Genomic DNA, 65,515 nt, shown 5'->3' on the forward strand with positions numbered 1-65,515 from the left:
TTCTGACATTGCCAAGATCCATGTCAAGCTCCCTGATGTAAACGTACGTCTGACACATGAAGCTTGGGACAACATTGCAAATGACACCTATAAGTATGCTGTTAATGTTCTAACAGATGCCATAAAGAAATAATTTCCTAAGAAGATCAACATGACTACCATCTACACTTGCAAGCAGAAAGCTGTTGAAACTACAGATGCTTTCATTGAAAGAGTGACTGAAGTTTTGACAAAGTACAGTGGTGTACAAAAACTCCATGACATGGGCCATGAATCAGGGGTATGGGAGACTCTGGTCTGTGATGTTGTTATAAAAGGATTGCTTTCACGTGTGGCACAGCCTTTCACAGCTACATACATGGGCTGGGCAGAACAACCTCGCCTCTCTGATATTCGTAGATATGCCAGACATGCTTAACTCATGGCCGAAGAAAATTAAAAAGGACAAATCGGAAAAAGAATTGCATCTTGCTGCAAATACAATGTACCAGCATGTCACAAAGGGTGGAAGAGAGAGAGATCAAGGAAGACGAAGAAGATGGAAAGGACAAGGACTTGGTGGACGTGGCAGAGACCCTTGGGCCTGTTACAATTGCGGCCAGAAGGGGCATTGGCAAGAGGACTGCCCCCATCCAACCACTGCTCCACCTTACAAGGCTGATTGACTAGTCATAGCAGGGGAAGCTGGGCCACCACAGCGACAGCCGTCTCGTCAAAGCAGTACTGCACCACACCTCTCTGACACACACACATCTGCTCCACACACTCTCTCTACTCCTCCCATTTCCCACCTGCATACACACACATATACCCACACACAAGTCCAAACTACCTCTCCTTCTTTTCCTGTTTCTCACAATGAAGATCTGCTTTGCAATGACTGTAATCATGACTTGGCTGAATTACAACATGCTATTTCAGTTTTGGAACAGAAGTTTGAGAATTACACTCCAACCTATGCTCAGTTTACCTCAGAGGCATATAAAGCTTTTCCAATGTTTGATCTTATGGTCTCAGGGAAGAAAATATCATTCATGGTAGACTCAGGAGCAACTTCCTCTGTTGTTAAGGTGGATGAGTTTCCAACACCCCCTAAACTCAGTGGAAACTATGTTTTCTCTATGTCAGCATCAGGGCAGACTACAAAGAAACATGTTACAAAACCCATTGCATGCGTGACACCTGAGGGGTTTTCCTTCAAACATTGTTTTCTGTTCTCAGAACTGTGTCCCATTAATATGATGGGGAGAGACCTCATGTGCAAGCTTGGAATAACATTAATCTCTACTCCAGAGGGAGTAAAGGTCTCTACTCAGTCTGAAACAGTGTTTACTGCAATACAGTCTTCTACACAAGCATTACATTATGCTTATGTATGGAAAGTTCAAAATTCATTGTTTTCACAGCAGTTACTGGAGGAGGTTAGATCAGCTGTTAATCCCTCCTCTGATTTTATGCGATCTGTTGATTTAAACTGTATTGCTCATTTGTCTTTGGGTCCTGACAAAGAATATGAGAAAGCTTGGTTCCACATTTCCTGTGAAAAACTAACCATTTCTATGCTGTATTGGAATGCTAATACAGCTGCGCTCGCTGTTTGTCTGAAGTCACACCAGCTGCAGTTTTTCAAAACAGGAGACTCTGTCCCACACATCGCTTTGGCAAAATCTATATTGCAGGACTGGATAGATGTTGGTTATTTTGTGTCAGAGTGTGAAAAAGAATCTGATTGGACAGTGGTACCACAAAAAATTAAACTAATCTCATGTTCTCTAAAAGACTGCATAGAAAAGGCCTTCAGAACTGTGGAATTATTTCCCACCTGTCGAGGGAGGATCTTGGGTCAGACCAAAGTGCAGACAAGAGCTCGGTAGCCGCATCATAGTTTATTCACCAAAGGCAAAAACGTAACAAAACACTGCAGGTATGAATCAAAGTCAAAATCCAAAACTTACAAAACACTGTAGGTACTAATGGCAAAAAGTAGCATAAGATCCAAGCGAAGCATAAACAAAGCATAGTCATGGTAGGGAACGGGATAATGACGAACACAAAGAACCAGCACTCAACAAAGACACAAAACCAACTAATATTCTGTGAGAATAACATGGAAGATAATCAACAGAACTGAGAACAGGTGCGACAAGGAGGCAGGGAAGCAGCAGGAACAGGTGAAACAAATACAAAGGCTGAAGAAGAGTGAAAGGACTAAACAAACAGAAAACACAAACTAAGCAAGATAATAAATCAGAGGAGGAAATAAAGAACTAGAATAACTATGAACTAAAGTAAACAAAGAAACTAGAGGAGGACATTGAAACAACAACCTAAGAAATAAAGAAAGAGCCATAAGGAGAATCTAAATTACAAAATAACCAATCACAAGAACCTGTAAAACAAAGTCCAAAATGTCAGTCCATGACATAAGCCCCCCCCTCAAGATCGGATTCCAGAGGACCACTTGGAGACTAAAACAAAAGTTCAAAACAACCCGACCAGGGCGGGTGGAGGGGGCCCCGGAAGGAGGGCAAGAGTCCAAACACAAACCACCGAACCAGGGTGGGCGGAGGGGGGCCTTGGGAGGAGGGCCAGAGTCCAAAACAAAAATAACTCCCAATAAACAAAACCAACAAAACCAAAGTCCATAATCTCCAGGACCAAAACAAAAATCCAGGAGGCCAAAATAAACCATCACAAGAACCCATAAAACAAAGTCCAAAATGTCACTCCATGACATCACCACAGTACCAAATTCTTTAAGCATCCTTTTTTCTTTATTTTAAAACAGATCTGTGTTTTTGTTTTGCTTTTTGCTTTGGCTTTTTAGTATAATGTTTGTCAGAAGCTTCTTATTAATTGGGTTAGGAGCAAATATGATGTGGGACAAAATAGGAGCTGTGAACTAGTGATTGCAATTTTTAAATTTGATTATTGTCCAAGCCAGAAATAATAAACTCTTAGATCTGGAGATATTTAGCCAATTCTTCAATCTCTGCAGAAAGCTGGCATCATTGTTCAATGCAGCGGTCCTCAACCTGTGGTTCCTGGACTCCTGAAGCCCGTGAGCCATAGATTTTGGGTCCATAAAATTATAATACTTAATTAAAGGTAGACCGATTACCTATTAAAAACAGATCTAAGCCAATGATGAGTTCCAGTCATTTTGATGGCTTTGTCTTGCATTAACACTCAAAATTTATATTCTGGGGAACAAAGATTGGGAATGAAGAGTTTTGTTTTGGAGCCGAGGGTAGGATTCTCTATAACTTATTAAAGACAAATGAAATCCTTTATTTTAGGAAAATAAAATAAATAAAAGCCCTCTCAACACTAAAGAGGATGGTTGGATCAAACTCCAGTCTCCTTGTTTGATTTCTTAGGGTTTAAAGATTAAAAGAATACCTAGGAGTACAAAGGTACACAAGGTAAATTCAGATTACTAAGAAATAAAATATTGGAACATTTATCAGCATTTAGATTATAGTAGTAGATTCTAGTAATAATTTTCTCCCCAACTCTCAAAATTTCAATAGCCCAAATTAAAGAAAATCATGTCTGTTCTCCTTTTGAAACATTATGTTGGAAAAAAGTCCAGTTTGCGTACTGAGTGTAGAGTGGAGATCAAACCAGCAGTTTACAGTTTAGAGTGGGGCTGGATCAAAACTTTGGATTAACTTGGAATATGGAAACAAAAGGCATAGTAGCAGTTATTTTTCATTTTCGTCAAAATGGACAATGGCCCAACATACTCCACTAAGTTAGGGTTACATTAAAAGACAGTCTAAGGAATAAGTGTATTTTTTATGTACACGGAAAAAAAGTGCTCTTTTTATTAGCACTGCATTAAAATATTTGTATTACAGAACCGTGGTGAAATTCTTTATAACTAATCCTTACAATAACTTAAAATGTCACAAATTTACAATGAAAAATATTCAGTTTTATTTTTTGGTTCTTGCATCTATTCACCACCATTAAACGCTTTATATTCACTTTCAGCTGGCAGAAACAGATAACTGGAAGCGTGAAAATAAAAGAGTGACCATGATCAGGCAGCGGTTAGTGGGAAAGTCCCAGTCCAGCTGCCCAGTTTGCTTAGCTTACATTAGCAGCCAGACCACCCTCTTTTCTCTAAAAAACAAAAGAAAAATAATAATTTCAATGTAGGATTGGTCTTGATGAACTAACTGCAAAGATGAAGTTTTGAAGTCTACCTTCTCACTTAAAAACATCTTAAAACTACTTTTTGTGACAAATTAATGGTTTAAAAACGATTGATTTCTATACTAACCTGCACTATTGCTGAAGCTTCTGGTGCCAAGCATTGCAACACACAACCCCACCCCGTTAACAAATCCTGGGGAAACCTGAAAAGATCATCTCCAGAGTAGGACCATTTACTCATGAAAGTAAAGATCATTTGCTCATGAAAGTAAATTTACAAGGATAAATTTGTATCAAAACGCAACCTGAGCTTTCCAAAGCCTGGGCTTTTCAAACGCCTGTGACATTCTACTGTCAGGATCTGTGCCATGTCTGTCTGTTTTGGTGCTATTTCTGTTCTTAGCCTCTAGATGGCGTTTTGAACCGGAGGAGAGGTGACAGGTGTTCTCTATCTCCTTGGTGATCTGCTGAGGAGTATTTAAGGAGGAGGCTGCCAGCAACTCACTGCCAGAGTGTTGCCCATTGTGGTACAGCTCAAGCCACATTACTTTGCCTTTGCCTTGACCTTGCTTTACTCTTTTGTAATTTTGGATTTGTTGCCTTGCAGGTCACCAGAACCTGACTTTGCCTTCAGCATCGAACCCTGCCTGGATACCGTCTTCTGGAAAGAAGCTATCCAACCCCATGAACCAAGACTCAAGCCTCCTGTTTCCTCATTGGATCAAACCAGCTGGCAGTCTCCTGATTCCTTCGTTCCATGGATCTACCTCTGTGAATCCTGTCCACCCTCCTCCTACCATTGCACAAACTACAGAAACTCTTGGACCACCAATCATTCTAGCACACCAGTGTTCACTGTCTCCGGTCCCACGGGTCAACAACCTCCTGGTCTCTCCAACCCCTCTGACGGATCTCTCCCTCAAATCAGTAAGGCAGAAATATCTTTAGTGAATATAGGTCCAGAGTTTCCCCTTGCTTATAGTTCTGTTTATTTTACAGTTGGTGTCCCGGTTCCAGTCTCCTACACATTTCAACATACTGTCAATAAACTTCTTACCGTTATAACTCTGTCTTCTGAATTGCTTTCTGCATGTGGGTCAAATCCGTTTGAAACATTATCACAGAACACTCTGGCCAACCCGACCCAGCAGAAGCATTCAGGAGAACTCTCTCAGAACAACATCATCAAATCACAACTCATGACTCTTCCCTCCGCTCTCTTTTTGAACAGCAGAAACAGACTAGCCAGCAGATTGAACAACTAACCTCCCTGTTTCAGCACACCCTCAGCAATCTCACCGCCCCGGCTTTAGAGGGTGCTGCACCCTCTCCGGTCTCCCAGCAACTTCCGCACTCACGTGATGTCACTTCCCCTAACCCTGAAAAATTCTCCGGGGACAAAGGTGATTGTAAGGGTTTCCTCCTCCAATGTACTCTTGTGTTTAATCGCTCTCCAGTCTTTTCCATTTGCCTCAGTAAAGATTTCTTATGTTCTGGGGTTACTCACTGGTAAAGCCCTGAGATGAGCGGAGGCGCGTTTTTCTAACTGTTTAGATTTTGGTTGTACATTCTCTGATTTTGAGGAGGAGTTTCGACAGGTTTTTTCCTGTGAGATTGATTTAACTGCCACTGCACGAAAACTATGGTCAATTAAACAGAGAAACCAGTCAGTGGCTGAGTTCTCCATTGATTTTCGCACCCCCGCAGCAGCCTCTGGCTGGAACGACTGTGCACTCAGAGCAGTCTTCTTCCAGTCTTTAAACGATCCGTTAAAGGATGAGTTAGCATTAATCAACGAGCCCAAGACTTTGAATGGACTAATCAATTTAGCGGTCAGACTCGATAATCGGATGAGAGAGAGAAAAAGATCTCGACTTGAACAGAGCACCGTTAGGATTCGTCCTCCTGGCCTAATCACTGAAACATCTCGCCCCACCTCAGTTTCACATATTACCGAAACAGAACCCATGCAGATAGGGCGCACTCGACTTTCTCCAGAGGAAAGATTGAGACGCCGCCAGACTAATCAGTGTTTCTACTGTGGCTCATCTGAGCATTTCCTTGCTGACTGCTCTATTCACCCCATGGGACCAAAAGACCAGGTCTGTCAGTAAGTAAGGGGAGACTGACGGACCGTCCACTTACCCCTAGGCTCTGTTTACCGGACACAATAATTTCACACCGCCCTTTTCTGAACCTATTTGCCCTTATTGACTCTGGTAGTGATCAGAACCTTGTTGATCAAAGATTAGTTAATGAAGCAGAGATCGAGACTGAGCCACTTTCTGCACCCCAGTTGGTGTCCTCATTAGACGGACAAAATTTACCACGAATCACTCATCGTACCAAACCCTTGACATAAATCCTTTATGGAAATCATAGGGAGGAGATTTCTTTTTTTGTGTTTCCCATTGCTTTGAATTCCGTTGTTTTAGGTTTTCCCTGGCTAAAGAAACACAATCCTCACATTAACTTGAGAAAATTGTTGCTAATCAAATTTGTGAGCATTTATACAGCAATGACCTGTTTGAAGAGTTTCAGTCAGGTTTCAGAGCTCATCATAGCACTGAAACAGCTCTGCTGAAAGTCACTAATAATATTCTTATGGCCTCAGATAATGGACTTGTGTCTGTTCTGGTTCTGTTAGATCTCAGTGCTGCATTTGATACAGTCGATCACAAAATTATCTTAGAAAGGCTGGAATATGCTGTAGGGATCAGGGGAACAGCGCTAGGCTGGTTTAAATCTTATCTGTCTGACAGATTCCAGTTTGTTCATGTAAATGATAAATCCTCTTCAAACTCCAGGGTTAATTGTGGAGTACCACAGGGCTCAGTACTTGGACCAATTCTCTTTACTATATATATGCTTCCAATAGGTCAAATTATTAGGCAGCATGGGATAGCTTTTCACTGTTACGCTGATGATACTCAGCTTTACTTATCCATAAATCCTGATGAGCCCAACCAGTTAGATAGACTACAAGCATGTCTTGAAGATATAAAAACTTGGATGACGTTAAATTCTTTGCTTCTAAATTCAGACAAGACAGAAGTTGTCGTCTTTGGACCGGAGTCTTTAAAAAAGAAACTGCTTAGTCAATCACTTAACCTGGATGGCATTAAATTGACCTCTGATAATAAAGTAAAAAACCTTGGTGTTATTTTTGACCAGGACATGTCATTTATATCCCATATTAAACAGGTTTCTAGGATTTCCTTCTTTCATCTCCGGAACATTGCCAAAATTAGAAATATCCTATTTAGGAGTAACGCTGAAAAACTAGTCCATGCATTTGTTACTTCAAGGCTGGACTATTGTAATTCGTTACTATCAGGATGTCCACAAAATGCAGTTAAAAGCCTTCAGCTGATTCAAAATGCTGCAGCAAGAGTTCTGATGAAAATTAAAAAGAGAGATCATATTTCTCCTATTTTAGCTTCCCTTCATTGGCTCCCTGTTAAGTCCAGAATAGAATTTAAAATTCTCCTCCTCACATATAAAGCCTTTAATGATCTAGCTCCATCATACATCAGAGATCTGATTGTTCCATATGTTCCTAACAGAGCACTTCGTTCTCAGACTGCAAGTTTACTGGTGGTTCCTAGAGTCTCTAGAAGTAGAATGGGAGGCAGATCCTTTAGTTATCAGGCTCCTCTCCTGTGGAACCAGCTCCCAGCTTTAGTCCGTGAGGCAGACACCCTGTCTACTTTTAAGGCTAGGCTTAAAACTTTCCTTTTTGATAAAGCTTATAGTTAGAGTGGCTTAGTTTATCCTGAGCTATCTTCCTTATTTTTTACCTCCGTCTTCTTCCCTCCCTGTTGGTTGGAGTAAGGGGGAGTCAGGTTTAGCCTAAACCGGCTCAGTTATGGTTGAGGTGCAAACACACCCTCCATTTCTGCTACCTGTATGACCCCTTCTCTTTTCCAATGGTTATAATCAGTCCGACAGAGGGAGGTATCCCAATCATTGTGGTTTTTAGTATAACAATGACCATCAGTGGGACCCTTTGTGAGGTGCCTTGAGACGACATTGTTGTAAATAAGCGCCGTTTAACTAAATAATCTGAACTGAAACTATCTGTGTAGTTATGCTGCTATAGGCTTCACCCTCTTCGCTACATTCTCACACTACTCTCCAATTCTGCATTATTTGCTGTTATTTCAGCTTCTAACCTTGTTCTCTCTTTTCTCTTCCTAGAAGCTACATCTGGCCTGGCTCTGTGTCTGCCTGTGACACCTTTCTGGAGAGGGGAATCGTCCGAGCTTCTGCTGGCAACAACTTAATGCTCACCCTCTACCGATGATCCACATAGCCCTGTCTTTTATTGTTTAACCCTTTCTCTCTCCTAGACATGGAAATTGACTGAGCTTTTACTGTAACTAATTATATGTGCTCTCTTTCAGACTCTAACCTTGAAAACTGGCTCAGAGTTTATCTGTTATTTCTTTCTAGGTGAAACGACTAAAGGAGCTACATCCATTAACATTTACTTTTCATTCCCATAGAAAGTACTTCTGGATCAGTGCTTCTGTGTTCTTTTTGTGTCTCTGCTCTGTTCTCTCAAACCCCCAGTCGGTCGTGGCAGATGGCCGCTCACACTGAGCCTGGTTCTGCTGGAGGTTTCTTCCTGTTAAAAGGGAGTTTTTCCTCTCCGCTGTCGCTACATGCATGGTCAGTATGAGGGATTGCTGCAAAGTCAACGCCAGTGACTGTCCACTGTCTCTACATGCTCATCCAGGAGGAGGGAATGCTGCAAGTCACTGACTGGAAGCAATCTGCTGGGTTTCCTTAGATAGAAAAACTTTGTATCCAATTTGAATAAAAAGCTAACTCCGACTACACTGTTCAATTGTTAGGATTACTTGGAGTGTATGTACCTGACTGTTGTGAAGTGCCTTGAGACAACATGTGTTGTGAATTGGCGCTATATAAATAAAACTGAATTGAATTGAATTGAAATTGAATTGAACTGGGCAGAGAACCGAATTGATTCCTGGTCTTCTAGCTGTCATTCCTCTTGCCTACAGTCAGCAGTCACCTCACTACCCTAAGATTCAGCTCCTGCAGAAGATGAGATTTCCGATCTCGCAAAGGTCCCTTCTGAGTATCATGATCTGAGGTTAGTGTTTAGCAAATCCAAGGCCTCGTCATTGCCCCCACATAGACCATATGACTGTGCCATAGACTTGCTTCCCGGAGCCACCCTGCCTTCCAGTAGGCTTTATAATATCTCAGGACCTGAGAGAAAAGTTATGGAGGATTATATTAATGAGTCACCGGTAACTGGGTTAATTCGCCCCTCCTCATCTCCACTCGGAGCAGGGTTTTTCTTTGTAGGAAAGAAGGATGGCTCACTTCGCCCATGCATCGACTATAGGGGATTAAATCAAATCACTGTAAAAAATAAATACCCTCTCCCACTCCTCTCCTCAGATTTTGAACCAGTTCATTGCTCTACCATTTTCACTAAGTTAGATCTCCGGAATGCTTATCACTTAGGATCCGCCAGGGGGACGAATGGAAGACCGCCTTCAAGACCCCGTTGGGAACTTTTGAATACTTGGTTATGCCTTTTGGACTGTGTAACGCACCAGCAGTGTTTCAATCACTAATTAATGATGTCCTTAGAGACTTCTTGAACGTTTTTGTTTTCGTCTACCTTGATGACATCCTGATCTATTCTAAGGACATTAAAGAACACATTCGTCACGTCCGTCTAGTCCTCCCGAGACTTTTGGAAAATAGACTGTTTGTGAAAGCTGAAAATTGTGAATTCCATAAGACATCTGTCCCATTTTTAGGCTACATCCTGGAGGGTGGACAGGTTCGCTCGGACCCCGAGAAGATCAAGGCAGTACTGTAGTGGCCTGTTCCGGACTCCCGCAAACAACTACAACGGTTCCTTGGATTTGCGAACTTTTATAGAAGGTTCATCAAGAACTTCAGTCTAATAATTGTCCCTTTCACCGCATTGACCTCCATGAAAGTAAGAATTTCCTGGACACCTGAAGTAGATAAGGCTTTTCGGACCTTAAAAGAGAGGTTTTCTCAGGCTCCCATACTGGTTCACCCCGATTCCTCCAGACAGTTTATTTTGGAGGTTGACGCCTCAGATACAGGGGTTGGAGCCGTACTTTCTCAACACTCTTCCTCTGATGAAAAACTCCACCCATGTGCCTTCTTTTCCCGTCGCTTAACAAACACTGAACAGAAATACGATGTGGGAGATAGAGAGCTACTTGCAATCAAGTTAGCTCTCAAAGAATAGAGACATTGGCTAGAGGGTGATAAACACCCCATCTTAGTATGGACCGATCATAAGAATCTGGCTTACTTACAATCAGCCAAAAGACTTAACTAACGACAATCACATTGGTCACTATTTTTCTCTCGTTTTGATCTCACCATCTCTTACAGGCCTGGCTCAAAAAACCTCAAACCAGACTCTCTTTCCCAGCTTTACTCACCAGACACCACCGAGAAAGAGGCAGAACCCATCGTACCATCCCACTGGACTTTTGGAGCCGTAGTTTGGGAAGTGGATGAATTGGTAAATCAAGCTCAACGTAACAAACCAGACCCAGGCACTGGCCAACAGGATTTATGTTCCCACATCTGTTAGGTTTAGGTTAATTCAGTGGTTTCATACAGCAAAATTCTCAGGTCACCCAGGGGTTAGCAGAACCATCTCACTCATCTCCAGGCGATTTTGGTGGCCATCCCTTCACAAAGATGTAAAGGAGTATGTGCAGGCTTGCTCAATCTGTGCCAGGCAAAAATCAAGCAATCAGCCTTCTTATGGGTTACTCCAGCCTCTCAGCACTCCCAAACGCCCGTGGTCTCATATTGCTTTACATTTTGTAACTGGGTTACCCATATCAAAGGGAAATACGGTCATTCTCACGATAGTAGACCGTTTTTCTAAGTCCTGCCACCTTGTTCCTTTAAAGAAACTTCAGTCTGCCTTCCAAACGGCCCAGCTGTTAGTTCAGCATGTTTTTCGCCTCCATGGCATACCTGAGGACATTCTGTCAGATCGTGGTTCCCAATTCATATCTTGCGTTTGGAAACAGTTTTGTTTGGCTCTTGGAGCCAAAACCTCTTTGACATCTGGTTACCACCCCCAATCTAATGGTCAGACCGAACGCATGAACCAACAGATGGAGTCTATACTCAGATGCATGACTGCTACAGAACCTTTGGACTGGTGTATTTATCTCTCCTGGGTTGAATACGCTATCAATTCCCAAATCTCATCAGCTACTGGGCTCTCACCCTTTGAGGTATCCATAGGTTATCAACCTCCTCTGTTTCCCACGGATGAAAGGGACATAGCTGTAGCATCCGTTCATCACCATATACGTCGATGCAAACAAATTTGGGGTAATGCTACCAGAGCCCTCCTTCGCACAGCAGACCAAAACAAAAAGTACGCTGACCGCAGACGGCGGCCTGCTCCGGCGTACAGTCCTGGCCAAAAGGTTTGGTTGTCCTCTCAGGACATCCCATTGAAGGCTATGTCCACGAAACTGTCTCCTCGCTTCATTGGTCCCTACACTATCGACTCAGTCATCAGTCCCTCTGCTCTTCGTCTACGCCTGTCTTCCAGCCTTCGCATCCATCCTGTGTTTCATGTGTACCAAGTCAAACCTTTTGTTTCCAGTACTTCTTGCCCTCCGGCCGAATCCCCACCACCCACACTGGACCGGTCGGGGCACCCTGTCTGGACGGTCCGACGGATCATTGACTCCCGTCGACGTGGTCGCGGATGGCAGTATCTCGTTGATTGGGAAGGGCATGGTCCGGAGGATCGTTCTTGGGTGCCCCGGTCATTCATTCGTGACCCGTCATTGATCTCGGACTTTGTTTCTTCTCGTCCCTCTACTTCTGCAGGGCCGCCTGTGACATTCTACTGTCAGGATCTGTGCCATGTCTCTCTGTTTTGGTGCTATTTCTGTCCTTAGCCTCTAGATGGCGTTTTGAACCGGAGGAGAGGTGACAGGTGTTCTCTATCTCCTTGATGATCTGCTGAGGAGTATTTAAGGAAGAGGCTGCCAGCAACTCACTGCCAGAGTATTGCCCATTGTGGTACAGCTCAAGCCACATTACTTTGCCTTTGCCTTGACCTTGCTTTGCTCTTTTGTAATTTTGGATTTGTTGCCTTGCAGGTCACCAGAACCTGACTTTGCCTTCAGCATCGAACCCTGCCTGGATACCATCTTCTGGAAAGAAGCTATCCAACCCCATGAACCAAGACTCAAGCCTCCCGTTTCCTCATTGGATCAAACCAGCTGGCAATCTCCTGATTCCTTCGTTCCATGGATCTACCTCTGTGAACCCTGTCCACACTCCTCCTACCATTGCACCAACTACAGAAACTCTGGGACCACCAATCATCCTAGCAAACCAGTGTTCACTGTCTCCGGTTCCACGGGTCAACAACCTCCTGGTCTCTCCACCCCCCTCTGGCAGATCTCTCCCTCAAATCAGTAAGGCAGAAACATCTTTTGTGAATATAGGTCCAGAGTTTCTCCTTGCTTATAGTTCTGTTTATTTTACAGTTGGTGTCCCGGTTCCAGTCTCCTACACATTTCAACATACTGTCAATAAACTTCTTACCGTTATAACCCTGTCTCCTGAATTGCTTTCTGCATGTGGGTCAAATCTGTTCGATACATTATGACATCTACAAGAAATGGAAAAGGGGCTATGTACCGAGAGTTCTAGACAGACCTGGAAAATAGAGGGTACATTTCTTTCCAAGAAAAATGTAATCAATCACCATGTCCTCTATGCAGAACAACTGTGCAAGACTCCCCTGTTGTGGACAAACAAGTTAAAGCTTGTTGAAGGTTTGCTGCATGAATTTTGGAATAATGAATGAATCCATGAATGGTAAATAACAGGAGAATATACAGGTCCTTCTCAAAATATTAGCATATTGTGATAAAGTTCATTATTTTCCATAATGTCATGATGAAAATTTAACATTCATATATTTTAGATTCATTGCACACTAACTGAAATATTTCAGGTCTTTTATTGTCTTAATATGGATGATTTTGGCATACAGCTCATGAAAACCCAAAATTCCTATCTCACAAAATTAGCATATCATTAAAAGGGTCTCAAATGAGCTATGAACCTAATCATCTGAATCAACGAGTTAACTCTAAACACCTGCAAAAGATTCTTGAGGCCTTTAAAACTCCCAGCCTGGTTCATCACTCAAAACCCCAATCATGGGTAAGACTGCCGACCTGACTGCTGTCCAGAAGGCCACTATTGACACCCTCAAGCAAGAGGGTAAGACAGAAAGAAATTTCTGAACGAATAGGCTGTTCCCAGAGTGCTGTATCAAGGCACCTCAGTGGGAAGACTGTGGGAAGGAAAAAGTGTGGCAGAAAACGCTGCACAACGTGAAGAGGTGACCGGACCCTGAGGAAGATTGTGGAGAAGGGCCGATTCCAGACCTTGGGGGACCTGCGGAACCAGTGGACTGAGTCTAGAGTAGAGACATCCAGAGCCACCGTGCACAGGCGTGTGCAGGAAATGGGCTACAGGTGCCGCATTCCCCAGGTCAAGCCGCTTTTAAACCAGAAACAGAGGCAGAAGCGCCTGACCTGGGCTACAGAGAAGCAGCACTGGACTGTTGCTCAGTGGTCCAAAGTACTTTTTTCGGATGAAAGCAAATTCTGCATGTCATTCGGAAATCAAGGTGCCAGAGTCTGGAGGAAGACTGGGGAGAAGGAAATGCCAAAATGCCAGAAGTCCAGTGTCAAGTACCCACAGTCAGTGATGGTCTGGGGTGCCGTGTCAGCTGCTGGTGTTGGTCCACTGTGTTTTATCAAGGGCAGGGTCAATGCAGCTAGCTATCAGGAGATTTTGGAGCACTTCATGCTTCCATCTGCTGAAAAGCTTTATGGAGATGAAGATGCCAAAACCACTGGTAAATGGTTTACTGACCATGGTATCACTGTGCTCAATTGGCCTGCCAACTCTCCTGACCTGAACCCCATAGACAATCTGTGGGATATTGTGAAGAGAACGTTGAGAGACTCAAGACCCAACACTGTGGATGAGCTAAAGGCCGCTATCGAAGCATCCTGAGCCTCCATAAGACCTCAGCAGTGCCACAGGCCGATTGCCTCCATGCCACGCCGCATTGAAGCAGTCATTTCTGCAACAGGATTCCCGACCAAGTATTGAGTGCATAACTGTACATGATTATTTGAAGGTTGACGTTTTTTGTATTAAAAACACTTTTCTTTTATTGGTCGGATGAAATATGCTAATTTTGTGAGATAGGAATTTTGGGTTTTCATGAGCTGTATGCCAAAATCATCCGTATTAAGACAATAAAAGACCTGAAATTTTCATCATGACATTATGGAAAATAATTAACTTTATCACAATATGCTAATATTTTGAGAAGGACCTGTAGTTTGGTCTTATGAGGCCCAAGCAGAACACTTTGAAGTCATTACACTTACCATGTTTGGAGGAAAAATGGTTCTGAATGTCCCCCTAATAAACCATGCCAAAAGTGAAGTTTGAGGATGGGAACATCATGGTGTAGCTGTTTTACAGAAAATAGTTTTGGCAGACTTCATATAATGAATAAAGGAGGAATGAATGCATGTAGAGGAACATTCTTGATAAAATCTCAAGATAAATCAGGAGTGGATTTCAAAGCAAGACAGTACTCCAAAACACACCAATTAAGGAAACCCTTGGTTTCAGACAAAAAAAGTACAACTGCAAGAATGACACAATAAATGATGACCCAATAAATAACCTGATTTCTATTTTGAAAATTACTGGACAGAACTGAAGATCAGTGTGTATAGATAGGACCCCAAGAACTTTTAAGATTTGAACACAGATTGTGCAGAAGAATTGGACAAAATCATCCCTGAGCAATGCATGACTTTGTTCAAGAGCAATGTCTAGTAATTAGACTTATGGCTTTTTAAAGAGAACCAAATCTTCAGGATCCATTCACTTCAAAGAGCTGTTCAAAAGAGCCACTGAAATGATCAGTTTTTGAAAATGTGCATATTTCGAAGAACATGCAAGTTTACCCCTAAGATAGTGTTTTTTGGGAAATCTGGCATGTGTTGGGGAAATTTAGAACTAATGATAAATCATCTGTATTAAGATTAATTGTTTTATTTAAAAAGTGCAAAATAGAACTATATTATGTTCATGGAAAAAAATCTTATATTTTCCATAAAATTAAGTATAAACATTTAAAAAATAAATATCTAATACCCATGTCGTTCTTTACAGGTTTTGTACTCATTAATAGCATTTTAATGCTATATGTACTAAAGAAAAAAAAAAAAAGAACACAAAATAGAAGAGAAAAAAGTGCACTTGAGTAGCTTTGGCAGAAATAAAAATCATCTCCTACACCATTAAATATATTAACTAAGGCAACGCATTAATAGTGAACAACACTTAACTGTAAACATTAACTGAATAAAGTGTGCAAACTTTTTGCTGCGCCACTCCTTGTTTTGTCCTCGAGCAATGTGCACACTGTGACCGTCCTCCTCCTCTCTCCCACTGCATGTCGGCGTCGCAGCCAGGTCACACTCAGTGACACACCACGTGCCGCCATGACACGTGAGGAAGACAAATGGTAAACAATGAGCATACATGCTGTATGCTCGTACCTACCTGCGTCCGGTTTTTGTCTTTAATTACCAAACTAATATAATTTAAAATGTAATTGAAAAAGTAGCTAAAACAAACCGCTGTCACTAAGACTCCAGTCCCATCGTTCAAGGTAAGGAGCCGTTCAAAAGAATCGACTCTACTAAAAAAGTGATGGATGTCTGTTACACCAGGTAAATGCTGAAAGCCCTTATTGGGACCACCTGGAATTTTTGGACATTCTGGTCAAAGGTGCGCTCACCTTTGTTCACGCGGTGAAACGCCGGAAGAGAGGGAAACGGGCTGGGGTGCTGGTACGACTTCGCCAGCGTGGACTACGAACACCGTTACCTGGAATATTTCTCTCTAACGTGCGCTCACTTCCCAACAAAATTGAGGAACTACAACTGCTGTTGGGGAAAAACAGGGACTTTTATTCATCGGCAGTTTTGTGCTTCACGGAGACCTGGCAGTGTGGATTAATACCGGACTCTGCGCTGCAGCTGGCAGGATTCCAGCTCTACAGAGCGGACAGAGACACGGAACTCTCCGGCAAAGCGAAAGGTGGAGGAATCTGTTTTTACCTCAACAGTGGTTGGTGCAACGACGTGACAGTGATTCAGCAGCACTGTTCTCCAGACCTGGAATCCTTCATCATAAACTGTAAGCCTTTCTATTCCCCCTGTGAGTTCGCTTCATTCATCCTGGTCGGTGTTTACATCCCGCCGCAAGCTAACGTGCAGGTCGCACAGCGCATGCTCGCCGACCAGATACTGAGTGTGGAGCGGACCAACCCGGACTCCTTAGTAATTGTTGTTGGCGACTTTAACAAAGGTAATCTGACCCACGAACTCCCCAAATATAGACAGTTTATAAAATGTCCGACCAGAGAGGACAACATTCTGGATCACTGTTACACCACCATCAGAGACGCTTATCACGCCGTCCCACGTGCTGCACTGGGCCAATCCGATCACATCATGGTCCACCTGATTCCTGCATACAGGCAGAAACTAAAGCTCTGCAAACCTGTTGTGAGGACGACAAGGAAGTGGAGCAGTGAGGCTGTGGAGAATCTCCAGGCGTGTTTAGGCTGTACAGACTGGGATGTGTTCAGGACTACTACCAACAGTCTGGATGAGTACACAGAGGCTGTGACTTCCTACATCAGCTTCTGTGAGGACATCTGTGTACCATCATGAACCAGGGTGAGTTACAACAACGACAAACCCTGGTTCACAGCTAAACTCAGAAGGTTAAGACTGGATAAGGAAAAGGCCTTCAGGAGTGGGGACAAAGACATATACAGAGAGGCAAAGTACAAGTTTGGCAAGGCAGTGAAAGAGGCCAAACGACTGTACTCTGAGAAGCTCCAAAACCAGTTCTCAGCCAACGACTCTGCGTCTGTCTGGAAAGGGCTCAAGCAAATCACCAACTACAAGCCGAAAGCCCCCCACTCCATCAACGACCGACACCTCGCCAACAACCTGAACGAGTTCTACTGCCGCTTTGAAAGACAAAGGGACAGTCCTGCAACCATCCCCCACGACGCCCCCCAACAGCTGCAGCCACAATCCACCACCCCCATCTCTCCAACCTCAAGAGGGGCCTTGGCACCTCCAACCCCCACCCTGAAGTTCCCCCCCACCAGCCCCCTACCCACGCCGAGGACAGCTCTTTCCATCCAGGAGAGGGACGTAAACAAACTCTTCAGGAGACAGAACCCCCGGAAAGCTGCTGGTCCGGATTCTGTCTCACCAGCCAGCCTGAAGCACTACGCTGATCAGCTGTCTCCAGTCTTCACAGACATTTTTAACACCTCACTGGAGACATGTCATGTGCCAGCCTGCTTCAAGTCCTCCACCATCGTCCCTGTTCCCAAGAAGCCAAGGACCACAGGGCTTAATGACTTCAGACCCATCGCCCTGACCTCTGTGGTGATGAAGTCCTTTGAGCGCCTTGTGCTCTCACACCTAAAAGACATCACCGACCCCCTCCTGGACCCCCTGCAGTTTGCCTACAGAGCCAACAGGTCTGTAGATGATGCAGTCAACCTAGCCCTTCACTTCATCCTCCGGCACCTGGACTCCACAGGAACCTATGCCAGGATCCTGTTTGTGGATTTCAGCTCTGCCTTCAACACCATCGTCCCAGCTCTGCTCCAGGAGAAACTCTACCAGCTGAGTGTGCCCGACTCCACCTGTAGGTGGATAACTGACTTCCTGTCTGACGGGAAGCAGCGCGTGAGGCTGGGGAAGCACGTCTCTGACTCCCTGACCATCAGCACCGGTTCCCCCCAAGGCTGTGTTCTCTCTCCTCTGCTCTTCTCCCTGTACACCAACAGCTGCACCTCCAGTCACCAGTCTGTCAAGCTTCTGAAGTTTGCGGACGACACCACCCTGATCGGACTCATCTCTGATGGTGACGAGTCCGCGTACAGATGGGAGGTGGACCATCTGTTGGACTGGTGCAGCCAGAACAACCTTGAGCTCAACGCTCTAAAGACAGTGGAGATGGTTGTGGACTTCAGGCAGAACCCAGCCCCACCTGCCCCCATCACCCTCTGTGACTCCACAATTGACACTGTGGAATCTTTCCGCTTCCTGGGAACCATCATCTCCCAGGATCTCAAGTGGGAGCCAAACATCAGCTCCCTCATCAAGAAAGCCCAGCAGAGGATGTTCTTCCTGCGGCAGCTGAAAAAATTCAACCTGCCAAAGACTATGATGGTGCACTTCTACACAGCCATCATTGAGTCCATCCTCACCTCCTCCATCACCATCTGGTACGCCGCTGCTACAGCCAAGGATAAGGGCAGGCTGCAGCGTGTCATTCGGTCTGCTGAGAAGGTGATTGGCTGCAGTCTACTGTCGCTCCAGGAACTGTACACCTCCAGGACCCTGAAGCGGGCAGGGAAGATTCTGGCTGATCCCTCCCATCCCGGTCACAGACTCTTTGAAACTCTCTCCTCTGGCAGGAGGCTGCGGTCCATCCGGACCAAAACCTCACGCCACAAGAACAGTTTTTTCCCATCTGCCACCAGCCTTGTTAACAAAGCCCGGAAACCACACTGACACTCCCCCTTCCCCCCCCCCCCCCCCCCCCCCCCCTTTTTCTTTTTTGCTGACAGGACACTTGTAACCTGTAACTCTATGCGTTACATTAACGCTCAGCTTGGACTCCTGCTTTACTTGCACTGCCATACTTGCACACTGATCATCTTATACTGCTCTATACTTACTCTCACTCACTTAAAACTGTGCACATATATTTATATTATATTGTAGATATGTTTATACTGTTTAATTTGTATTGTATTGCACTGACTACGCCAAAACAAATTCCTTGTATGTCCAAAAACGTACTTGGCAATAAAGCTTTTCTGATTCTGATTCTGATTCTTTAAAGAGAAGTCCTACATAGAGCTATGCCACCTCTTTCAGGCTTGGAGGTGTGTGTGCAGCATATAAAATTCTTCAGGATTTACAAAAGCACATCTAAGCTTAACTTCTCATATTTCAGAGCTTCTCACACTTAGCTAAAATATTTCTTGCTATAGCCATCCCCTCCTCCATTCAGTGTGAGGGCAGATTTTCTGCATAGAACTGTCTGACGAACAATACTTACACCAGCATTAATTTGTCCATAACAGAAGACTTGATTTGAATCAGGAAGCTGCACACATGACTCCAGGCAAGTAGCAGCAAGATGTGTTCCCTCTTCTGGAAGCAGTGGCCAACAGACGTGCTGGAGGTGTAACATGCCACAGACACACATACACACACACACACACACACAAACACACACACACACAGACACACACACACACGAACCAAGTACTCAAACAGAAACGTATTACACACTGATATACACATACTGTATATTGCACATAAATCTCTCTTAAACAGATAAATTACAAATATTGTGAACAGTGGGGGTTCTAGACCAGTTTTACTGGGAGGGCCAGGCTGGGGCCAAGGGTCTTGTCAGAGGGACACATTCAACACTGACAAAAGAGAATGAGAAGTGTTCAAGCAAAGAATTGGTCTAAATAATTATGCAATAATACACAGTCCTAGTAAAAGTATTCCAGTTGCAGTTAAGCTTTATTGAATGTTTTTTTACAATGTCCAAAGAACATGGTAAAGCAAACAAAATAAAACATCCTCATTGGCTTCAGCAACAATGCAGTGTTCACGCCTTCAACATATTTAATTCAACGTTAAAAAAAACAGTATTGGTATTTATTTCAGTAACAATTTTGACAATGAAAATCCCGGAAGATCCCGGATACAAGCGGCTAAAATGAGCTTCCTCTGTAGGGTGGCCAGGCACTCCCTTAGAGATAGGGTGAGGAGCTCGGCCATCTGGGAAGGGCTCGGAGTAGAGCCGCTGCTCCTCCACATCGAGAGGAGCCAGTTGAGGTGGCTTGGGCATCTATGCCTCATGGACGCCTTCCTCGGGAGGTGTTCCAGGCAAGTCCCACTAGGAGGAGGCCCAGGGGACGACCCAGGACACGCTGGAGGGACTATGTCTCTCGGCTGGCCTGGGAATGCCTTGGGCTCCCCCCGGAGGAGCTGGAGGAGGTGTCTGGGGAGAGGGACATCTGGACGTCTCTGCTGAGTCTGCTGCCCCCGCGACCCGGTCCCGGATAAAGCGGAAGATGACGACGACAACAATGAAAACAAAATAAACCATTAAGTGCATCCACTATAGGCTTATTAAGGTCAGTCTAGATGGTATCTCTATCCCAGTCTACTTTCCTACAGTATATAGAAATTACAGCAACTATATTCTGTGGTTTAGGTGATTTCTAACTGATCAACAAAGGAGTCAAGATTTCAAGCATTTGCCCTCCTCGACTCAATGCTCAGTACACCCAGATTGCTTAATCTGTCATCATGATGATTCAGAGGTAAGTTTTCATCAGCTTTAAAGTAGAAACTGTGGAGTCTGTAAAGCTCAAATAAACTTTTTCATGTGGTTCAAAGAAATGTACGAGCTCCATTGTACTGGATGCAGAAACATCCCTGCCTGTATTTTCCTGTCAAAAATCCTGCTAAATCGATACAGTTAATGCCCTAAATCATCAATTCTTAAATCATACAATTGAGCAAATGAGTACAGAGCTGTCTCTTTTAGAAATGTGTGATGCTATTTATTATTTCACAGTTTGTCCTGGAAAATCGCCTGTTAATCTCACTGAACATCAGATCAATGATAGAGAAGAAAAAGGTTGAGCGAAACATATTTATCGTGTTCCGACTCTCTCTGACCAATAGTAGTCATTACACAATTCTCAGTTTAGAGCTCAACATTTCTTGTCATTTTGCAGCTGGCTGTGTTGCATCACATTGCCTAGAAACGTTTAACACCTCATCACAAACATTTTCAAAAAACAACGCCTGCCTGAAGTCATTTAATGTCTGAACTAAAGCTTTAACTAAATGTACAGCTTTTGAAATATCAATTCAATCTGAAAAGACTCACAAAGAGAGGGATGGCAATTAGAAAAGTTTTGTTGATGAGAAATTACATGGTTATTTCTTTGGCGCTCGGACCTGGGAGGAAGACATGAATGCTGAGAATGACATGAGCTAAGATGATCATTTGTAAGGCTGAGATTTAAATATGTCTTCCCCCTACTCCGACACTGGTGGTGGATTGGCGGCCAGGGAGCGAGGAAGCCAGGAGTAGATGTGAAGGAAGATGGTGGAGGTGGGGTGGAGGAGGGATGAGCTCAGCTGACAAGCAAAGATGAACACGGTAGAAGCTCCTTTAAAAGCAAGGCGTCGGAAGGTGATTGGATGGAGAATCAGACAGACAGGATGCTGTTTGGAAGGCCGGGAGACGCACCGAAGAGTCACTGGAAGGTGGAGGCGGTGAAGGTGAGTCTTTCAATTTGAATTTTTGTCAAAACTCCATATGACGAAGCCTGTAGCATAACATATAGATGTTTTGTTTCTCCAAACACTTTACGGGGTCCAACAAGATCCATTATGAACTCAACTTGCAACTTTGCATTATGAAATGAAGTACATTTTTTTAACAGCCTTATCATGGTTAGCAAATGTCTCAAGAATTGCCATGATATTCCCTTTGTTATGAGAGTTGACAGACTCATTGTGACCTCTCTGGGCCATGTTTTGATTGGCCGTAAGTAGAGGCACTGTAGCTGCTGCAGCTTTCAGATCCCTTCAGCTAACCATAGTTTGTTTGTGCCTCTCAGATCTTGCATGCATTGCAACCCTGCCCCCCACCACCACCCTCTGAATCTTTATTTAAGTGCACACTTCCTAAAGCTCCTCTCCCTCCCATAAACAAACACACACTTTAAGCAAATGTGTTTTTTTGCCACATCACAAACCTGATGGACCAGTGCTTGTGGATGCACATGGATCCTCTGTCTGTGTCTCAAGTTCTGCTTGCATGTCTACCTCAGGCTCGTTTCACTATTAGGATCTTCATCCTTCTCTTGTTCCTGCTCTCAAGCTTTACTGCCAATCACTCCAAACTGAACATTGTTTGCATTAATAACCCTTGCCAGAGTGTTTAAATCATCTAATTGAGATTGTAACAGACATTTTATGCATGTGCTGCAATGTTTTGGCTTTTGCTGTACAACCATCAACATCTGTAGCAACAATGCTAAGACCTAAAACTTTAATTAAGGCTTTGAACTTTTTGCCTTTGATTGAACAATGAATTGAAATATTAGAAATTTATATTTTTTGGAGCTAAAGCTACCTTAAATTGAATCATTTAATGTGGAAAATATGCATTAGTGAAACCTAGACTGAATACTTTGACACAGATTGCAGTGTAAAACACAGTTTGTGATTTATGAAACCTTTACTAAAACATTTGATTCTTACTTAATAGTCTTGTTTGATCTCATTCTTAAAAGGCCAGGGTCATTGCTGGATATGTTGTTACACCCCTATTGTATACATAATACTAATAATATAAATATGATCTGGTAGACTTTATCTTTTATAAAGACTTTGTTAAAGGGATTCACCTCTCCTCTATCAGCTACAACGCCAATTCCAATGAAGTTGGGATGTTATGTAAAATATAAATAAAAACAGAATACAATGCTTTGCAAATCCTGTTAAACCTATATGCAACTGAATACAAAAAGACAAGATATTTAATGTTCAACCTGATGCACTTTATTGTTTCTTTTTTGCAAATATTCACCCATTTTGAATGCTTGCAACATGTTCTAAAACAGCTGGGACAGGGGCATGTTTGCCACTGTGTTAAATCACCTTTCCTTTTAACAACACTCAATAAGCATTTGAAAACTGAGGACTCTAATTGTTGAAGCTTTGTAGGTGGAATTCTTTCCCATTCTTGCTTGATGTACAACTTCAGTTTCTCAACAGTCCAGAATCGCTGTCGTCATATGTTGCTCTTCATAATGCGCTACACATTTTCAATGAGAGACAGGCGTTAACAGCAGGCAGGCCAGTACACTAGTACATTCTTTTACTACAAAGCCACACAGCTCGGGCCCAGAGAAGCCAGTTTCAGTCAAAGATAAGGGATTTAACTAAGCCCATCTGAATTATACAGCTGCGGGATTTCATGAACAAACGTCATTCTTTTGAAATAATCAGCATATCTCTATATATTTGTTTTCTCAATGATTTTCATTGGATGTTTAATTTTTTAAATCTTGACCCATGTAACATCCATCATTTCTATGTAAGGTTTTTTTTTTTATGTCTTGCCTTGTGTCTTGTAGAAATGTGTGATCCAGGAAGTATGCCCTACAAATTCAACTTTATTGCAGATGTGGTGGAAAAGATTGCACCAGCTGTGGCATATATGTACCTTTTCCAAAGGTAAAACTAACTGCTTTCACATTGATAATTAATTTTCCTTCATACGCAAATTCATTATTTCCTGTTTGCCAGAGTGCCATTTTCCAACGAGGAGGTCATTGTGTCAAGCAGCTTAGGGTTTATAGTGTCAAAAAATGGCTGAATTCTTACTAATGCCCACGTACTGAAAAACAAGCGGCAGGTGAAAGTTAAGCTGAAATGCGATGTGCATTATGAAGCTGTGATCAAGGATGTGGATCAGAAGATGGATGTCGCACTCATCAAAATCGAGCGAAATGTGAGTGCTCTGTTGTTTTCCACCAGTTTCTTAAAGATGCTGTTTTAAAATTCAGTGTCGTTTCTTCCCCTAGTTTATCAGCTAACCAGGTAGTCAGTCTGTAAAAAAGGTTACCCCGTAAATATAAAAGTATCTCTTTTTTTAACATGTACAATTTGTCTGAAAGGGGTGTGTTTCTTTATGTATTTTCATTCGGTGATCTGAATAAAACATGTTGCCGCTCAGATGTGCTCAAACACACCAGACTGCTTTGTATGGTGGAAAGGACTCTATTTCCAACCACTTCAGTCAGACTCCACTCAGCATGAGCATCATTACCATTTTTAGTACTAATCTGAATAAAAGAACACCTTCACAATACAAGCAAAAACAGAAATTCTCGCTGCTTTTAAACTTGGCTGGGGCCAAATATGTTGAAGCACACGGACCCATGCAGCTAAAAAATCTGTAGAAAAGCAGACATTCTCAAACCAGCAAAGTTAGTCTGCCTCACTCACAAAACTTCTAGGTAAAAATTACGTGTACCTTTCATGAAGGATTTTGATAATCCTGTAGATGGACATTATCAAAGCAATTATACTCCTCCAACTTTTTTCACTTTTTGTCCACAACCACAAACTTTATGTGATAGACAAACACAATCTAGTGCAGAACTGTGACCTGAAAGAGAAATTATACAAATTATTTCTAGAAATAATTCTGAAGAGAACTCAAAAAATTAACGGTCTGATTCCATTAATCTGTGTTTAAACCTCTGTGAATGAATGTTACGTTCAGTAGTATCAAATGCAGTGCTGATATCTTAGTGGTATAGAAATAAATCTGTTATCTGGTGCCTTATGAGTGCCAGTACTACTAAGACTGTAAAGTGTCCTTCTGTCCACTGCCATGCCTTTAACCTGCAGTGTCCTTAAACAATGTTTAGTTTAGCAAACACTGAATAAAAAAAAAGAAAAAAAAGAATGTAAGCTAGTTTTTAAAAAGCAACTTGTTAGTTTCAGTACTGTAGGGAAAAAAGTAATGGAGATGAAACTTTGTGCCCTGTGTGGGTAGGATCTGCTTATAAACAAAACATGTTTTATTGCACATATGCGAAAAATTTAAGTTAGATTTAGATTAGGAGCATTTTTCTGTGTGTATATAAACTGGTTGAATTAAGTAAAATTCATGCCTGTCACTTTTTATAAATAACCTTCTAAATTAACATTTCACCTAAACTGCATAACCAACCCTTCATTCTAATACAAGAATATTGGACCAGAAACAATATGTGGTGTTATCCTCTCTAATGGGATTTAGTATAAAGAATGGCTGACTTGTTAGTTTTAAAGACCAATGTTACCCCCCAAAAAATAATAAATTAAATTGATAAATGCTAATTTTTTCCCTATCTTCAGTCCTGTTGGGCTTCAATCCAGTAACAAGATAAATTGGGGTAATTTAGAGAACACAGAAAAAAGTTCTTCACAATGTCATAATAAAGGAACTGAAATAAACGCCAATTTCAATATATTCTTTTGATATTTTTTTCAGAAAGATGAAAGTGATGAAGTAAATAGTTATATAATTATGGAGTAAAAGAAAAAAACAGAATAAGTGTTTTAAAAAAAAAAAAATTGTGGTGTGTTTGTTTAGGATTATGATACATGGTCTATGGGAATCACTCTGACCTCTGGGGTGTTGGACCATGTTTTGCTTAATATTGGACCATTTGTAAGTTGCTGGACACCACCCGGCCTTCTGGCATCATCAACCATTTTGTACCACAGGATAGTCCGTTACTTCAAATCCCAGCGGGCACTGCGGCTGATATTACGGGGCTGTTCCAGTTCTGATGTCACAATGGGCTATTTAACAAAGTGAGCCCTTTAAGGAGGTGCTTTTCAGCTTGGGACCGAGACACGGTTACCTTGCAACTGGAGCATCACTCTGGAGAAGAAATCCCACGTGGACATTCATTCATTTTCCCCGTTGGCCAACGAGAAAACTAAACGAATTAAGCTTACAGGAATAAGAAGGCTTTCAACTAGTGACGGTCCGTCATATTTTCCACCTTTCTACCAAGGAGGCCACAAGGACAAAAAACGGACTGCTTTGCTGAGTATCCATGGACTCATGGAACTCTTCAACCCCTTTCTCTTTCTCTGCTCAGAGGAGACATCAAGTAAAATCCATCCTTTCCTTTTATTTCTTTATTAGGAAGAGCTTGGGCAGGGTAGAGTAGGGATTTACTGCGATTTAGAATTGCCACTTATAGTCTAATGTGTTCTGAATTGAATTGAATTGAATTGTTTTTTTGAAACTTGATTGCTGTTGATTTCTGAGGCCGCCGAGTCTCGCAAGTTGTGTGCGAACACCTGAGCGCAGGTGCGCTGTGGAACTGAACTGCTATAATAACTTCATGGTGAAAATAAATCATTTTCTTTGTCTTCAACTTCATGTTTTATTAGTTGCCGCAAAAAGTTTACAACCGTTTTTGTTGCGCGGACACCCCCAAATTGCAGACCTACACTCACGGCCATCTGGTGGTCACTAGTGAGAATTGCATCTCCTACTTTAATTTTAATCACTTAGTTCATTAACACAGACAGATAATCCCACCACCTATGATCAAAGGGCATAACTTAAGTTGAAAGTTGAAGTTATTGATCATTCATTACCACTTTTGGATAAAATGTAAGCGTTTTGCTTGGTTTTATTGTGTGAAGCATGTTTGATCTGACTCATAAAACTAACTTAGCTGTCTAACTTTCTAGGCCAACTAGAAGGTAAGTGATCCATATTAGAAAGCACTAACATTTATTTGAAGCTAAGAACAGCATTGAATGTTTTAGTTTCGGTTTCCCACTTTTAAAATTTTATTTTGAAGTTGGTTTTGAGTTATTTAAAAAATATATATATAATTTGTTTGTTTGTTGTTTTTTGTTTTTTTTTTCTCGTTCCTCCTTTTTGTGTGTTTGCTTAATTATTCCCATTAAAGCATAGACTTGGGTAAGCCACAGTTTGAACGGTCAAACCTGTGTGCCCATTTTAAGCAAACCCATACACCTACAAGATATATATCTGAATCAGACAGCTAGCTGAACAGCTTAGCCTGTTTGCGTTGCTGCTAATTTTGTTTAGTGGTGGTTCATAGTTAAACAGTTTGTGTGTCTGCATTGTCAGTGTATTACCATTGTGGAGTTTGGCCAAAGATGAAGAAAACATCCCAGACTGCAGCTGGAATGCAGGCACAAGAGGCGATAGGGTCATTGATTCTGTTGTCCCCAAAGGAGCGTAAAGGTCTCAATGATTATGGCATTGAGCAATGTGAAGCCAGGATTCAGGAGTTGCTCCAAGTCATTAAAAACCCACCAAAAGACAGACGGGCACAGATGTGTTAGGACAGCTCACTCTGTTGTATCAGCAAAGGTTAATGTTGGAAGTTGACCAGCGCGTTAAACTGCAGTTCGAGCTGAATGATACTTTGCAGACGGTGGATGTCCTTAGGGGTGAACTAACAGAAGTTGGAAATAGGTTGGAGACAATTGAGTTTAACCAGGCCACTCCGCCATCCTTGGAGGAACGGGGGGGGGGGGGCGAAAAGTAACCCACCTCACAGGTTGAAACCTTTGAAGGTGAGCCACACCTGCGATACCCTGAGAGAACCTGCAGGTCAGACCTGGAGGATGTAGAAGCCATTCTCCAGAGATTACTTTTCCAGGTTCATGGGGTTCCCCATACATCCACCAAGTCCAAAACAGGTGTAAATAGTCAGAATAGGTTCAGTGGTATGGTGCCCCACCCCACTGTAATCAGCAGCCATGAACAATACCTGGCTGTGGATCCAACAGGAGTAAATAGTTCACGGTTTAGAGGCGAGCAGCCATCAAACTTGACTCGCAGTACGGTCCTCTATGATCCCTCACCTCCACCAAGGTGACAGGAGAGCCACCCCATGTATTCAGGTGGTTCCTACCGCCCTCAATCGCTGCCCAGGACCCGAGTCCGGGGAGCACAGGGCCCATCGTTGTACCCTGAGCAGCCTCCACTGCCTCCTCCGAGGATGAGTCGTGATGCACAAACACACCCTGAGTGTGAGGGAGTGAGGGATTGGTGCTGGCCCATAACTCAGATGGGCCAGCACCAATCCCTGAGAGTGGGTTGCGCACCCACTAGCTTGAATCTCTTGCTAAGGACATAGAGTGTTTCGACCCTAATAATGCAGAGTCAAACATTGATGATTATCTTAGGGAAGTTGAACGCTGTCTTTTAGACTTGTACTGCCCATCAGCACGGGAAAAACTGAAGCTCATCTGGAAGACAACATCTAGGAGCGTCCATGTTTTCATGGAGAGCCTGACCCCTGCATTCCGAGACCGTTATTCAACCCTCTACGAAGCTTTAAGGGAAGAATATTCTGTGTACACAGACAGGGCCTCTGCCACACTTGGTGCTTTCGCTATCCAGCAGAAGAAAAGCGAAGCACCCAGGGAGTATTACCGGCGCTTGAGAGCCGCTTACTTCCAAGGATGCAATGCTCCCGGCATTGAGGAAGAACATGCTTTTAAATCCCTGTTCCTCCACAACCTGCATGAAAGTGTGCGATACGATGTTACTATGTATTGCAGAACAAAGACCCTGAGCATGCAAGAGATCTGGAAATATGCTCAGATGGCGTGGAAAACACGTGCTCACCCGACCAAGGGATCAGAGGGCGAGGCTAGGGTTTTATAGATACAGAAGGAAAGGAACAGCCTTGCATTGGAAGATCAGGAAATGCCTTCAACCAGAACCCATGTTAAGAACAGGTTCAGGGAACAACGTAGGTTTGGTCAGCTGGACCGGGGGGGTTGTACTGAACATCAACCACAGTCAAAGTTGCCAGATCACTTCCGGTCGAACAGACGACTGTAAAGGATGGAACCGACACACAGAAGGGATTCTGGGGAAAGAGATGGAGGATGCTTTACGCAAGATGGTGACAGAAGCGGTGCGTCAGGCTGTCACACCACCACAACCCTTGAAACAGGAAGCCGACCCTCCAGTTAAACCAGACCCGAAATCCCTGTCAGCATGACCAGGTGTGGACCCAGTCTCCACGACCATCAGAGTCTATCTGATCGAATGGGGAGACAAACCAGGGAAACTCCAAGAAACTTCCCCAGGAGAAACACCACAAACCATTTTCCCAAGGTTCTCAAGTAAACTGAACCAAGGTCCCCTCTTAACTGAGGCACAATACAGCCACACACTCCTTTTAGCAGACGGGCTCCGCCCTCTCCTTAAGACAGCCAGAGTGTGCACTTCCAGTGTGCAGATTGGCATAAAACAGCTTTCCCACGCTTTGAACATTGTTCCAACAGACCACATTATCCTACGCCCATTACTGTAGGGGGCCATAGGAGCTACAAAGCCACACTCCACACCCTCCAACAGATGGCGTACTGGCCTCCAATGTCTCACGACACTCAGGTATACATCCAAGAATGCTTAACCTGCTGCCAGTTTCAGCCATCCCAGCCAATCAGTCAACCTCCGCTTCAGCAAAGGGGGGTTGTATGACTGCGGTTCCACCTTCAGACCAATCGGGTCGGACCAGCTCCAAAATTAGCAGGAGGTAACAAATACCTCCTAACTGTGACATGCAGCTTCATTAAGTGGGTTTAAAGCTTGTCAGCAGCAAATGACACCATCATCCCAGCTGCTGCTCTTTTGCTGAACCAGATGAAGTTCTACATCGAACTCTCCTCCCCAAGAAAAGAGCCAGTGCGTAGGACCAGTTTATATAGGTGCATGTGTCAACACTCACACTAACATGCACTAACCACTAACAACTTCCTTCAACAGAAACAGTTAGAAATATAACTACCTTCTAGGACACAGTTTTAAACTGTAAGTTGGCACAATAGTTTTCCATTAACACTCTGCATGCACAGCAGACCCTCAAAGAAATGATTAAGATTGCTGTAATAGATACACACGTTGCCAGAAATTTCATGCAAAATCTTATTAAAAGAGGTTGGTTCGTCTGTAGACAGTCCCACCAAGGCACATATACCTACTGGCCTAGTTCTGCTGAACTTAGTAGAGAAAATCCTAGGTCCACCACAGCAGACACCTTGCAGTCTCCACAAACACACCTGGCTTATAGCCTAGGTACTGCAATTCAATTATTCTTTTTCTTTCTCTTTTTGCATCTAGATAGTTTAGAGACAGGAGTTATATTAAACCCCATCATCATTTGGAAGAGCTAATGGTTTAAGCCTAAACCTGTTTAAACGTTTTGTTAAAGATAACACACGCATACAGGCAGGTTAAGCGTTTACAGGCCAGGATTGATTCCGTCACATTCATTCCCCCATGGTTCATAGCACCACCTTTGCCAATGACACAGTCAGGTTCCAGTGCCTAATGGAAATTGGACGAAAAGTCTATGAACCAAAATTTGTATATACATAATAGTTTGTTACTTCAAATCCCAGCGGGCACCATGGCTGATATTACGGGGCTGTTCCAGTTCTGATGTCACAATGGGCTATTTAACAAAAGTGAGCCCTTTAAGGAGGTGCTTTTCAGCTTGGGACCGAGACACGGTTACCTCACAACTGGAGTATCACTCTGGAGAAGAAATCCCACGTGGACATTCATTCATTTTCCCCGTTGGCCAACGAGAAAACTAAACTAATTAAGCTTACAGGAATAAGAAGGCTTTCAACTAGTGACGGTCCGTCATATTTTCCACCTTTCTACCAAGGAGGCCACAAGGACAAAAAACGGACTGCTTTGCTGAGTATCCATGGACTCATGGAACTCTTCAACCCCTTTCTCTTTCGCTCCCTCTGCTCAGAGGAGACATCAAGTAAAATACATCCTTTCCTTTTATTTCTTTATTAGGAAGAGCTTGGGCAGGGTAGAGTAGGGATTTACTGCGATTTAGAATTGCCACTTATAGTCTAATGTGTTCTGAATTGAATTGAATTGAATTGTTTTTTTGAAACTTGATTGCTGTTGATTTCTGAGGCCGCCGAGTCTCGCAAGTTGTGTGCGAACACCTGAGCGCAGGTGCGCTGTGGAACTGAACTGCTATAATAACTTCATGGTGAAAATAAATCATTTTCTTTGTCTTCAACTTCATGTTTTATTAGTTGCCGCAAAAAGTTTACAACCCTTTGTGTTGTGTTTCCTCTTGTCATATTATCACTTGTTGCCATAACTGCTGGTTTGATTTCATACACACCCAATGCTGTTTTCTTTTGTTTTGTTAGATATTTTACCCCCTTTTGTCTAGAACTTTGCATGTTTAATTAGGTGAAGATTATTGAATCGGAAGAGCGAGTTGTACCAGGGCTGTTGATTTAATAAATGTTCACGTAGATAAAGAGAAGGTGTTTGTGTTTATTTGGTGCAAGAGTCATTTGTCAGTCAAAATAAGGTTAAAGTTCCCCACGTTTCAGCAGAAACGGTTGATTAAACAGTGACATCTAATAATAGTTATCAACTATTACTGAGAATTTCATAATTGTAATTAGCAAGGGCTTTGAGCCACAATTACAACAACAGAGGACATCTCTGATTTCGATTCAAAAATGAGGATTTTTGGTTAAGAAATTAATTTTCTCAAATTATGATTTTTAATTATAATTCTTGATCAATATTAATTAATCAATAATCATAATCCCAACAGGGGGGATGAATTTTCTTTTTGAATTTTACTAGTTTGAGGCAGGTTTCTTTCCTATATCATTTGATGGTAATACAAGCATGTTTGTTCTTGCTCTTGTTGCAAAAGCTCACTGAGGATCAGGGAAAGGTAAGTTTGTAGAGGTTTGACTGACACTTAGAATCTCCTGAAATGGGTTTTGGTTTTAACAGTCAACCCTTTAAAACTAAACAGGGAGAGAAATTTATTTGGAACTGATAAAGGGCTCCTTGCTGAGGAGTTCTGAAACCGGAGCTCACAGAGGTGAATAAAGATTTGTACCTGAAATTCAAATTTCTACCACAGTGTGACCAGATAAAACAATATATTTTATTGGTATTTTGCTGATAGAAATACAGAAAGAGGTACAGAGCTGATTAGAAATATGAAATAGAAGAACAAGCATAAGCGTTTTCACTTATGCTTTCTGACATCTGAAAAGCACGGTGTTTTCATTTTTGTTGTTTACTCTCAAACTCTGTTGTACAATAAAAACAACAGTTGCCTCTAGAAGAGAGTTTATTAGTGCACAGTTTTTTGATTCAATATAATTGTTGTATTTTATGTAACTATTTTATGAGGAATGATAGAGAACATTTAGTGTAAAAATAAGATGATGAGGGCCGAGGAACACTGCAGCAGGTCCCCAGCCCTGAGACATGTCAACACCTAAAACTTGCAAAATGACTCCTAAACCTGACAGGCCAGGTGAAAGGAATCAGAGAAACATCCAAGGCAACTGTGGTGAGCAAGTCTTGTAGCCCTCTTTAATGAAGAAGGCTAACACAGATAGAGAATTTTTGGAAAAAAAGAAAGGGGATGGATCTGTGAAATACATCTACATAGGGGAGGGGTTCAAGATAATGACGAAGGAGAGAAAAAGCAGAATTTAACAAATGATGAAAAAGGTAGCTATTCATCAGAAATGCTTGGGAAAGGTCAACTGACAACCTCACCCATATGTCCTAAAATCCTACCCCCATCTATTAGTTTTTTTGTTTCTACAAGATCAAAGAGAAGAGGAACAGCTGGGGTGATGTATGGGTCAACTTGTGACCTCTCCTTCCATTCTGACCTCCTAGCCTAATAATTGATCAGTGTATTCTGTACATCTGATCCTCACTTCTAGGTGACATGAATGGCCTTGGGGTGTTAGGACGATGCTGGTTGGAGGTTTGCTACATGCATGCATGCACACACACACAAACACACACACAGCCCCAGCAGGATTTTAAAAAGCTGATGCTTCTGTTTATAATGAAATGCAAGTTATTCTTTAATTATTCATTTATTTGAAATGAAACTACTTTTTAAATTATTCATTTAGTTTAATTCATTTCAAATTTTCTTCTCTGACCAAAAATAGGCCAGGGGGGAGGGGTGCGGATGGTCACGGGGAGGTCAGCCTGTCAAGCTGTCAACCTGTCAAAAGTGAAAACTACCTACTCAAATTTTTTGTATCCTTGCAGGTTCATTGTACAAAACGCTGGATGACAGTGTAAAGTATCATATGGTATCTCTTAAAAACAAGACTCTATGCTTAGTGTTGTTATCCTGCTGGAAGGTGAAACTCCACCCAGTTTTAAATTTGTTGCAGCTTCTAACGTTTTTTTTTTGTTTTTTTTTCATAGTTGCCCCTTCTACTTACCATTTATCTTTTCATCAACTGACCAGCTTCCCTGTTCCTGCATCCCCACAGAATGAATAGAATAGAATAACTAACTCTATAGTGCCCCCTAGGGAAATTTGTCTTGCAACTGTTGAAAAACATAGAAAACATGCCACAGACAGGTCACATTACAAGTAAGAGTCCTACTAAAAATAGCACACTTTTGCAAATTTGTCAGAATAATGGCCTGAGTAATAAGGGTTTTTCCATCTGTTGATCCTTGATTTAGGCTGCCTGAATTTCTTTTCAGATGGTAGGTGCTCAAATTCAGCATGAAGTGGGTGATACTTGATACGTTGCCGTCCTCATCATATGTAGTATGTATGTTTGTATGTAGTTCTGCCCCTCCCCTATGTAGAGGTATTTCAAAGATCCAGCCCCTTCATTTTATTTTTTAAATTTCCCTCCAAAAATTACAATAAAGCTTTTATAAAGCTACAAGACTTTCTATCTGGAGAAAAAAAACAACTAACCAACACAGTGGGAATAAAAAGACTGTGTGTCATGATTTTGTTGACGGATTTGACCCACATGCAGATTAACACTCAGGAGGCATAGAAAAGGTTTAACAAGTTTATATTTCAGAGGAATGGATTATAGAGTTGGACCCGGGACTGGAAACGCAGCGCTGCACAGAGAAGGAGGATCAGGTAAGTATGATATTTATCCGGATGATATTTTGTAGTACTGAAAGGGTGGGTTTGCTTACAGGGTTGGAGATGAGGATCTGCCAGGAATAGAGTGATGTGGAGTCTGGGAGTGAGGTTGACGGACTGCCGGGTGGAGATTTTTCTTAATCCAAGGTAGGTGATACTTGCACAGGTGGAGGTTTGGGTGAGAGTTGTTTCCATACAGCAGATGGTGAGCACTTGATGCCTGTATTTGCAGTTCAGTGGCGAGACATGTTGGAGGGTGAGCAGAGTTCGCTTATGCCTGAGGCCTGGGAGACAAGGAGCTTAGCGGCTGCCAGCTGGAGCTTGATCTGAGAGTGGATTCTTGGAGTCTTTGAATCTTTAAACTTGGCAGAGGAACACTGGAACAGGAACCAGGACTAGGAAGTTCACCTGAGAAGGAGCAAAGCCAAGGAGGTAAGAAACAATGATCTCTTAGGGAAGAAACCAATAGCTCTGGCCGGTTAGAGTTACCACAATTGGCAAACACACCTGCTCCTCAATTACTCCTCCTGATGATGATAATGAGCTGCACCTGTTACCCTCTCACCCCAGGAGCGCTTGCGGCATCTAGTGGTTAAGCACAGTAAGTAGCAGGCAAAAACAGAAGACAAGGATTTCCCAGACCCCAACACTATGAAAGAAAACATTTCTTCTCATTTTTTTGCACGCTTACTTTTAAATAGTATATATATTTTCAGTACAGGTCCCCACAGTGCAAATTCAGTTGATGCCGACCACGGTCATTGGTACATAAAAAAGAAAAATCATTACTATCACCATTTTGTTCAGTTTCTAATTAAATCTTACTAGTTGCATCCTATTTATTTTTCAGATTCGGATCTGGACGTTTTTTTTTTTTAACAGAGAGAGAATTAGGTATGATATTTTAATTAGAAAAAAAACAGGATAGAAGAAATGAAAGAAAAAATCTCTTTTAGGCACGTGTTTCTCAGATGAGTGTAATTAAGATCTTCGTATCTTTCTTTATCTAGGGATTATCTGCGATCAAACAGCAAATAACGAATAATACAACTACTGGGATTCACAGAGAGAGTACAGCTCAGATCCAAAATCAGGAGTTGATTCTGGGTACACATTTACAGAAAGCGAAGACCCCAGGTCTGACGCATCAGTCTCTCTATGCCAGGAGTCTGCTCAACATCCGGAGCAGGGGGGGAGAGGGGGCAGGCAGATCGTCTGTTCATGTTATTCAGTGCGATAACAACGATTCCCCTGAGGAGAGCATATGGTGAGTATAAAAATATGTTTGTTTTTAGTAAAGGGAAAGTACTCTACATTTGTTCAAAGGCCATACAGGAAAAAAAACAATTCTAACCAGACTTCCTGTAACGTGATTAACACAGAACAATGTGATGATCATTGTTTTTTTTTCTTTAACCTTTATTTTTTCCCAACTCAGCAACACCGACATCAGGCCGGTCTACCTTACTGCTGCTTCGATTTCGAAGACGGGATGTTTTAAACCGCTTGTGAACTGATAGAAGAGGAATATTAGGTGAGAAATCTGATCTAATTTCATTAATTTCTTTTTTTGTTTGTTTTTTCTTTCTTCCAGCGGAATACTTAAAGACATACTAATCTCTTTATTTTCTTCTATACACAATTTCTTCACCTGAAACAACCAGAGTCCCACCTTTAATACTACAGAGACGGGACGTTTCTTCAAGTCCTCCACCTGCTCGCAGGAGGTTAATAGGTGAATATTTTCCATTTTGTTTCCTTACTTTCATTTTTATTTATAAGAAATAAATAAAATAATTTATTGAATTTTTTATTCACATAGAAGGAGAAAGGCGGGGCAGATCGACAACACGTCAGACCAATTTAAGGAGGTCATCCCCATCACAGACTGAGGCTTTCAAGCTAATAACATTTTTTTAAAGTAGTGTTTTTACAATGTCAGATTTACCTTAGTCAAACACCATCCTAAATGAGCAATAAGCAGGTGTAAATCAGCAAATGCAAATAAGACAGAATGTTGCAGAATCAGGTTTTCAGACTTTGCAAAATACTTCTAACGAGATAAATCAAATATATAATGTCCACCAACCCTTGGAAAATGCTCTCAGAGAAATAATCTGGCCACATTCACCAGCAGACCCTATCAGAATTCAAATAGATAATTTCTTTCGACCATTGGAAAATGCTCTCATAGAATTAGATGAACCGAATCAAATAGATAATTTCTTACAGCAATTGGAAAATGCTCTCAGAAAATTAGATGAACAAAGGGTTTCTCAGAACCAACATAGTAATGCAGAGAATTTTTTGAGACATCTGGGGTTAAGTCACCCCCCCAGTAGCTGTTACTGGATCAACTCAGGCAGGGGGAGTTGTTGAATCAAATCAAAATGATCAGGTTCGAACAACAAATCGTAAAAATTCTAACAATGTGGAATTCAGACAAATCCTCTCTTTAAATTTTCCTGTACCTGGATCAGAGCCAGATTTACCCGAATTCTTCATAAATGTAATGAGCGTTCTTTCCAACCTGGCCATTAGAATTACGTCTTTACCTCAAAGGACCGATGTTGTGCAGTTGGAACTCGTCCCTAATCAACAATCGCATTGCACAACATTCACAGAAAATGATAATGGGAAAATATTATGGGAGAATTTAAAGGATTTCTGGAGAATGTAGTTCAGTCTAAGTCTGAAATAGCTGTCAATGATAGTATAGAATTTTTTCTTCAACTTATTCTGTCAAGACACAGATCTGAGTGCAGGCTTGCTCCTTTCTTCCCAGAAACAACCATAAGTAAGCCCTGCATTTGAATCTTCAATATTCAGAACCATCTTCCTGTCAATAACCATCCTCTCATAGTGAGCTGATCCCTGAAACCAGACAGCTGCGGAGTCCCAAGACTGCCAAAAAACTTAAAATAGACTATCTGCATTTAAATTATAAGTGCAATCAAATAAAAGCAGATGAATTCAATGGTTGTATATCTTTCAAGTTATTAATGAATGATTGATTAAATTAGACTTACGTAAAATATACTATATCCACTTGGTGGATGAAAAACTCAGTGACAAAATAATTTTTCTTGATTTTGAAACCTTTGTCGATGAGAGGAGAGTACACATTCCTTTTTGTGATTTGCACAAAGCAGATAAAAGGAATCACATGGGCTGCTTACAGTCTGGACTGTGTCCGTGCTTTTATCCTGCACATCAGAAGACCGTTGTATTGAGGGTTTACATTTATTGCTCACGACGGGCGTGGATTTGATTTCTATCTGATCCTGGAAGCGATGGTTCACTTTGGAATAAAACCATCTATTATAATGCAGGGTAGTAAGATTATATGCTTTACCAAATAAGATTATAAATTAAGATTTATTGACAGTTTGAGTTTTGTTTAAATTGGACTAAAGATCTGGGATTTGAAAACTTTTCAAAAGGTTTTCTCCCCCACAGGTACCCCTCTAAAGTATATTGGGTCATACCCCACCCCCAGCGACTACTTGGTGGCTCAGATGTCCCCCTCAGATCAGGAAAAGTTTTATGCTTGGTACAGGGAAATGAGTCAGAGAACAAGAGGCTCTCTACTGTTGCAAAAATTATATAGAAATTCTTTTGCAAGGGTGCAAGAAATTCAGAGAGCAATTCTTTGAAGAGACGTACGTGGATACTTTCACTAATATCACAATTGCAGCTGCATGTATGAACATTTCTGTGTAATTTTGTGCGTCCTAACACTTTCGGGATTCCATCAGTGATAGATTACATGCAATCCGCAAAGTTGTTTTCAAACGGATCCATGGAATGGCTGGAGTTTCTATCTTTCTCCAGAAACATCCACATTCAGCAAGCTCTCGATTCAGGTGAGAAAAGGTTGGCCCATACTTCCTAGATGGGTACGCTAAAGTGGGCGGTGTCAAGATAGCTTATGAATTTTATGGCTATTTCTGACACTCCTGTAAATCCTCCCTGAATCCGCATGTCAAATGCCCTTTAACCATGGTCTTAAAATGAGTTCAAGATCTCAGAGTTGATGTAATCTGGGAGCATGAATTGGAAAGCATAAAAAAAACTATCCCTCGGTAAAAGAATTCATGCAGATCTACAATGCACCTGAACCACTCTCCCCACGAGATTCTCTTTTCGTCTTTTTTGGTGGCAGGACAAATGCTATCAGATTAAAATTTCTCGGCCGGTCCTGATAAAAATGTTGTGTATCAGGATGTAATCTCATTATATCCTTATGACTTCCATGATGCCAGAAAATATTTTGGTTTCATCAAGGCAATCGTATCCCCACCACAAGACATGTTTTTCCCAAATTTACACACAGAAAAGGGAAAACTGGTGTTCACGGTCTGCTGTACCTGTGCCCAGATAAATAATCAGAACAATTCTTGCAGACATAATAAGGAGGAGCAGGCTCTAACGGGTGTGTGGTTGACTGAGCAGTTTAACAAAGCATTGGAGCATGGGTATCGGGTGTAAAAAATCATTGTGGTATGGCACTTTGAGAAACGCAGTAATGATATTTTTGTTCAATATTTTTGTTCCTGCAGGGGTGGTTACTGATGAACGATAGTAAAAATACATTGCAAATTTCCGAGCTAATGAGGGCATCCATCTGGATCCTTCCAAAATTGAGGTGAATCTGGCAAAAAGACAAGTGGGTAAATTATGTCTAAACAGTTTCTGGGGTAAATTTGCCCAGAAAAATGATCAGACTCAGACCAGAATCATCTGCAAGTCAGTAGACTTTTTTTGACCTTCTGTTTTCAGGAAAGTATATTATTGAATACTTTCACTTTCTCAATCCTGAAATAGTCATGGTTCAGTGCGTTGCTCCCCCTAACAAAACAAACGACGCCTTTATTGCAGCGTTTATTACCGCTTATACACGTTTAAAACTGTTAGGGTACCTGCAACAGCTCCAGAATAGAATTCTTTATTTTGATACAGATTCAGAAAAAGGGACCTATCTTGGAAATTTAAGTTATCTGCTTCTCAACACCAAAGATTAAAAAACAGAGAAAAATCATCAGGCTGCTGGCTGATAAAAGAACTGGCTTAAAATGCAAGGAGGCGGATTTATTCTACCCATCCTTGCGGCTCTCGCTCCCTTGTTTGGGGACCTAGTGGGTGCTATCATCAGGAGAAAACAATAATGTCTATTATAACATTGCAAAAGATGTTTCTCATTTCACTCCATCAGTTTCAAGTGTTTGACCCAACCAAAGCTTCCATCAGACAGAAGAGGATGAATTGGATTCTAAAATAAGAGCAATTTTGAACGAAGCTAGGCTGACTTCTTATGAGAAAATTAAGAAAGATAACGCTCTGCTGCAGAGGTATTTGACTCTTTTCAAGCAAGGTCAGATAGAGGACCCTCAGGTAACAGAGACTATGTGCTATGAATCAGAAAAAGGTGGACCCAAGATTCAGCCAGACAAAGTACTGAAAGTTTAAAAAGTTTATTCAGCCACAGGAAAACGTCACACAGGTAACACTCCTTGCAGCTTCCAGGAATCACTGAGGCAGAAAGAGAGATTAGTGACTTGTAGTCTCTCCAGATTTTGCAGGGATCAAAAAAGCCACTAATCTGCTTTTGTCTTGAGTGGAACATGAAACCCAGAGGGGAAACCTCAGTGGGCGGCAGGCAGTGATCTCCACAGCACAGGTAAGAAGTGACTCCAGGCTGAATAATCCGAGGGCTAGGCTGGCTCAATAATCCAAGGACAGAAACAGGGTCAACGATCGGAACAAGAGGCGTCAGGCAAGGGGCAGGCAGAGGCAAAAACCAGATGCAGGAAACAAGGTCGAAAACCAAAATCCAAATAGTCCGACGGGGAGCAGGCAGAGGCATAAATCGGATGCAGGAAACAAGGTCGACAACCAAAATCCAAATAGTCCGACAGGGAGCAGGCAGAGGCATAAATTCAAAAGGCAAGGCAAGGTCAAGAACAATGATCAGACAGGAAAGAATGCTGGATATCTACTCACACGATGGCTTTCAAAAATCTGGCACCGTCTGCTTGTCAGAGTCGGTATATATCATGGAAGACACAGGTGTATGGCATGCCACAGATTGCACTGCACAGCAGCAGCCACCAGGAGCATCTAATCTGCTGATTGCAGCCAGGGAGACAGGGTAGAGCAGATGTGCCAGAATCATAACAGTACCCCCCTCTCTAAGGTCCGGCTCCTGACGGACCACGAGGCTGATCAGGATGGAGACGATGAAACTCACGAATTAGGTCCTTATCAATGATGAACCTCGTAGGAATCCAAGTCCGCTCATCAGGCCCATAGCCCTCCCAGTCAACCAGGTATTGCAATCCACGTCCTCTTTGCCTGGACCTGAGAATCCCAAGTCGGGGCTCCACGAAGGGCTTGACCTGAGAAACATGGAACGTGGGGTGAATCCTCATAAAGTTGGGTAATCTCAGCCGTACAACGACAGGGTTGAAGATCTTGGAAATTGGGAAAGGTCTAACAAATCGGGGTGCCAACTTCCGGGATTCTACCCGTAATGGTAGGTCCTTGGCGGAGAGCCAAACTTTCTGCCCCACCTGGTACTTAGGGGCAGGGGTCCGTCTCCGGTTGACCGTTCTTAACTGAATCAGTGACATTCTGATCATCGACCTCCTGGCCTTTCTCCATATTCTTTGGCACCTTAGGGCGTCGTTCCTGCTCCTAACCTCATTCTCTGCAGTTTTCTTACCCTTCTCCAGTTCATGAATTTTCTTTCCTGTTTCACTAAAATGCTCAGTCAAATCACTTATTTCCTGTTGCAGGTTCTTGTTCTCCCTCTTCAGGGTCTCCAGGTGGCCCAGAGCTTCTTCATAGGAGTTTTTCATTTTGAACATCTCTGTGTTCAAACCACGCGCCTCCTTCAGAGCTCCTTCCAGCTCGACCTGACTCTCTTCATACTTCTGCTTCCACTCTGCAAGAACCTTGTCAAGGTTCCTCTGCTTCTTGTCCAGGTTTGCAGCCAGAGCATTAGCTCTCTCCACGTCAATCATCAAGACCTCCACTTCACCCTGTAGCCTCTGTTTGGTCTTCTCCAGAGAGGCAGATTTCACATTCATGGCCTTGATGGACTCTTCCGCATCCTGAAGACGATGGGCAAGCTTTTTCTTGGCCTCCTCGAGCTCCTCAGTGTGCTGAATGGCATCAGTTTCATACATGGTTCTCCACTGAGCCACCTCGCTGTTAGCCTTGGACATAGCACGCTGCAGCTCAGTTATGGCCTCCTGCTCCTCCTCATACTGCTCTCTGAACAGATCACAGTCATGATGAGCCAAATGAACAGCATGAGCCAGAGTGTTCTTGGCCTTAATCTTATTAAATACTTCCTTTAGATCATGGTATTCTTGAGGTACCTTGGATAAATCCGGATAGGTCTCCTCAACCTCATTCTCCACAATGACCTCTGTAGCAGCAGACAAAAGGCAGTCAGCGGAGCATGACTCAGACCAACCCAGAACTTCTTTTCTCTTCCAGTCAATGTGAGGGTTGTGTTTCTGCAATCAGGAGGCCCCTGGGACAACAGAAAGTTCAGGTGAATTTATGATCATGAAGGTTACATTCTCTTGATGATTACCTCCAACTGTTAAGGTAATCTCCTCCGTCCTGAGGTGTGAATTGTTCATGCTGTGACCATCCAATGCTAGCACTTTACGTGTGTCAGTTGACGGAATGAGCTTTATGTTGTTCTTAATGGCGAATGCTTCATCCATGAATTCAGTGTCTGCTCCTGAATCAATAAACACGGCCCCCTGGAGAGACATGGAAGAGGTTCGAAAATGAGCAGGAAACAAGAAGGAGGAAGCAGTTAGCCGACTTCGGCTCAGTAGAAAACTCCCTTCCTCTGCTGAGCCTGTCCTTTTTGATGGACACCTGAGTGCTAAATGTCCCTTCTCTCCACAATAAAAACAGAGCTTGAATCTTCTCTGACGATCCTTCTCTTCAGGGGTAATCTTGGTTCTGCCCAACTGCATGGGCTCACAATCCTCATTTTCCTCAGTGAGAGGTGACCGACTCCTTCTCTCATGCCAGAGTGCAGGACCCTGAGTTAATGAAGAGCTACCCTCCTCATGTTGCTTCCCCCTCCCTCTCTCTGCCAGCCAAATGTCAATGCGAGCAGCCAGGTCCTCGAGTTGTTTCAGGGAAGAGGGGTAGACACGGGTTGCTAACTCATCCTTGATGTCTGCGTTTAGTCCTTGCATAAATGCATCCATCTGTGCAGCCTCATTCCAACGGCTATCTGCGGCCAACAAATGAAAGTCAATTATATAAGACGAGAAAGACTGATCACCCTGTTTGAGGGACAGTAAGCCTCTTGCGGCTTCACGACTTGGAAGAACAGGGTTAAAAACTCGAATGAGTTCCTTGGAAAAAGTTTCATAGGAGGTACAAGATGCAGACCTGTTCTGCCATTCAGCAGTCCCCCACTGCTTCGCCCTTCCTGCCAGCAGAGATAACAAAAGCCACCTTAGAACGTTCAGTGGGAAAGGATGACGGCTGAAGCTCAAAATGAATTTCACACTGAGTTAGGAAAGCTTGACACTGGTCTGGGTCTCCCCTGAAGATCTCAGGCGGAGATAGGCGTGGCTCCTTTTGTGACGGTGGCGGCTCGGAGACAAGATTGCCAGAACGTAATGTGGAAATTATTTCCTCCAAGCTGGAACCCACCAGGAAAGGGCCTCATCAACGTGGGTGCACCACTGTTGTGCTGGCGATGGGTCCATTTTTGGCCAGATTTTTCTGCTATGAATCAGAAAAAGGCAGACCCAAGATTCAGCCAGACACAGTACTGAAAGTTTAAAAGGTTTATTCAGCCACAGGAAAACGTCACACAGGTAACACTCCTCACAGCTTCCAGGAATCATTGAGGCAGAAAGAGGGATTAGTGACTTGTAGTCTCTCCAGATTTTGCAGGGATCAGAAAAGCCACTAATCTGCTTTTGTCTTGAGTGGAACTTGAAACCCAGAGGGGAAACCTCAGTGGGCGGCAGGCAGTGATCTCCACAGCACAGGTAAGAAGTGACTCCAGGCTGAATAATCCGAGGGCTAGGCTGGCTCAATAATCCAAGGACAGAAACAGGGTCAACAATCGGAACAAGAGGCGTCAGGCAAGGGGCAGGCAGAGGCAAAAACCAGATGCAGGAAACAAGGTCGAAAACCAAAATCCAAATAGTCCGACAGGGAGCAGGCAGAGCCATAAATCAGATGCAGGAAACAAGGTCGACAGCCAAAATCCAAATAGTCCGACAGGGAGCAGGCAGAGGCATAAATCCAAAAGGCAAGGTAAGGTCAAGAACAATGATCAGACAGGAAGGAACACTGGATATCTACTCACACGATGGCTTTCAAAAATCTGGCACCGTCTGCTTGTCAGAGTCAGTATATATCAGGGAAGACACAGGTGTATGGCATGCCACAGACTGCACTGCACAGCAGCAGCCACCAGGTGCATCTAATCTGCTGATTGCAGCCAAGGAGACAGGGTAGAGCAGACGTGCCAGAATCATAAAACTATGGTCGTCTTAAGAATGATACACCCCCTGAATACCCAGAGATTGACTTTGCTCCTAAAATTTAACAAGCTGTATTGGATCAAACAACGAATGAGGTTTTAAAACCCTTCCCAAAAGAAATTGCAAAAATGCAGAATACATCTTAAAGCAATTATCCCAGAGTAACGGAGGATGGACCCCTAAAGGAGAATTTATTTATCAAGGTGGCGTTGTTAGGGGGTCTCATTTGCTGAATTTACTGAAAAACCTTATGCTCCCTTTAAAAGAGAAAAAACCCAACCTACAGGATGGGATCATTTCATGATAACCCTGGATCAATTGAACATTTCTGAATCATTGGTTCTTAACCCACAAGCCCGTAAACAATACCGCCGCCTCAAGTCAGAACCAGGTGGTTTGGAGGAGCCAATTGAGCACAGTGATACCATGGTCAGTAAACCATTTACCAGTGGTTTTGGCACTGTGAGCAGGTGCCAGGTCGTGCTGAAAAATGAAATCTTCATCTCCATAAAGTTTTTTAGCAGATGGAAGCATGAAGTGCTCCAAAATCTCCTGATAGCTAGCTGCATTGACCCTGCCCTTGATAAAACACAGTGGACCAACACCAGCAGCTGACACGGCACCCCAGACCATCACTGACTGTGGGTACTTGACACTGGACTTCTGGCATTTTGGCATTTCCTTCTCCCCAGTCTTCCTCCAGACTCTGGCACCTTGATTTCCGAATGACATGCAGAATTTGCTTTCATCCGAAAAAAGTACTTTAGACCACTGAGCAACAGTCCAGTGCTGCTTCTCTGTAGCCCAGGTCAGGCGCTTCTGCCTCTGTTTCTGGTTCAAAAGTGGCTTGACCTGGGGAATGCGGCACCTGTAGCCCATTTCCTGCACACGCCTGTGCACGGTGGCTCTGGATGTTTCTACTCCAGACTCAGTCCACTGCTTCCGCAGGTCTCCCAAGGTCTGGAATCGGCCCTTCTCCACAATCTTCCTCACGGTCCGGTCACCTCTTCTCGTTGTGCAGCGTTTTCTGCCACACTTTTTCCTTCCCACAGACTTCCCACTGAGGTGCCTTGATACAGCCCTCTGGGAACAGCCTATTCGTTCAGAAATTTATTTCTGCGTCTTACCCTCTTGCTTGAGGGTGTCAATAGTGGCCTTCTGGACAGCAGTCAGGTCGGCAGTCTTACCCATGATTGGGGTTTTGAGTGATGAACCAGGCTGGGAGTTTTAAAGGCCTCAGGAATCTTTTGCAGGTGTTTAAAGTTAACTCGTTGATTCAGAGGATTAGGTTCATAGCTCGTTTAGAGACCCTTTTAATGATATGCTAATTTTGTGAGATAAGAATTTTGGGTTTTCATAAGCTGTATGCCAAAATCATCCGTATTAAGACAATAAAAGACCTGAAATATTTCAGTTAGTGTGCAATGAATCTAAAATATATGAATGTTAAATTTTCATCATGACATTATGGAAAATAATGAACTTTATCACAATATGCTAATATTTTGAGAAGGACCTGTAGTCAAAAGTCCCGTGAAGCTATGAGCAGGCTGTGAGCCAGTGAGATCAGTAACAGTCAGAGTGTGAGTGTGTTATAAATAACATTTGTAACAAAACCAGCATGATAACCTATGAGCTGAATAGGATAATTCAGCAAGACTAGTTAGAAACTGGAGCGCATTTAGTGCACTCCAATAATAGATAGAAGTTGCATAAAACATAAACACATTTTCCTTGGTAAAACAAACCTTTAAAATGAGAATGGAAAAAATTGGGTTATTTTTGAAGGTAAGAAAGATTCTGATTGGATGGTGGTACCACACAAAAATTAAACTAATCTCATGTTTCCTAAAAGACTGCATAGAAAAGGCCTTCAGAACCGTGGAGTTATTTTCCACCACAGTACCCAATTTTTAAGCATGCTTTTTCTTTATTTTAAAACAGATCTGGTTTTTGTTTTGTTTTTGGCTTTTTAGTATAATGTTTGTCTGAAGCTTCTTATGAACTGGGTTAGGAGCAAATACGATCTGAGGTAAATTAGGAGCTGTGAATTAGGGATTTTAAATCTGATTATTGTCCAAGCAGAAATAATACACCAACAGGTCTGGGGATATTCAGCCAATCCTTCAAGAGAGCTAACATCATTGTTCATTGTACTCAACCTGTGGTTCCTGGACTCCTGAAGCCCGCAAGCCATAGATTTTGGGTCCATAAAATTATACTATTTAATTAAAGGTATACCGATTACCTATTAAAATAGATCTAAGCCAATGAGGGTTTTCCAGTCATTTGGTGGTTTTGAAATGCAATAATACCCAATATTTCTACTCTGGGGGACACAGATTGGGGTTGAAGAGTTTTGTTTTGGAACCAAGGTTAGGATTTTTATAACAGAATAAAGATAAGTAAAATCCTTCATTTTAGGAAAAGAACAGAAATAAAGGCTCTCTCGATACTAAAGAGGATGGGCGGCTCAAACTCCAGTCTCCTTGTTTGATTTTTTAGGGTTTAAAGATTGAAAGAATACCTAGGAGTACAAAGGTACACAGGGTAATTTCAGATTACTAAATCATAAAATATTGGAACATTTATCAGCATTTGGATTATTAAAGAGGGGTTCTAGTAATAATTTTCTCCCCAACTTTCAAAATTTAAATAGCCAAATTAAGGAAAATTATGTGTCTTCCCTTTGAAACACTATGTGGAAAAAGTCCAGTTTGGAGTCAAGCTTCTTATCTTAATTTCTGATTAAGTCAAACACTGCAGTTTTTGTTTTGTTTGGGTATACCATAAAGAAAAATGTCAATGCCGGCTTAAAATACTTCTTTGCATTTAACCTGAGCAGAGAAATTCTTGAATGCAGCTGCGATCAAATTGAGCAAAACAAAATGAGAATTATAACAATAACTATCAGGATTGTAGTTATTATTATTACAGTTACGGTACAAAGAATTGACAAAAGGTTTCAGCATCAGTGAATTTGGATTCATTTAAGAGAAAACTGTTGCTGTGTTTCTAAATAGTTTGAGATCTCTTTGGATTATGTACACTCATCTTAAAAAGGATCCCGAAGATTGTCATAACAAAATTTATCAATTACAGCATTAAAAGATATGGCTGAGAAAACATATTCTGAAAAGAGATTGTTAAAAATTTCTTTGAATTCTTGAAGTTTCAAATTTGGCCATTTGTCTGTCTTTGATGTTTTGTCTTTGTTTTGTTGGAATGAATGTTTGTTTATATGTTGCATGAAACAATAATCCCATATTTGGCTCAGATTGTGTGCATTCTTGATTTTTCCTCTTTGAGAGAAGTTAAATTTCAGCTCTGTGAAACGACCTTGACACAGAGATGCAGCTGCCTGAAAACAAAGATAACACTTCTGCAAACAGCAGAAGCCTGTCTCTGCTGAGAGATGAAGATTGTAACTCTACCCTGCATGTGTCAAACTCAAGGTCCACGGGCCAAAACCGGCCCCCAGAAGTTTAGTGATTCTCTAGAAATAGAGCCTTTGATATGGTGGTTGTGTGCTTGAATGTTATTTTGTCAATCAATAAGCAGTTTTGTCTACATTCTGCCACAATCTGTCCTTTGAAAATGTTTTGAATCTTGCTCTTTATGTATAAAAAAAAAGAGAAATTGGCTAAAGTCTGCAGACACGAAATGAACCTGGATTGAAGCTCTAACTATGTTTATTTAATCTGAGATCCTGTCCAAATGCAACAATATATGTCAGTCTACATGAGATACTAACAACTTCACCTACTGGTATAATATAAAGATCTGATTGAATATGTGAAACAAACAATGATGAAAGTTTTTCAACAGGTGATGCTCATCCAGGAGGAAGATGGTGTTCCTAGGAAATGCAGCTCATTCATTAACAATCAATTTTTCTCCTATAGGTGGAAGTTTTGCTGACTAATCATAGGCTGGATCTATGAAACATTATGTGCACAGACCAAATGACCAAGGTTCTGACTGACTTATGAACCTCACTGACCTGACAATGATAACATGACACCCAACAGACAACACCTTTAAGGTGGACCCCACTAAGACCACCTTATTGATTCTTGGTGAATAAAAAAAAGAATTTAAGTGTCCAAAACAGACCTAGTGGAAACAAAAGGGGTTATGAGGAAACGATGTGCATTTTAAGAATAATAGAAGTCAGATTATGTTCACATTTTTGCAAATAAAAATTACTTTGACAGATAAATAAGTAAGTAGTGTGTGAATGTGTGTGAATGGGAATGACTGATTTCATTGTAATGCATCTTTGAGGGACCTTAAAAGCGCTAATAAAGGTCTGATGTTCTGATGATCATTGCCAAACTTATATCTTAATAGGGTTTCCAGAATCTTTTCCGAAAAATCATAAAGATGGCAAAGGTTCTACTTGTATTGAAAATACTGATAACCATAAGAAAGTTCATAGACACGTCTTCAATTTTTCACAATTCTTTTTACAAACAGGGTATTTAAACTTTCATGTGGCCAAATGTCTGTGTTTGACTTTCTGTTTTTGTGAAATAAATGTCTGATTCATGTTATGTAAAAATTAGAGTCCTCAACATTACCATAATAATATTAGGTCAGTTCTCTATGGTAAAACAAAAAAATTTTTTACAGACGTTTAGACTTTTTCCAGTCAGGTTCAAAATGATCAAATTAGACTCAAACGTAACATAAGATGAAATGAACCTTAACAGAATTACTGGACTGGACTGAAATAGAGAAAACTTGAGTTAATTGAAACAAACTTTAGTTACTTGAACTAAATACAAAGCTGACTGAAACTGTATGTTGTATCTATAAAACTGGGTAAGGCAAACTAAGATTATAAGATATAATATGCCCTTCATTTTTTGTGTTCATCAGTGAGTGAGTTTTTATTTTTTATTTTTAATAAGAACTAAACCAAGCATTATTTAAATTAATAGCAACTACCAGAAATAGTGATCTCATTTTTAAATGTAATAAGGACTTACTTTATTAAAAAAATAAAATAAAGTCCCCAATAAAATAAAATATGATAAAAAAGAATAATAAGAATTTGGAGAAACAGAGGCTTTAAAACCTCTGCAGGAACAGCACTGACACTGTTGAAAGTAGAGAAAATAACTTTGCATGTTTCCGCAAAAGGCTGCATCATCTAAACTTCCCCTCACACTGAACATGTCAGATCTGTTATTTATAGATGCGGACATCCTGAAAGACTCACACTGACAGCAGCAACAGAAGTTAAAACTTGGCTGAACAGTGGACTTGTTAAACAGAATGATATCTATCAGATAGAAGATAAACCAATCCTCCCGAAAAAATTTATACAACACAGTGGCTACAGTGACACATTGGGAAGACCCACGTGTCAAGGGGGGAATATGTTACATCTGGTAAAGCATTAATTCTACACTATAAATGTTTCTGACTATTCAAAGAATTTTTGCAGATCATGCATAATTTGTTGCAAACTCTGCAGGAGGAGTAGTGAATGTATCGCTGAGGAATGTACAGAAAAAGTCTTCCCAACCCTTCCCCATGTCTCCTTCTTCAGGTTTCAGGGTAAATTCCATAGGTGGTGCAAACTAACATAAAGTTTCAGAGCAAATCTGCATCCTATGTGTAAATTTGACACTAAAATCAAGCCGCTTATGCTTGTTTTTTGGGGATATTTCTAAAAGGGAATGGCTGAGGAAGGAGGAAAAAGAGGGGGAGGTGGATTGTTTAAGTAAAGCGCAGCTTATAGCCCAACTTTGAGCCGTTATTGGCCTCTCCCCAAGATAGTCTGCGTCTCCAAATCGCAACCCCCCCATTAAGCACCAGTGAGTCCAGAGCTTCTGTTTTCCGGTGAGACTGATTTAATTTCATTGTATATTTTTCAGATCTTTATAAAACAAAATCATTATCTTTGCAATTGTTTTTTCCTGTAACACCATTTAAACCCATACTGACCGCTTCAGACAGCCAGAGAGTGGGAGAATACTGGCTGTGAACGCCATGTTGATGGAGAGCCTTCCAGTAACAGCATTGATGCAAACAATCTTTGCGTTAATGCAGCTCCAGTTTAGGTGCAAACAGATGTTTTCTATGGCACGGAAGTGTTTCACAATAGTACAAGGAGGGGGAAAAGTAAAAAAAGAGGATAGTTTCTGCTCAGTCTGCCATGGGATGATACCCTTCATCTCATTAGAAAATGGCGGGTGTTGCACCCTTCCCCTCCTCTCCATTCAAAAAGAAAATATATATATGCAAGGGCACAAACCTCCATGGTAGCAAAAATCGATATCTTGCAAGAGATTGCTCGAATTATTTTTATATTTCTGCTTTTCTCTTTTTGCATTGTTTTTTGTTTTTTTTTAAAAAGCTTCAGCCAAGAATCTGTATATTTTGTTGTTTGCACCACTTCCTAACAAATCCAAAAGGCTGGAGAAGAGTGACTTAATGATTAATGATTATTTACACGTGATCCTATTTTATTATGATAAAAACAATGTTTTAGTTTGCTTTAAAACGACTCATAGGAGCTACAAACACACCGTTATAGTATTATTTGGATTCAAAGGACAACAAGTGTCTGTATTCGTATTTTACCACCTTTATAGCTTACAGTTTAATATCAAAGTGTGTTTATTTAAATGCCTTTTAAGAAATCTGTATTTTCCTATTTTCTGCCCTATTGTGCAGCACACGTTCCTGCTGTAGTGTGCAGTCACACATTGCAGCCACAGTGTAGCCTATATACGGCCATGCATTGGCATGCATCTCTGTGCTGCTCTGGTTAGAAAACTTTCCTCCTGCAGCCTGAGCTTCTGTTTTGGTTTACAGTTTTCATTTTTGACTGATGAGCTAAATTTGTTTTCACATTTTTTAAACACCTTAAATGTAATCAGGTTTTGCAATGTCATGCATGAAAGAAGTAAATGAAAAAAAAAAAACTAAATGTGTTTTTGCATCAAGTTGCCAAAGATATTTCAATGATTATTGTAATTTTAAATGTGTCATTTAAAGAATTTGCTTTGTGTTTAGTAATTTTTCTTTTTAAAGCATTTACTTACAGCATCTGAAACTGAAATAATATTTAAAAGTCTTAAGTGTAAACACCCGTTAACGTTATTCTTAAGTGATAAAAAAAACATTTATTTAGACTATTTTAACAAGTTTGTTTGGATCAATGAAGCTGTCATATGTTGTGCTAAATTTTTTTTTACCACTTAGGGTTTGCAAGAAATAATTATAATATGAAGATATTTTCAAATTTATAGTAAATTCATTTCTCAGACTGACACAATTTTGCATTTATGATGCATTCAGGAATCATCTTTAATGTGAATAAATATCCTATAAACCCCCTCCAATATCTAGTTTTCATGAAACACTTTCAATTCCTATACTAAATGTTAAAAAATGTTACATTTTGGTTTGTGTGTCATCTGTATTTTCTGTTAATCAGCAAAGCACATAGAATCCCATGCTTACTATTTCAACATAATCAGATCAGAAGACCTGTTTTTAAGCCTGCCTTTATCCCTCACCAGTTTTTGTTTTCAACCAACATTTGTGACATTTTCAATGGCTTCCAACTGTCAGACACAGTCCTGGTAACTATCTTCAATTTGACTACAAATGCATGATAAATATTTACTGTAATACATCTAAATTGGAAAACATGGACGATAACTTCAGTGTAAAATTTTTGAATGAACTGATTTAGTTTGGAATCGGAATCCTTGTTTTTGCTTCCCATCTGAGCATCAAGCTAAGGAATTAGGGGGAGTGGTAAAGCGCTCTCTGGCAGCTGGGGACTGGCAGGACACCTCAGTCACCAACTTAAGTTTTGTTACAGAGTTCTCAAAACAGGTTCCAGAGAAACTAACCGAGGGACCCCAGCCAACCACGTCCGACGCTGAGTGGGTCCTGCTGAAGGTGATCAAAAGGAAGTGGTCAGAACCCAGGTGGACCGGTCCATTCCAGGTCACAGAAAGAACTTCACACGCGGTGAGACTCAAGGGTAAAGGCGACACCTGGTACCACTGGAGTCAGTGTACAGCGACAGACGCTCTGCAGAGATCCCTCACTGAGGTCCAGGAAAACCTGAGAGAGAACACGACAACAGAAGAGCCACCTTTTCACCCTACAGAAGGGGCAGAATAATCCCCTAGGGGTGAGGAGAAATCACCATACCCATAGGTTAGTCTACACCTTGGGTTCAACAATCTGCAAAAGTATTCATACCCACATAGGGGCAGAATAATCCCCTGGTATGAATCTCAGGCTCCAGGTCAGTCTACACCTGTGAGTTGAAGACTAGGACAGCATACAGCAGAAGAGGCGGTAGTGATTGAGCTTCCCTCTCACAGGGTGGTTGTAGCTGCTCTCCCACCCAGAACAGAACTGAACTAAAAAACTTTCTATTTTTCTATTTACAGGGTTTGTTCGCTCATTGTATATTCCAGGACTTGTAGTAAGTATTTTGATGAAAGTATGAGCCAAAAGGCAAAAACCCTACCCCATAGGGGTTGGATTTTGGTAAGTTCATGCATTATTTCCTTTTTTATTGTTACATTGATTTTAAAAATAACCTGTGGGGCATTTTAGGGTGAAGTCCTTATTAAGACTTCAAAAGGGGGAAATTGTTGGAAAATATTCATACTATGCTTATAGGATTGGTGCTTAAGTATGTTTAATAATATGTGAAATAAAATGTATTGTGTAACTTAGAGGCCTCCAAACAGGCTTATATTTGTGTGTGCTGGACTTAGATATCATCTGCCCAGTAACTGAAGATATTTTTGGATGTGTCTCTGTAAATCTTCTGCCTAACGACAAGAACATATTTCTGTATGTAAGACTTACTTTTGCCCAGTGACAACAAGATATTTTTATATGCAAGACTTCTGCCCAGTGACAAAAGATATTTTTATATTTCTACATATGTAAATAAAGGTCAAAAGTAGAAAAACAGGAAGTGTCGAAAAGTCAGTTGAATGAGTGTCAGACAGCTCCAGATATGAAATCAGACAGTCGATTAAAATGTATGTTTTTTCATGTACAAGTATACGCCTGGCTTTTAAATAAAGACTGCTGTTCTTGGGGAAGTAATCAGAAGTTTCAGAAGGATTCGGACGATCTTCTCCCTGTACAGGCATCTATCTAAAGACTGCAGTCTCCTTGTTTCTTTTATTACTTTGTTTTTTATTAATAACAGTATAGGAGGTCTTAGCTTTACCAAACAAACGAGCATGCAGGAGTTTAGGGATAACTCCAACAGTTCCAAGTACAGGGGGATCACACTCCTCAGCCTCCCTGGTAAGGCCTACGCCAAGGTATTGGAGAAGAGAGGCCGGCTGATGGTCGAACCTCAGCTTCAGGAGTAGCAGTGTGGTTTTCGTCCCGGCTGTGGAACACTGGATCAGCTCTATACCCTCTACTCGAGGACTCATTGGAGTTTGTCCAACCGGTCTACATGTGTTTTGTGGACCTGGAGAAAGCATTTGACTGTTTCCCTCATGATGCTTTGTGGGGGGTGCTCCAGGAGTATGAGTCAGGGGCCCTTTATTAGGGGCCATCCGGTCTCTGTAAAAGCGGAGCAGGAGTTTGGTTCATATTGCCGGCACTAAGTCGGAACATTTCCCGGTGCATGTTGAACTCCGGCAGGGCTACCCTTTGTCACCGGTCTTGTTCATAACTTTTATGGACAGAATTACTAGGCGCAGCCAAGGGCCGGAGGGGCTCTGGTTTGGGGACCAGAGGATTTCGTCTCTTCTTTTTGCAGATGACGTGGTCCTGCTGGCGCCCTCTAGCCAAGACCTACAGCATGCGCTGGGGCGGTTCGCAGCCGAGTGTGAAGCAGCTGGGATGAGGATCAGCTCCTCCAAGTCCGAGGCCATGGTTCTCGACCGGAAAAGGGTGGCTTGTCCTCTTCAGGTTGGAGGGGAGATCCTGCCTCAAGTGGAGGAGTTCAAGTATCTCGGGGCCTTGTTCACAAGTGAGGGAAGAATGGAGCGGGAGATCGACAGACGGATCGGTAATGCCGCAGTAATGGAGGCGCTGTGCCGGTCCGTTGTGGTGAAGAGAGAGCTGAGCCGAAAAGCGAAGCTCTCAATTTGCCGGTCAGTCTACATTCCTACCGTCACGTATGGCCATAAACTTTGGGTCATGACCGAAAGAACGGGATCCCGGATACAAGCGGCTGAAATGAGCTTCCTCCGTAGGGTGGCCGGGCACTCCCTTAGAGATAGGGTGAGGAGCTCGGCCATCCGGGAGGGGCTCGGAGTAGAGCCACTGCTCCTCCACATTGAGAGGAGCCAGTTGAGGTGGCTCGGGTATCTATACCGGATGCCTCCTGGACGCCTTCCTCGGGAGATGTTCCAGGCACATCCTACCGGGAGGAGGCCCAGGGGACGGCCCAGGACACGCTGGAGGGACTATGTCTCTCGGCTGGCCTGGGAATGCCTTAGGCTTCCCCCGGAGGAGCTGGAGGAGGTGTCTGGGGAGAGGGACGTCTGGGCGTCTCTGCTGAGTCTGCTGCCCCCGCAACCCAGTAAGCGGAAGACGATGAGTACGAGTACAATACCAATACTTGTTGGAGAGATAACACACAAGTTCAGTAACAGATAAAAAACACAACGCTGACTGCATACAATTGACAGAGTGAAGCTTTTAATTATGATATAATATTTTTGATGAGCTGTCCTTAAAAAATGAAACGATGCTTGATGGGTAGAAGTCAAAATCTGGAGGGAATCCAAAACAGTCGAAAAAAGTAGCTTGCCGGTGTTCTCCAGCCATGTGAGAAGGATGTGTATTAAGTGTGCTGTATGATGTAAGTAAGAGTAGCAGGAGTTGATCGCTTGGCCACACACAGTGAAATAGACCATCCAGTAGATGATGCAATAGGCTTTCCAACTGATTACTGTCCAAAGTTAATAGTAATCCACCAATACCTGTCTTCTTGAGTTGATTTCCAGAATAGAATCGTAACAGGCGTAGACTATGAGTGTAACGTATGAGGCAGCGGCTGTCTAAACCTCATTTCCAGCCTCAAATTTCCATTAGATACGGGTGTGATAAAGCCTCGGCATCCTCGCCCGGATTGAGATTAAAGACAAACAGGGAGTACCCGTTTGATAAATTCCTCATGTGTGATGCTCAGAGGAAGGTCTTTGAAATGACAGCCTGTGGCGGTGAACATGTTGTAAAATTCCCTCTGAGAAAGAAATTCTCCTGAGTACATATCCTTGAATTTTCAGGGATAGAGAATGTTTTTACATTCACACATGACAGAGGATACAGAGCATTTTCTCTCAACAAAGCCAAATGGTGACCTAGGCATAAGGCGGGGGAAACTGAAACTTTTTTAAGAAAAAGAGAAGCCCCTAATATTTTCCTTCGAAATGAGTTGAGTCAAGGCTCCCATGAGACAGAATGCATGCGTCGTTGGCTCGGGTTAACTTAATTCTCTTATCCACCGAATTCATCCATTGCTGAAGAAAATGTCCCTATGGAGCGTGCCTATGAGATTAAGCTCTTTGGAATCGGCTGTGAAGGAGGCTCTCTGATTTAGTCCCCTGTTGGGATTATTAGCCACAACGATAGAGTCAATAGCTTCCAAGGTGTCTTTATAATAAAGACCGGCACTAAATTGACTTTTTAATGTGTTTCCTGAATAATTGAGCAGGGGCTCAATCATGGCCCTTTAAGGGTGAGTTCCACTAGAATGGGAAATTAGTCTAGCCCCCAGTATAACGTCACATTGACAAAAAATTGTATTTAGTGGGTAATTTATAAGACCCACAGATGCAACATTAGCCAGGTTACTCCCGTCGGCGCTCATGATCTTGTCACAGAGATGAAGCAAGTCTGCAATAGCCGACAGAGGTAAAATCTGTGTAGCCCTTATCTTCAATGGAAAGCTGGGTCATGGGAGCTGAAAAGAAATCCAGCTCCGTTAGGATGCATTTGGGTGATTTCTGATGCAAAAGAGCCATGTCTCCCGTCTCTCTCTTAATGTTTCATTCACTGAAATATATCCCTGCTCCGAGCAGACTTCTTGCCCTTGGCCTTGCTTCATCTTACTGATTTCTTCCTTGTACGCTCCCCACATATTTGTGAACCCCACAAACGTTCTCCAGGCAGGCGCTTCTTGACTCTTCGAGATAGAACCATAATCCCTGACCCTTCCTGACCATTGACCCTCTCAGACAAACCTGATATTTTACTCATAGCTTTCCCTACAACATCTGAGACAGTCTGTTTGTGTTTGTGGCAGCCTTTTTCAGGTGAGGTTTAGCAATATCAAGACCTGTTTTAAGTAAAGGTGAGACGAAGTGAAATAATCTTGAAAATATCAATCCTATTCCACGACCGTACATCGTGGGGTGAAAGTGAGCCGGCACGGTCTGGTACCACTAAAAGATTCTGCGCACCGGGAAGAGGGAAGAACGGCTGTCTGCTATGAAGCCAGAACCAGTTATGGCCGCAAAAATTCCCGAGCACACAAAGAAGATCAGATCTGCTACCAATAGGCAGTCTAAAACATGACTTAATCTCTTTATAAATATAGCTATTTTCCCCTCATTCCAAATAGTTTCTGAACTGTTCTGCTATGCTGGAGCCTCAATGCTCTTGCTTTGCTTCTCTCCCCTCGGAGCTCATGGCTTTTGTGAACAGCCAGCCTTTAAAACGAGCACCGCTACGTTTAATGTCTGGCTGCTCGCTACAATTTACCCCAGTTAAAAGCAATGGGAGAGTAACTAGTTGTGTTTCATGTTATTTTGCTAAATTACAACAACACAGTACAGCTCGAAAACACCGCTTATGACCAGAGATTTCACATACACTACACAAGTGCGCATGCGCGCTTACCTTCAAAACAGGGCGGTTGCTAAGGAGATTTGTGCGTTCGATTTAATGGAGTGGATCTACAGACTTTTAAATAAAAATCGCGAAAACAACCGAACCGTCAAAATCTTAACAAGGAATTTAAATGAAAAACCTGAAAATGAAAAACTATATCAAAACTTGACCACAATGCAGAGAACAATAACTTATTTGTTCAAATGAAAAGACAGGGAAACTGAAGATGGAAAGTTACCCCAGAAAATCTGCAAAACAGCTGATGGAGATTTTGAGCAAGCTGAGCTTCAGGATGAGAAGGCACCATGTTAGGAAGAAGAAGCAGAAGCTGCAGGATCTTCAGAACAAGAAACAGGTCATGTTGCTAGGCCTACTGATTATCCCTCTGTCTGGACAAAGGATCAATATGACCAGTTTAAAAGCAAAAATGAATGGTTATACACCCAACATGGAAAACTGGGATGCACTCCATGCCGTGATGTTAAGAATCTAGGTCTCATGGCATCCCATGGTGTCAGTATTGCCAGCCAGTGGGCAGAGGGAAAGATATCACAATTTGGTAATAATTCAAGATCTATCCAGCTTGTATCACTGAGCAAAAAAATTCACGAGCACAGAAACTCCCAAGCACGCAAAGAACCAATTAAGATTCTTCAAACAGCAAAGAAAGACATTCTTCTAAACATGAAGGCGACCATTCAGGAGTCTGCATTTGAGTCTACTGCCAGGGTATTTAGAACAGCGTATTATGTGGCCAAAAAAAAACAAACCATTCACTGACTTTGAGAGTCTGATTGAGCAGCAGGAAGCTAATTCTACTGATTTAGGTCGTGTTTTGCACAGCAAAACTGTCTGGGTTGATATAATTGATCATGTGTCTTCACAGATGAAGAGCAAACCCCTGAGGGAGATTATAGAAAATAGGTGTAAAATCACAGTGCTAGCTGATGAGTCAACCAGTGTGGGGCAGAAGTCAACATTAATTGTGTTTTTGAAAGCCAGCATTGATGGAAAGATGAGCCCATTGCTTTTCCACTGGATCTTGTGGAGCTACATTCATTGACAGCCTATATTCATTGTATAGCCAGTCACCAAAAAATATGCGGGAACTAAGTGAATGTGCTCATGATTTGCACATGACACTCAGAAGAATTGGAAAAGTGTTCAGTGTCCGCAGAGTTGCTTCTTCATACTGTCATAGTTTTTCGAACCGACTTGATCCACATGCAGTAAAACGCCCAAGGGAAACAGGTAAATGTTTGTGACAAGTTTTTATTGTCACTCTGGAAACCAAAACGGTTCCGGTAGAGCAGTGCCAGCTGTAGGGGTAAGCGCACGGTGAGTAGAGGTAACAAGCTAGAACAAACATTAATTGTGTAATGTCTTACTAGGCTGAAGTGAGTTCGCCGCCAGGAGAAGAGGAATTCGGGGCTGGAGCCCAGCGGAAAGGAACAGAGAAGGTGAGTAAGAAAGTCCCTTCTGTGTCTTGATCTGGAAGCCGTGCTTGGCCGGACAGTGCTTGGAGTAAGAGTTCAGACGAGCAGTGGAGGGTGGACAGGTCTTGCTGTAAGTGGAGCGTGGAGGTTGCAGCCTGGAAGCAGCCAGCTGGAATGGATCCAGTAGTTCAGCAGCTGTAAGCGTCTTGTAGTCTGTCTGTATCCTCAGTAGACTGAAATGAGGAGCTCTAGGGAATAGTCCGCCGGAGGCCGGCCTGGGCACCATCCAGGTAGTCTCTGGTACGGTTCTCACGGTGGGCTAACACTCGAGCGATGAGATGCTGGCTGCCTCCTGCTTAAATACTCCAGGGCTCATCACCGTGACGGAAAACACCTGCCTCCACCACGCGTTGTCTCCAGCGCCCACTAGGAACTAAGCACAGTCAGACACAAAAACAAGAATTCCCCAACCCAAACAAATACAGGACAGTCAGTGCAGTTTGGCATTCATATCCAGCACTGCCACAGCATTTCCACGAGGGATCAGAGGATGAGACAAGGAACAGCAGAGAGAGGGCTAAATTCCAAAGTCTGCTGTCTAAGCTGTGCTCTGTGTTGTGACTATGAATCTGAAAATATTATTTAATATTTAATATTAATAATTTAATATTTTAGCATATAATATTTCGGTCTGTTAAGGGTTGTCCTGTGAATACCAGCCCAGTAAGGCGATGGTATTAGGACAAAATCAAAAGGGTGAGCCAAGCTCTGACATTATTGAACAGCATAAACTGCACACACATGGAATGAATTCACACAATTTCTTAAAATACAAGAATTTATTAACAAAAATAAGTCAACTCAAAGTCAAACGTATTTCAATCAACAAACTCTTTACTATGCTAAAACAATCCAACTAAACTACTAAGCAGAATTAAAGAATAACGAAAACTAATGGGCTATGTACAATATAAACAAGTTGATTAAAGATGATTGAAAATCATAACCAAAAGAGTGATGCAACATTACCATGCAATATTTATGTTTGAGAACTAAGGATTATCTTGAAGAATCTGGAAGTGAAGTTAAGTTAGTTTTGGAACCAACTTAGGCAATAATTAGCATACATTTAGACAATCATTCACAATGCAAGATCAGATAAAATATTATTTTATTAAAATAATGTTTTAAGAATGATCTGCTGAATAAAACCAACCTTCCGGATGACTAATTCTCAACGGTGTTTCATTAGCTGCCTTTATTTATTAAAATAATATTGAAAGAAATATTATTAAGGAAATGATCAAATATTTAAGGAAATATTTTGGAAAAGAGCCAAATCTTTTTGGAAATCTTTCTTAGCTATCAAATTTAGGAAAATAATGTTAGGGAAATATTATTTACTGGATTGAAAACTAACAACCTTTCTGGGTAAATATTATTTAGCAACAAGCACATGTCCTTACCTATTAGCAGTTAAAGCTAACAAAAGAAGCTGATAGCTTAGCAACAGAATCAAACACACACCTTTAAAAATACCATCAATAAAAGGGTTAAAATGCATAAGCGCGGATAGCGCGTTATGATCAATCTTCTGTGTTAAAGTCACCCCTTTAAATAGAGTTTGTCTTAACTTTAAAAACACAGAACACAAAACTGAGCACGTGTGCAGCAGATGGCCTGCTAGCACCAAGATGGCTGAGTTCAACACAAACAAAACTAAACTTCATAAAATGAAAACGTTCAGATCATTTCACCCTAAATCTCTCTGCCCAAACCCTAACCTCGTTTGAAACGTGTTGAGGAGGAATTGTCTGGGCGACGACGACGTTTGAAGAAAGCTCTGCGAACAAAGGGTTAGCTTCCAGCTAACCTCCAGAGCAGTGACTGGGGGGCCGCTCTGTCGGGCCGACCAAACTGCACGTTACCACGGTGATGCGGCTACTGTTGTCCTTTTTTCAGACTGGGAAAAACACTCCACTCGGCTTAGTAGAGACCGCGTCTCTGCAGGGAATTCTCTGGAACACAGTTTGCTTCTGCAGGCCTCAGAGAGAAAGTTAAGCAATGCTTATACCTTAATTTCCCCTTTTTATGAATGAATACCGGATACACAAACAGTGATTCATTTGTACTTAACTTGTGCATATGATCGCGTGATCTTATGACACGCTTGGATCCAATTTGAAGAGTTTATGTCTGTTTGCCAGCAAAGAGACATTAGCGCGCTGTCTCTCCAGCCAGCCTCGCACGGAGTCTGGGTGGTAGAGATTGGACCACTGGGAAAGGGGGTGCTTTTATACAGCCCGTGGCATCATGGGAAGTCCGCTGCTACCCTTAAACTGAAATTTAAGGGAGTACACTTAAGTGTTGGCAGGTCTCCCATCATTGAAGCTGCACAGTTTGTTCAAGGAGTGGCAGAGAGTTTGAAAGAAACACTCTTTACAACTGCAGCTATCAAAGCACAGGCAAGTGTCACGACCGACAGAAAAGAGACTTACAGCAGACTTTTAAATCAAATGACAGTCCTTAACCCTGACAAATGGGACCATGACAATCCCCGACATGGAGAAGATGAGGTAAGCGCTTTGTGCCATGCCCTACACCTAAATGAACATGAGGCACATCTTGGATTCATTGAGTACAAGGCAACTGGAGGGAGAAGCATGCCTAACAAGATGAAGAAGTTGCTTGTGGCAGTGGATACATTATCAGCAAGTAATGCAGACTGTGTGTGCGGGTTCAGTACCATGAACAATATCATCACTGAGTACAAGAGCAAATTGACGATCAAGAATGCTGCAAACTTCCTCTTTGTCAGCTCAGTTGGACCACCATGCATGCAATGGGACCCAATGCCTTATGTGAAGACCTGGCTGGGTAAAGGAAGAAAAGCAGCTCATGCAACAAGCGGCATGGCATGCCAACATTCCAAAGAGGACAACTACTTTAGGCCTCTGTGGAAAATCTTTTAGCTGTTATGTTTTGATGACGGATAAATCCACTTGGGGTTTTGCTCATGACGGAATGTTGGAATATTGTTCAGGTTTGATTTGGATGTTTTTTGTCACTGTTGTAGTTTGAAAATTTCACATAACTGTTAAAACAAAAACTTGTTTGAATTTTTAAGTATATGCTGTAATGATCTGTTATGGATTAATATTAGGTGTGTTCATTGTTGTTGCACTGTTACTGTTCTCTGACGATAGGTGTTTTTGGTTTACAAGGAATGTTGGGGCGCTTTCTGGAAGGAGGGGGTTGTTGATGAAGGGCTAAAAGTGTTGGCTTTATCTTGTTGTGTGAGCTGGCCTGGTATTGTTCAACCTTAATAAATCAGTGTTCAGAGCAAAAGGTCTGTCTGGTGCTTGCGTGTCCTAGCAGAACATTACAATGCATCAGAAAATGGTTTATCATTGTTTCATACATGCTAGTTCTTTAACAATTGAAAAAAAAAAAATCTACATTGTCTAGTGATTCTAATTTCTACCTTATACAGACAGCCTACAGTAAAGTAAAATATTGATAAGTTCTAATCAGTTCGAGTGAGAGAGAGGAAAGGAGAGAGAAAGGGAGAGAGAGGGAGATTTCAAGGTGGCCACAGATGAGAGTAACAATTAAGACACACACACACATTTCATATACATATATACAGTGTAAATATATATATATATATATATATATACAGGGGTTGGACAATGAAACTAAAACACCTGTCATTTTAGTGTGGGAGGTTTCATGGCTAAATTGGACCAGCCTGGTAGCCAGTCTTCATTGATTGCACATTGCACCAGTAAGAGCAGAGTGTGAAGGTTCAATTAGCAGGGTAAGAGCACAGTTTTGCTCAAAATATTGAAAAGCACACAACATTATGGGTGACATACCAGAGTTTAAAAGAGGACAAATTGTTGGTGCACATCTTGCTGGCGCATCTGTGACCAAGACAGCAAGTCTTTGTGATGTATCAAGAGCCACGGTATCCAGGGTAATGTCAGCAAACCACCAAGAAGGACGAACCACATCCAACAGGATTAACTGTGGACGCAAGATGAAGCTGTCTGAAAGAGATGTTCGGGTGCTAACCCGGAATGTATCCAAAAAACATAAAACCACGGCTGCCCAAATCACGGCAGAATTAAATGTGCACCTCAACTCTCCTGTTTCCACCAGAACTGTCCGTCGGGAGCTCCACAGGGTCAATATACACGGCCGGACTGCTATAGCCAAACCTTTGGTCACTCATGCCAATGCCAAACGTCGGTTTCAATGGTGCAAGGAGCGCAAATCTTGGGCTGTGGACAATGTGAAACATGTATTGTTCTCTGATAAGTCCACCTTTACTGTTTTCCCCACATCCAGGAGAGTTACGGTGTGGAGAAGCCCCAAAGAAGCGTACCACCCAGACTGTTGCATGCCCAGAGTGAAGCATGGGGGTGGATCAGTGATGTTTTGGGCTGCCATATCATGGCATTCCCTTGGCCCAATACTTGTGCTAGATGGGCGCGTCACTGCCAAGGACTACCGAACCATTCTTGAGGACCATGTGCATCCAATGTTTCAAACTTTGTATCCTGAAGGCGGTGCCGTGTATCAGGATGACAATGCACCAATACACACAGCAAGACTGGTGAAAGATTGGTTTGATGAACATGAAAGTGAAGTTGAACATCTCCCATGGCCTGCACCGTCACCAGATCAAAATATTATTGAGCCACTTTGGGGTGTTTTGGAGGAGCGAGTCAGGAAACATTTTCCTCCACCAGTATCCCGTAGTGACCTGGCCACTATCCTGCAAGAAGAATGGTTTAAAATCCCTCTGACCACTGTGCAGGACTTGTATATGTCATTCCCAAGACAAATTGATGCTGTATTGGCCACAAAAGGAGGCCCTACACCATACTAATAAATTATTGTGGTCCAAAACGAGGTGTTTCAGTTTCATTGTCCAACCCCTGTATATGCATGCATATATGCCCCAGTGCCGTAGATGGTACTGTCCCTCTGCTTAGAACTCAAAGCTCCTTTTAATCCGGCTAAAGCTGAAGTAAATATCTGACTCTATTTTTCTAAAATAGCTTTCCAACTCTATCTCAAGTTGATTCAAATCTTTATAATAACAGTCCCTGAAATTCTGTACATCAATCTCCTGATCTCCAGCCTACTTCCATTAAACAAAACTGGTGTTTTTGGGAACGTTGTACCAGGTATGCGGGTATCTAGCTATCTTCAACCACTCCTGGAAGTTATGTAAACATGACGCTCTGCCCCCTCCCTTCCCTGAGGACATCTGTGGACCTGCTCAGAACTTTGTGGCCGGTTGATGAACATTCCAACGAACCATCAAGGACAATGGCCTCTGTGACAGTGCTTCATGGACTTACTTGCACACACTCACTTGCACACACACACATGCTCAAGATAAACATATGCACCCCTCACACCACCTTCACCGTTCCCGGCATGATGTTGTTTTGTCAACTTGTTGCTTCTTTGTGCTGAGGTTTTTTGCAATCTCAAACTGTATCCTGCTAAGGATAAAGTGTGAAATATGATTTTTTTTTTCCCTCTACTTACCTAATGTGGCCTCTTTTCTCATCTAACAAGGGCAGCGCCTGTGAGTGGGCAGCAAAGCCTCGGTGACCGGTCCCCCCCTTGTCTTGTGTCATGATGTATGTTTGGATAGGTTGTACTGGAATTTTAATTTCCCCTCGGGGATCAATAAAGTATCTTTGAATTGAATTGAATTGAATTGAATTGATAAAATATCTGTCAAGGTAACTTGCCAAGAACCTTATAAATTAATATGCTGAGCTAAATTCACGCAGAAACTTGAACTAGTATTATTTTTAAAGACATCAAGAGTGGTGTTGGAGGGCAAAGTAACATGCAAATTCAATTTGCCAATTTCAGTTCATATAAAAGTGTCTCTGCTATGGTTTTCACATGGAGATGCTCCGCTCGTATGCGCCATTGTCAGCAGATTCTTGATAGCGGGAATGAGGTGCGTAGTATAAAGTCGGTGCATGGTCTGATTAAAGTGGAGTTGTACTCGTCGTCTTCCGCTTAATCCAGGACCGGGTTGCGGTGCAACAGACTCAGCAGAGGCGTCCAGATGTCCCTCTCCCCAGTCACCTCCTCCGGGAGGAACCCAAGGTCTTCCCAGGCCAGCCGAGAGACATAGTCCCTCCAGGGTGTCCTGCCATCCCCTGGGCCTCTTCCCGGTGGGACGTGCCTGGAACACCTCCCGAGGAAGGCGTCCAGGAGGCATCCGATACAGATGCCTGAGCCACCTCAACTGGCTCCTCTCAATGTGGAGGAGCAGCGGCTCTACTCCAACCCCCTCCCGGCTCACCCTATCACCCTATATAAGGGAGTGCCCAGCCACCCTACGGAGTCAATGGATATTTTGTCCACTGACAAAATATCAAGCTAGCAGAGAGAGCTTTGGAGAAGGCTAGAAATATGATCCCCAATTTCATCCATTTTCTGAGACCAAGCATCAAACAGCAGAGCCAGCATTGTCCTGAATATACCTGTGTCTGTATGTAAAGCCTCCAACACAAACATGTCTGATTAATTCCAATGATCGTTCTTCCATCTGCTTGCCCGAGAAGGGAGGTTGTCGGAGTCATGGGATGTCAATATGTCAAGCTGTCAACCTGTCACTCGAGCTGTCAAAACGTTTTAATAAAGCTACCCCCTTATATATTTTTAGTAAGCCTTGCTTCATCTGCAAACTAACTGCAGAGATCACACATGAATGTAGTGTACCAGTGTATGATTGGAACACTGCATTCAAGGTGAGAGCTGCCCAGTGCCATTTTTAGAAGGATGGCAGTAATGAGCCACAGTAGTAAAACTAGATTTAGCAAAAAAAAGCAACAGAATTTATGTTTGGTCAAATCAGCGTTTGAAAACCTAAATATTTCCCTTTAATTAGTAACATACCTTTAATGGAAATTTTGGATTGAGCAGCAGAGTTGAGTTTCTGGGTTTTGTCCATTAAAAACTAAATTCTCTCTGCCAATGCCAAACATCTTATTCTGCTGTCATTTACTGAACTAAATAACGAAGTTTGACAAAACAACACATATTGATAATTTAACATTTATTCATGTACCTTTTTATTTGATTAATGTTTATCTATGTAACAAGGGCCACAGTAGTAGAACAATACACAACACAACAGCCTGGCACTTTCTCCTCATTTCACCAGCTTGATCACACACTGCTGTGGGATGTTATCCCCTTATTCAACTAACGTTTGTTGCAAGTAAGCCATTGAGGTTGTGCAGGTCACTCTGACATGAACAGCCCGACCAAACTGATGCCACAATTGCTAAATGGGTTGAGGTCAGGACTGTGGGTAGGTATTTGAAGGGCAGTCATGGCAGTCCTCCTGGCAGCCCAGTGAGACATGTAATTGGCTGTGTTCAGTCTGTTTAGAGCCACAGGCCATATTGCTCTGCAAACCTGAAGGTTGACAGAGTGAGTGAGTAAAACGGTCTTCTTGTGGTGTCGTCTCCTTGGGGTGCCCACTTTGCAGCCTGTCTCTGACAAACCCCATTATATGGTACTTGGCCTTCCATTTGAAGATTGTACTAGCGCTCACTTGCTTGGAGCAGACACCAGCTGACCACTGTAGCAGGGTCAGTTGGGTCAGGCAACTCATTGCTGGAACCTGGAATACCAGAAGCTCAAAACAAGACCCAATAGGT

At 42.2% G+C, this 65,515-nt stretch overlaps 2 long non-coding RNA genes across 2 annotated transcripts; one reads left to right on the forward strand and one right to left on the reverse strand.

Moving 5' to 3' along the window:
- Window positions 1-33,867: 33,867 nt before the first annotated feature.
- On the reverse strand, window positions 33,868-34,155 carry LOC124878564. The gene is made up of 2 exons (XR_007040822.1): window positions 34,018-34,155; window positions 33,868-33,936 (listed from the first exon to the last, which is right to left on the reverse strand). It is a non-coding gene; the product is annotated as an uncharacterized LOC124878564 (long non-coding RNA).
- Window positions 34,156-35,406: 1,251 nt separating this feature from the next.
- Window positions 35,407-36,445, forward strand: LOC124877301. Its single transcript, XR_007040491.1, has 3 exons — window positions 35,407-35,498; window positions 35,629-35,699; window positions 35,787-36,445. It is a non-coding gene; the product is annotated as an uncharacterized LOC124877301 (long non-coding RNA).
- The last annotated feature ends 29,070 nt before the right edge of the window (window positions 36,446-65,515 follow it).

The sequence above is a fragment of the Girardinichthys multiradiatus genome, chromosome 12 (genome assembly GCF_021462225.1).
Source record: "Girardinichthys multiradiatus isolate DD_20200921_A chromosome 12, DD_fGirMul_XY1, whole genome shotgun sequence".
Classification (NCBI taxonomy): domain Eukaryota; kingdom Metazoa; phylum Chordata; class Actinopteri; order Cyprinodontiformes; family Goodeidae; genus Girardinichthys; species Girardinichthys multiradiatus.